Raw genomic sequence first — 72,089 nt, forward strand, 5'->3', positions numbered from 1 at the left:
ACACATAGACCAATTTAGGAAGAATTGTCATTTTTATTTATTAGCTTGGCCTTGCCATGAACAATCGATATTTTCCCAATTGCTTAGATCTGAGAAATGTTTTGTAATTGTCTTATAGTTCTTAGGTTTGTCTTGACAGATAGATATCCAAGTATTTTTATTTTGTCTTCAGTAATTTCAAATGGAATTTCTTTATCTCTTGCTAATGGGCTTTGTCAGTAAAATGTAAAAATGCTGATTATTTTTTGGGGGTTTTTTATATCTGCAACTTTGCTAAAGCTGTTAATTGTTTCCAGTAGATTTGTGGATGATTTTCTACGATTCTCTGAGTATATCATCATATAATGCAAAGAATGATAGTTTTATTTTCTCATTGCCTCTTCTAATTCTTTTAATTTCTTTTTCTTTTCTTATTGCTAAAGCTAATATTTCTCACACAATGTTGAATAATAGTAGTGATAATGGGCTTCCTTGTTCCACCCTGATCTTTTTGGAAATGTATCTAACTTAGGGGGCAGCTAGGTGGCACAGTGTATAGAGCACCAGCCTTGAATTCAGGAGGACCGGAATTCAAATGTGGTCTCAGACACTTAACACTTCCTAGCTGTGTAACCCTGGGCAAGTCACTTAATCTCAGCCTCAGAAAAAAATAAATAAATAAATAAAGAAAGAAAGAAAGAAAGAAAGAAAGAAAGAAAGAAAGAAATGTGTCTAACTTCTCTTCATTGCAAATAATGCTTCCTGTCTGTTAGATATTGTTTATTATTTTAAGGAAAGCTCCCTTTATCCATATGCTCTCTCGTGTTTTAAATAGGAATGAATGCTGTATTTTGTTGAAAGTTTTTTCTGCATCTATTGAGATTATCACATTATTTTTGTTGATTTTATTATTCATATAATTGATTGTAGAAATAGTTTTCCTGTTGTTGAATTAGCTCTGCATTCCTGCTATAAATCCTAATTGTTCATAGTGTGATATGTTGATAAGTTGCCAATATTTTATTTATTTAAAACGTTTACAGCAAATGACTTTATTTTCAATACTTTGATATAACAAAGAATGATGATAGAAATATTTTTATACATATGGATTCTTTCCCTCTTTGCATTATATGTCAAATAGTATTCAATAATTGTACCCCTATATTAAAGTGCATCCTTATTTTAGTGATATTGGGGATATAACATTCCACCATATCCTCATAATATTTATTTTTCTTCTTGTCTTTTTTTCCTTTTGCATTGAATAAGAATAGTGATCAGCATAAATAATCTATAATTAGAGTTGTATCTTTCAACTCCTTATTTTCCCCTTTTTTCCCCTTTTCCAAATCTATGTCTCAATCACTTTTTTTTTTGTTTGTTTTTTTTTACCTTTTCTTTCTTTTTTGGTTTCCTCTTTATAATAAACAAAGAATTCTCTTATCTTTATCAATCCTAAAGATTTCAAAGGCAAAGCCAGAAATCTTTTTGGAAAGAATGCTGCCATATTTTTATACTTATCTGGTATCAAGGTGAATATAATCACAAGAGATTGAAAAGAAGAAATTAAGAATGTGCTAGCATTCAAGGAAAAAGATAGAATTGAAACACACTTTAATGTAATTTGTCTATGTAAAAGAAAGGGTTTTTGTTGTTGTGTTTTTAGGATATACTGAGAATCCTCCAAAGTTTCTTTGTTTTACTTTTGACTTTTCCCTCCTTACTGTATTCTATTCCTTTCATTCCCCTCTCTCTGTTCCCTTTTAGACCATTTCTATGTCAAATTCTGCATGTTTGTCTATATGTGTGTGTGTGTGTATGTGTGTGTGATAATTTCCACTTATCCTTTTAGTTTTTGATAAGAGTAAGGTAATGAGATATCTTCTTGACTGACTCCTTCCCTCATGTTTTCATTTTTTTTTAATAGATACAATTTATACAAAGTAATAAGTTCTTTCCTAGTGTGTTCCTATGTTCCTTTTCTCCTACTTTTGATTTCCTTTCTGAAAAACAACAAAACAAGACCAACCAAATCTAGCTGTTGGGTTCCCTCTGAACACTGAAAAAATTAGTATTTTAAAGATGTAGTCATCTCTCTCTCTATTTGAATGTGAATACTTCATCATAATTTAGCCCTTCTAATTACTCAAATGTATTTATCTTTTTGGGATTTTTTGTTCTGTGTTAGTATCTTTAAGTTTTCATTTTGTTTTTACATACACATTTCTGAAAGGCTTCAATTCTGTTACAAATTCATTTATTTTTAACAAAATTTCACAGTAAATTACTCTTTATTATAATTCTCCATCTTTTGCATTTTGGAATTCAGTTTTCCAAAAGTTTCTCTTCTGTATAGTAAGTGCTACCTAATTATATGTCATCCTGACTGTGATTTTTTGCTACTTATATTTTTATTTTCTTACTGCTTGAAATATTTTGTCTTTAACTTGGAAGTTATATATTATTGTTATGCTATTCCCAAGTCTTTTCAGTTTGAGAATTCTTTCAGGAAGTAATTAATGGTTTTATTTTGTTTTGACTTGCTTTTTGTTTTTGTTTTTTCTCTATCTTTCTTCTGCTTCTAATAGATAGAAGCAATTTTATTTTGTGATTTTTTTTTTGAAATATGATGTTCAGATTATAGTCATGGTTTTCTGGGACCATAATGAATTATCATTTGTCCAATCCCATACTATTTATTAAGTCAGCTATTTTTTTTAACAGTAAGTATTTTAATACATGCTTGTATTTTTCTAATCATTTGATTTTTTTTTTTGTCTCATAAATCCTTTGGCTAATATTTTCTCTATTCTATTTATTAGAGTGTATTTGGTTAGACTTTCCACCATTCATTCTGTTTATTCAACTTTCAACAAGTGTATTCTGTAACTCTCATTTTATTTCCAAATTGATTTGTGGACATGCTATATATATAATTGAAACTGCTGAAATTGTGGAGTTATTTTTTTCTGGCTTTACTTTTTGGATCTCTTTTAACTTGAAAATATTATTAATAGTGCTTATTTTTTTTTTTTTAAACTTATATTGTTAGCTTCATCTAGTACTCTTTGGTAAGCCTTATATTGTCCTGTTGCCTCTGTAGTATGAATGGCCCTGATAAATCTAGTATCAGTTCCTGCTTTTTGCCTTAATCCCTCATTTTTGTCAATTCTATCTAATTAATTATTTATCTATCTATTTATTTATCTATCTATCTATTCATTTATTTACTTAACTATTTATTCATTTATTTATCTATTTATTTATCTATTTATCTATTTATTTATCTATCTATCTATCTATCTATTTATTTACTTACTTACTTACTTATTTATTTATTTATTTATTTATTTATTTATTTATTTATTTGTGTTCCTTTGATAGTTCAAGCATTGCATTTCTCACTTTTTCTTTGTGTTGCTCTCAATTGGGAGTTCTACCCCTTGTAGCCCTGTCAAGTCTGTAGGAATATGGTAGACCATTCTGGTCCTACACATTGATGCCTCAGGACTAAACTGGCTCTTTCAATTGTTGTGGCTCTTACTGCTCTAAGGATATGCACTAGGATACCTCTACAAAATGATTTATTGAGACTGATTCTCTTCTGTTCTGACAAAGCAAAACTGGGATCAAAACAGATGATATCTATTCCCTGATGTAAACCCCTCCAGGATTTCAATACTTCTGTGTTTGTGTAAGGTGCTGTTTGAGACCTCTATTGATCTCCATCATCTTCTGGGTACCTTTTTGTGTTTATCTGAGCAGAATAAAGAGGTTTATAACTTATTATTTTTTCTGTTTTCTTTATCACTATTCTTTTGGGAACCATTTTAAAAAACTGTTGTACTTTAAGAAATTTGAACTTCTCTCTTCCCTCTACAGAATTATCATAATCCTTTCACTTTAAAGTAGAGGAAAATGAGTTTATTGATTTGTCTAAGGTTATATAAGTAATAGAGATAAGATTCAAATGCCAATTTTCTGGCTATACATCCATTCATTTTCCCACTATATTACATTTAATCTTACATTTGGATCCCTTTCTTTCTATTGAGTTTTTAAAGAACAAAAGATAATTTCTATATTGTAATAGGAGAATGGTTTCTGAAAATGTTTCTTAAAAGAATGATGCTGGCAGCTAGGTGGTGCAGTGGCTAGAGCACTAGTCCTGAAGTCAGGAGGACCTGTGTTCAAATCTGGTCTCAGACAAGCTGTGTGACCCTGGGCAAGTCACTTAACTCCAATGCCTCAGCAAAATTAAAAAAAAAAAAAAAAGAAAAGAATGTTGTTGAGTGGAAGACTATATTTTAAAACTATTAGTCAAGCTGCTAAAAGTCATTGGACATGTTCGGCTATTCTTACAGTGGTAATAGCAATAGCAAAATGCCGTTATGTTAACATAAGAAGACTCTAATTATGTCACCTTGTTGGCACAACTGCTAGGAATTCAGCAGTGAAAACTAGAATTGAAATGATTATTTTTCTTTTTTTCTTCTTGTTTGCAAATAATCTGCATGCACCCACTTTAATGTTAACTATAGACATTTTATAGTTAAAAGAACATTTCTTAAAAAAACTAGTATGAACTTATACTTATGATAACTATGAACCATCAGACAAAAATTAAAATAAAATTCTAAATAATTATATTGTCTAACCTATTTTCAATTTCATAAAAGAAAAGAACCTACTAATAGCAAAAACAACTCTACATCTACTTCTGATCTATTTTATGTTTGTGTACTTATAAAATTTTGCAGTTTGTATATTTTTTCAAGTTATATTCCATATGCCTGGTGTGTATTCTAATTTTTCTTCATTTTAAAGCCTTTGACTTTTTTTTCAAAAATAATTGTTTTATTGAAAATTTAGTATTGCACATTAATATGATATTCTACACATCTAAAATTATTTAAGTTAAATTAAGTAACTTAAATGAGTAATATATATCACAACTTTCTGTTTTCCATGTCTATTAAAGCTTACTATCTTCCTTCCCTCCCTTATAACTTTCTTATAGTAAATATCTATAGTCAAAACAAATCAATACATTGGTCCAGTTGAAGAATAAATGTATGGTTCTGTATCTCTAGTCTATCATCTCTATCCTAAAGAAGAAAAGGAACAAGCATTTATAAATCGCCTATTCTATTCCAGGCACTGTATTAAATGATCTCTAGATGACAGGAGATAGTTGCTATCATGCTCCTTATTTTGGAGCATGAAGCTAAATGACTTACAGTCACAAAGCTGGTACATGAGACAAAATTTGACTTCAGTTTTTCCTGATTTCAGGTCCAGTACTCTATCCATTAAGCCACTTAGGGAGGGAACACTCTTTCATATTTAATAAGCTGAAATATTTAGTTATTGTTTTTGTCAAAGGTCTTTAAGTTATACAATTCTTCATGTATGGTGATTATCTCCTTATAAGTCATGATATGTTTTAGCAGTAGAAATCAATATACAGATTAGGGGATGGGGTAAAATGGAGATTACTCAATCTTTCTTCTTGCTCTACTCATTATTGAAAGAATAAATAGTTTGGTTTAGATCTTGGGTCAAGAGAAAATTTCAGTAACTCATAATTTCTAATGGAGAAATTATCAAAAAGTGGGATTTTACAAGACATTAAATATGTAGATAGAAATAGAGTGGACTGGGAAATTGTTTCTGGTGGGGATGACTTGTTTCTTCAAAGTAAAGCTATTGACAAATCACCAAAATTCTAACATAATTTGGGTTCATCTCATATGGGCAATTCAGGACAATGTTATAATGAATGGCAGAGGAAAAAGGTAAGTTAATTTTTTTTTTTTGTATCTTTGGCATTTTCCATGGTTCCTTGGCTCTTGCCCACATATTTTCATGCACTGCAAAGGGTGGCTAATAATGATAGATTACTAGGGAGATTTAGTCATTGTCATAGAGAGCAGCAAATATTTTCCCCTTTCTCTCTCTCCCTCTAAGGAATATTGCAGCTTATAACTAAAGGTGTCAGCAAGCCTTTCCCTTATCACTAGAGTACTACCAGTGTGTTATAGGTTTTGTAGCATTTTCCCCATAACTCCTTAATCTCTTCTTCAGTTATATGCTGAGGATTTTTTTCTTTAAACTTTATCAGACATTGGTCCTTTTCCTCCTTTGCTTGAGATTCAGTATTCTACATTTATCTGCATTGATTTCTGGCATTTGCCATCTTTTAGCTCAGAGACTTAAATGATCTAACTTCTACATCTGTCTGCATAGTTCTTTATTATTTACTATTCTTTTGACTTTATCGTTACTACTCATGGTATCCTGCTATATATTTTTCCCCCTAAGTCAGACTTGTAACACAAATCTTCCTGACTCACCTAACAACTTTCTCAGTTCCAGTCCTTTGTATCAGTGGACTCTGAGAAGGAAATGTCTAATTTAGTGCTATACATAATTTTAAAGCACAAAACCTTTTCACTTTCACTTTTATTTTGAAAATGAGCTTTTAATGCATCACTTAGTGACATAACTTCTCAATGCCCCTGCCCCTCAGCTATCCTTTAAGATTATAAATTACATGTAAAATTATCAATAGAGAGAGGTTGAATTTTTCACCCTGATGGAATCCTAGATTCAGAAAAGCAAATGGACAAGCAATTTAGTCACCATTAGTCTCCTTGGAAAACTTTCAAAGGAGAAAATATTTATCTTTGGTTAACTGCTAGGAAACAAAGACAAATAAAACAAAACTTCATAAAATGATTTTGTTAAATACTTTATTTGCATCTTTCATTAGCTTTAATGTCTTTTTATCTTACCTTAATTATATTCCTTTTGAAATACAAATTCGAGTGTTTATATTTCCACAAATCAGCACTTATTAGAATTTTATTCAAAACAACTTTCTAAACCAGTCATATTAAATGCCTAGAGAAATAATCTGTTCCCACTGTGAGATACCTATAATTGTTGTTTGATTGTTGTAAAGCTAGATCACCTTCATGTGCTCATGCTGAATATTTCCTGGGCTTAAGGTAACCTTTGCTCTTCATTCCACCCTCATTTTCTGTGTTCTTTGGTCACTAACTTCTGCTGATCTAAGTTTAAATATTATTCTTCAATATAGCTGATAAATATGGTCATTTACCTACATTTGTAAAGAGACAACAACTTTACCCTTTCTCTAATCCTCTAATGGGCCTTTCATCAGTCTGTCATGGTCTCTGTTCTTTTGGCTTCTCCTATTTAAATATTTCTGTCCATCCATTTATCAGCAGATTTTCTGTGAACTTTAGACTTAAGTATGAGCATGTAGGGGTAGTGATTTTGCCTTGATTCTGTGCTCATTTTGAAAATTTATTCTAGATATAGTTGACATTATGCTTTGCTAGATTACACCACTCTTTGAAGCTGTAGGACTATTCTCATACTTGTTAAAACTGATCAATATGTGGTGATTTCTAATCCAAGACTTTCATTATTTATTAGATATCATAGCTCCACACATTTATTCCACTCTGATCGCATCTACTTCCTGAAGTTTTGTTCTCCCATCTCTCAGTTTCTGTAGTTGACTAAAAACACAAATTATAAAGCAAATAAACAAAAATCCTCCACCTAAATGGGGAACAAAAGGGATACTGGATGAACTTAGAATAACCTTGATGTTGTGTTGTGTTGTGTCTTTTCTCCAAAACCTTGTTTCTTTAGTCTTTGTCAACATTCTTGTCATATCATTTCAAGATTCAATTTTTTTTTTGTTGTTCTTTTTTTTTTTTACTTAGACTCTGAATTAAATTTTGTACTATTGTGGTTTATAGATTTAAAAATATGTATGCAAAACAAACACATAATGATAACTCATAAAAGAAATTTGATTTAAAACAATTCTTTGACACATATTTTTACCATTTATTAAGGATGAAAGCAAAATTGCATACTAGCAAGATGGAGCTGCTTGTTTAATTTTATATAAAGTTAAACCATGGCGGAATAGTTGATATCTTTAAATGTTGCCAATTTTTTTACAACTCCCTCATTCACTTACCTGACCCTCTATGGAGTTGTGACACACAGTTTAAGAAGCTTTGGCACAGACACAGTATTTCTGAGACACTGCATTTCTGGAGGCTGTTATATTGAGTGTGTGACAGGAAGCTTCTCTCTGGCTTCAGCCACTGGTTCACTCTCATCATGGATTGTCTCTTTCTTAAAAGAAGAGTAGACACTGTCATGGTCTATTAATTTAAATATTATCATGGCTTTAAAATTTTTTGTGACAGTTCTTTTTAAAAGGCAGAAACTCTTGCTCTGGACCTATAAAAACCCTTCTTTTAGTTCCCCCCCTTTTCCTGTTCAAAGGAAAAGTCAAAGTTTTGGCTAAATATCTCAGCTTCAAGATAGGCACCAAGCTCTTTAAAACATAGAGTTAATATCCATATGCTTAATGATCATTTATCATCAAGCTAGGGCAGGGAGTGGAGCTTCCCAGTTTGAGAAACCTAAATTTCTTTTATTCTTCCACACAGATGAATGGTCTATAAACAAAGCTTAGACTAGTGGTCATTGGCGTTTTCTTTTACCTCCTTAACTATAATTTTTTTTTTTCTGTCCCTTTCTTTTTCAGACACAGATAGACCAAAATCTAAAGGTGTTTTGAAGCACATTCTTAAAACATAAGCAATTATTTCTTGAGAAAGCACTTTTTCTTTTAGGAACTCCTTTATCACAGTTCCTTTTTCACAATCTTCTCTCTCAAAACTGTCATGCTGACAAGAAAGGTTCCTAAGTCTCTCACATTATCTCCAAGTTTATTGGTAAATACGGGTAAAAACATGATTACTTTGAAGTTATAAAACTGTCTCTGATTTCAATCTTCTTAAAGCTTCCATTTTGTAACAGCAGAGTTATTCTGTAAACCTCACATTTGGGTCATTTTAATATTAGTTGAGCTTTATCATTGTGTACTATTCAAGAAATTGTCATAGCAAAGAAAAAAATTACAGAATATTTGCCCATGTTCCCCCATATATTTAATTTCTAGTATATAAACACAAATCTGATTCTGCCTCTTCAAATATGTGATCACAGTTCATTTAAAAAGAAATATGGAGGGATATTTATCAGTCAGTCAACAAGTATTTATTTAATGCCAAGTGTGAACATACATATACACACTCACACATACACATACACACAGCATTAAACATATATATTACTGAATATATATATATATATGTGTGTGTGTGTGTGTGTGTGTGTATGTGTGTGTGTGTGTGTGTGTATGGCTTATTTTACATATACAGAGATACATCACTGAATTAGGAGGATTTCTATGATGTTAAAATTTGTGAGATTTCTATGTTGTTAAATATACCAAAATGGTACTGTGGTAAATCCTCCACAGTGAGGAAGATGTTGTTTTCATCAAAAACTGTTCTACCTAAAGGAAGCAAGATCTTTTGACACCTTATTAATTACATTTTTAAAAAATCTAAGTGAGGTTAAATTTTGCTTGTCAAAAGTAATTCAGACTATTTACTGAAAGTTCAAATATTGAAACTGAAACTTAAACACTTAGGCTATGTGAGAAGACAAAATTTACTTGAAAAGACCCTGATGTTGAGCAAGATATAAAGCAAAAGGAAAAGGATATGACAGAGGGTGAAATGGATATATATATAGTGTTATGGAAATAGCAAGCACAAAGTTGGATAGATTTTGAGAGTTAGTGGAAGACAACTTAAAATGTAATAGTTCATATGATTGAATGAACAACAACAACAATCCCTTGGATTACAATTTGTTGTTACCCTCAGCCTTACAATAATGTGATATTTGCCAATTTTTTTCTTTAAGGTAGATCTCTTTTAGAATTGTATCTCTAGAAAAAAATTCTCCATTAGCATTTTAGACCTGCTTCTTACTTTTTTAAATAAAGCCTTTTATTTTAAAAACATATGAATAGTTTTCAGCATTCACCCTTGCAAAACTTTGTGTTCCAACTTTTTTTCTCCTCCCTTCCCCCCACTCCTTCCCCTACATGGTAAGTAACTCAATATATATTAAACATGTGCAATTCTTCTATATATATTTCCACATTTATCATGCTGCACAAGAAAAATCAGATCAAAAAGGAAAAAAATGAGAAAGAAAACAAAATGCAAGCAAACAACACCAAAGTGAAAATACCATGTTTATTCTCCATCACAAGACCATTGGAACTGGCCTGAATCAACTCACTATTGTAAAAAGCCACATCCATCATAATTGATCACTGCATATTCTTGTTGTTACATACAATGATCTGGTTCTACTGACTTCATTTAGTATCAGTTCATATAAATCTCTCCAGGCCTGTCTGAAATCATCCTGCTGATCTTTCTTATAGAAACAATAATATTGTTTCTTATAGAACAATAATATTCCATAACATTCATATACTATAACTTATTCAGCTATTCCCAAACTGATAAGCATCAACTACAAAAGGGCTGCTACAAACATTTTTGCACATACAGGTCCTTTTCCCTCCTTTAAGATTTCTTTGGGATATAAGCCCGGTAGAAACACTGCTGGATTATGATAGCTCTTTGGGCATAGTTCCAAATTGCTCTCCAGAGTGGTGGGATCTGTTCACAACTCCACCAACAATGTATTAGTGTCCTAATTTTCCCCATATCCTCTCCTGTTATGGGCCAGAACTCTGAACTTGAAACAAAGGATGCTTACAAGGTACTAACTAAGTGGAATTGATGAGACAATGATTATCTAGTTTAGCATGGTTCAGTATGATTGATTTAATCTTACAACCAATAATAGTTTCCTAGTGATATAATGATTGGTTTATACTCAGTGTGGAGCATATAAGCAGGGATTGAGAGCCAGAGAAGAGAAACGCACTAGAAGCTCTCGGAGCCAAGAAGACAGACATTCATTTCACCTTCAATCAGGCTCCTGGTGGCTGGCCTGGCCTCCTGTACTTACCCCATTGAGACCAAGGCCAGTCTGAAAGGCTCTTCAGAAAGCTGCCAAGCCCCAGGAAGGAGATAATAAAGGATCTGGACTTTAACACCTGGCTATTCTTGGGGTGATTTCTGAACTGAAACGAAGGTTGCTTCCAGAGATCTCGAGAAAACTGAACAGAGAACATTACACTCGCCAACATTCATACCTATCTTTTCCTGTCATTTTAGCCAATCTGAAAAGTATATAGTTGTGAGGACTGAGTTAGCACCCTGGATACCTTAGAATCAGCCAGAGTCAGGATAAGCAAAAGTCCTTAGTCTTTATTCTTGGTCTTTAGGGGTAGAAGTGAAGGGAATGGATCTCATCGACCTCTCCTCTCCTTGGTCTACCACCTAAAGTGACTCTGGTTTGTCTTACTCCACCCCCCAGTCCCTCCTACAATTCTTTGTATACACCAAATGATTAAACCAGCACAGAATAGTGGGAAGGGCCATTTTCCAAGCTTATGCTTATAGAATATTGTCCAATTGGTAATTAGCCTTAAGTGCTCAGCTGCCCTACCTCAGTGCATCAACTCAGAGTTTCAGCCCTTTACATATACTTCAGAATTTAGACCTGGTTCTTTCTAGAATGGGGAAATCATTTAAACTTTATGAAGAACAGCATTGAAAGGTTATGAACTTCATCTCAAAGAGTACTTTGTGCAGTGCCTAACAGATATTTAGCAAATGTTGATTGATTGATTACATGCCCAAAGTTTTAACTACTATGGTAGTTATAGAAGGCCATTTTGGGCATATGCACATATTTACATGATCATATCATCTTAAAATTACTATGATTTTGGGATGTCTTTTCCTATTTTAAAAAATATTTGCAAGGTATGTCAAGTAGTGTACTCTCCTAACCATTGGGGGATTTGAAGTTGTTTTATAATTATCAGCTCTAAGAGCTGGGGGCAATATTGTAGGCCATACAAAAGTTCCTTTACTATATACCCAACAAATTGTCACCCAGATTACTTAAGATTCCCTAATGAGTTGACAATCATAAGTTTCTATGGCAATGGAGTATAGGTTTTTGTTTTTTGTTTTTTTTTTAGTTTTACTTATTAGTAAACCAGGGCAAATATCTTTCTGCAATTTACATCTGTTGTTCTCAGTTCTACTCTCTGTTATCAAATGAAAAAAGTGTAAGAATTTTTCCAGGGGATGGAGCCAAGACGGCAGAAGGTAGACAGGTCTGAGTTCTTTCTCAGATCAATACCAATCAAACCTTTGCTGGTTTTGGAGTGACAGAACCCACAAATATTTGGAGTGTAACATATTTCCAGAAGAAGATCTTTTGTGAGAACTTTAGAAAAGTTTCAATTGGGCAAGTGGGGAGGAGGCAGCCGAGCAGAGGTACAGGTAGGACTCAGGGCAAAGTAGTGGTGTCCCCAGGAAGGAAATCCACCCTGAGACTCTTAGCCAAAATACAGCAGCACTGACTATTCTATCCTGATTCAGAAGCCAGTGGATCAGTAGATTCCCTGTGAGACTTCCAATGCAACTACAAAAGGTAAATAATGAGCCTCTGAACCCCAGCATAATGTGGGACGTGAGGAATGGAGTGAGGAAGAAAGTCAGCAGCATAGATCCCAGAGCAATGTGTAACCACTGTGGTCTATAGAGGAAGCTTGGGACAATTTCCCCTTTGGCCTGAGAGCAGATCTCAACTTCAAACATTACCAAAAAAGCAAAAAGAACTCTGACCATAGATAGTTTTTATGGAGACAGAGAAGAACAGACCTCAAACTTGGAAGACACTAAAGGCAAAATGTCTCCAGATAAAGCTTCAAATGGTGATATGAGTTGGTCTTTATATCTCAGAGAACCTTGCAGGAAAGTTTGGAAAAGGAAACCCAGAAATTACCTGAAGAAAATTCCTTAAAATAGATTTAGCAAAAAGGAAAAAAGTTTATAACTCCTTACACAAATAGATCTGATGAAATGGAGAAAGAAAACAACTAGAATTTTTCCAAAGCATAATCCTTCAAAACCTTTATGATAAATATCATTTCCTCCCTAAGTATTTTCTTTTGTAATATAAACATTATACATTTGATTATAGTTAAATGAAAAATAAAATATTTTGTCCAGATTTCATCTGTTTTCTCTGTCCCTTACTAGCAGAATATCTTGCTCCTTGAAGATCAGACCACTTGTGGGGGCCAAAAGAGTGACTGCTTTCTTTAAAGAAGAAATACAAGATAGTTAAGCCAAAAAATATAGAAATGTTTCTGTGAAAATAAAGAAGTAACTGACAAAGTCATAGTCATTTTAGGAAATTTGTCACACAGGCTATGTTTCAACAACTTAATCTTCTAAGATCATCTTCTATAATAATCATCTCAAAGAGAATCCTCAATTTACTAGTGTGGATTGGCAATTATTTTGTACCTAATAACCTCGGACAATTAAATCGACTGGGATAATTAATAAATCAAGGGAATTGTTTGGGGTCTGAGATGAATCTGGGTCTTCCTGAATCTAATTCTGTATCTGTCATATTGAGTTGTCTCTACTCTTCTCCCAGTCATCTTTTAGATTTTGCTTCATTTTTTTTTTTTACAACTTCCTTACCTAACAGTTAAACTTAAGAGAAAATAATGTTAAATTACACCTTTTAAAGTAATAATGTATTCAATATTTAAAGTAAAAAACGATAAAATAAGAAACCTTTTTTCTCTGAGGTAATTGGGGTTAAATGACTTTCCCAGGGTCACACAACTAGGAACTGTTGTGTCTGAGACCATATTTGAACTCAGATCTTCCTGACTTCTGGGCTGGTGCTTTATCCACTGCACTACCTAGCTGCCCTGAAACATTTTTAAAATAAAAAAATAGTATATGCTATAATGCCAGGAATATGAAAAGAAAAAGAAAAACAGCTAACTATGGCATAGAAAATATTGAAGAAAATATAATTGTTAGACCCACTAATTCTTGATGTTTGATACAATGAAAGGAAAAAATAATAAAAATAATATGAAATTTTCAAGTGCAGTTTCCTTAATGTAGAGCAATAAATTGAGCACAAGAAAATATAGACTAGTCATGAGCATTTTTATTTTGCCATCTATACCACACAACAGAAGATCTTGCTCTCTCTTGTCTTTTAAGATGTCTTAGCAATAAAGTTTGACAAAGAAAAAAAATTTGTGAGATTTAGAGATGAAAAGGGGGTTTAAAATAATTTATCCTTAAACTCTCATTTTTATCAAATAAATTGAAGTACAGGCAGGTTAATTTTTTTCCCTGAAATTGCAAAGGTAAGCATAATCATGATTAAAATCAATTTGTTTTGATTTATATTTGGTTAGTGATTATGATTATACTCTTCTGGAGAGGGTAAGAACAGAGTCTGGATCTACCTGCATTTTTAAAATTTCTGTTGAGTCATATAAGAAAGGAAAGATACTCAGAATAGTTGTAACTTTGAAATGGACTTCATATAGTTTGTGACATGGCTCTAAATTCTCAACTTTGAATAGAGGCTGACATTTGCATCTAAAAACATAAAAAATGATTGTAAACTATCAGTTGTATTTTCAAAATAATACCCTTCCTTCCTCCTTCAGATCTGTTCAGGCTTCCATAAAAGTGTTAGTGAATAGACTATGTTCTTGGCTTTCTTTGCTATTTTTTAATTGTTTAAAAATTGTTGTTGGCAGTTTTTTTTCTTTCTAAAATAATAAACAAAGAAAATATTAGACCCTGCCCCCTTTTTAAACAATAAAAGAGAATAAATACTTTTATTTTGGAAAAATAAGATCATAGTCATCATTCTGTTTATTTGTTAATTTTTTTTTCATAAATAATGCCTGTATAAGAGTGAAGTTGACAGATTTGCTAAATCAAAACATTCTATGACACTCAAAGTAAGTGACATGATGTCCCAGGTAACTAGATGAACATAATCAGTCTCAAAGGTAGTATTTCATTTAATTAATCAATCAATTGAAAACGCTTAATGAAGATTGGAAAGTTATTGGAACTTGGGTAACCTTACATAGAAATGGTATTTCAACACACTAAGGAAATTTTGTTACACTCTAGGGATCAACTGTAAATTTGCAAGCTGATTAATATGAGTCATAATAGAGATGGGAACATCTGCAGTCTTCTGACCTCAACATTGAACCATGACCTATCTTTCCAGATTTAAAAACAATTTGTTAATGAATAAATATTCTCTTTTCTTACTCTGAAGCTCTTTTCACTCTCAATTATCTTCTCTCCATGACTTTATGACTCTATTTTTTCCTAATTATTTTTCCTATCTGAACCATCCCTGCTTGGCTTTTTTTTCTGAATCTTCATCCAACCATTCATTTAACTTTAGGTGTCCCACAGGGCTTAGTTTTGAGCGGTCTTCTCTAGGATTCTTTAAATGTAACATCATATCATCTGCAAAGAGTGATAGTTTTGTTTTCTCATTACCTATTCTAATTCCTTCAATTTAATTTTCTTCTTTTATTTCAATAATTAGAATTTCTAGTATATTACTGAATAATAGTAATGTTAATAAGTATTCTTGCTGTATTCCTGATTTTATTAGAAAGGCCTCTAGCTCATCTTCAATACAAATGATTCTTCCTGATGGTTTTAGATAGATGCTACTTATCATTTAAAGGAAAGTTCCATGATTTCCAATATTTTTTAAAGTAGAAATGTGCACTGTATCTTTTTTTGCAATCCATTGTTATCTTTATTAATAATAAGGATAATGATAAAGATAGCAATAACAAAATTAATAATAAAAATTGGATGAACAAATAAAATCAGGCAATGTGCCACAAAATGTCTTGAGAAAGTATATGAAAAAAACCAAATAGCATGTTTAGAACTAGTATCTAATTCTATATTTTCCTTTTTTTAAATTAATTTTTTTTATTTACAAGATATATGCATGGGTAATTTTTCAACATTGATCTTGCAAACCCTTCTGTTTTAAATTTTCCTCTCCTTCTCTCCACCTCCTCCCCTGGATGGCAGGATGTCCAGTACATGTTAATATGCTAAAATATGTTAAATGCAATATATGTATACATATTTATACAGTTATCTTGCTACACAAGAAAAATCAGATCAAGAAGAAAAAAAAACTGAGAAAGAAAACAAAATGCAAGTCTACAATGACAGAAAGAATGAGAATACTATGTTGTGGTCCACAGTCAGTTCCCACAGTTTTGGAATTTGTTTGAATCTTCCAATGGATGAAGCCACGTCCATCATAATTGATCATTGCATAGTCTTGTTGCCATGTACAATGATCTCCTTGTTCTGCTCATTTCACTTAGCATCAGTTCATGTAAGTCTCTTCAGGCCTTCCTGAAATCATTTTACTGATCGTTTCTTACAGAACAATAATATTCCATAATATTCATATACCATAATTTATTCAGCCATTTTCCAATTGATTGAAATCCATTAAGTCTCCAGTTTCTTGCCACTACAAAAAGGACTGCCACAAACATTTTATGTGCATTGTATCTTGTCAAAAACATTTTCTGCATTGATTGAGCTAATCATATCATTTCTATTTTTTATTGATATGCTCAGTTATGCTGATATTTTTTCCTAATATGCATTCCTGATATAAATTCCATCTTTTCATGTTGCATGGTCTTCTTTGTGATATATTGCTTTAATCTCCTTAATAGCATTTAATTAAAATTTTTTACATCCATATTCATTAGGATTATTAGTCTAAAATTTTCTTTCTGTTTTTGCTCTATCTGATTTAGGTATCAGCACCACACTCTGTTATTAAAGGAATTTGATAGGACTCCTTCTAATACTGTTTTTCCAAATATTTTACAAGAATTAATTATATTTTAAATAATTGGAATAATTCACTTGTTTATCCATCTGGTCCTTGTGATTTTTTCTTTCAAACTCATTGATGGCTTCTTCAATTTATTTTTCCAAAATTGGGCTAAGAATTCTATTTTGCCTTCTGTTAATTTGGGAATTTTATATTTTTATAAATATTCAATCATTTCTCTTGGATGTTCATATTTCTTTACATTTAATTGGGGAAAAGATATCCTAATAATTTCTTTAACATCATATTCATTGTTGAAGAATTCACTATTTTCATCTTGGAGACATGTAATTTGGTTGTCTATTTTGAATCAAATTAACCAATAGTTTATCTACTTTGTTGTTTTATCATAAAACCAGTTCCTAATTTCATTTAATTTTTTTGCTTAAATGTTCATTAAATATTTTTATGGTTTTCTTAATTACAATTTTATTAAACTCTTCTTGGACTTTTAGGATTTCCAATTTACTTTTTAATTGGGAATTTTAAATTTGATCTTTTTGTAGTATTTTTGTTTTTCTTTTTGTTTGTTTTATGTTAAATTCACTAATCTTCTCATTCTCTATTTTATTGATGTAAGCATTTGAAATATACAGTTTCCCCTAAGTATTGTTGTGACTGTATCTTATAAATATTGTTATTTTGTGCAATGTTATCATTCTCAGTAATAAACTTATTGATTGCCATGATTTGTTCTTTTACACAATCATTCTTTCTTATATTATTTAGTTTAAAATTAATTTTAATATGTTTTTGGCCCCTTTTATTGAATATAATTTTTATTGCAAATATGATCTGAGAAAACAATTAATTTAATATTCCTTTCAGCATTTGATTGTGAGATTTTTTAAAAGAACAAAATATGATTAATTTAGTGAAGGCACCAGGTAAAACTGAGCAAAAGATGTACGTCTTTCTATTCTCATTCAATTTTCTCCAGAGGTCTTAAATATCTAAGTTTTCTAAAATTCTATCTGTCCTTTTAACTTCTTTTCAGTGTATATTTTGTTAGATTTATCTAGTTTTGATAATGAAAATTTGAAATTCCCCCTGAATATAGTTTTAATGTGCTTTTCCTCCTGTAATTCATTTAAACTTTTATTTAAGAATTTAGATGCTATGCCATTTGGTGCATCAGTGTTTGATATTGTTATTATTTCATTGTTGATGGTATAATTTAGTTTCAATGCTTATGTCCTTTAATTAGATCTACTTTGGCTTTTGCTTTGTATGATATCATGATTGCTCTTCATTAGAGAAATTAGTCTATAATATTCTTTCTCCTTTTTTAGGTGTTAGTACCATATTTGTTTCATGAAAAGAGCTGTATAGTATCTTTCTTGGTCTATTTTTCCAAATAATCTATATATTAGTAGTTCTTTAAATATTTGGTCAAATTCACTTTCAATCCATTTGACCCTAGAAATTTTTTCTTAGAGAGATCATTGATAAATTTTTCAATTTCTTTTTCTAGATGAGATCAATTAGTCATTCTATTTCCATATCTATTAGTCTGGATAATATATTTTCATAAACTTCAATTCTGCTCAGATTGTCAGATTTATTCACATATAATTGGGCAAAAATATTTACTCAATGTATTTCATATTGATATTTCATTATGATTGCTTTAATTTCTTCTTCATTAGTGGTGATTTTATTTTTTTCATTTTTGATATAGGATATTTGTTTTTTTTTTCTTTTTAAAAAAATTAAATCAATCAATGGCTTATCTATCTTATTGTTGCTGTTGTTATTTCATGAAACCATCTTCTAGATGTTTTTATTAGCTCAGTTTTTTTTAAATTTCAATTATTTTCCTCACCTTTGATTTTGAGGATTTTTAATTTGGTGTAATTGGAGATTTTTAATTTGTTCTTTTTCTAATTTTTTTGTTTGTTTTGTTGCATCCCCAATTTATTGATCTTTTCTTTTTCTATTTTGTAAATATAGGAATGTGGAAAAATACATTTTCTCTCTAGTACTTCTTTGACTGTATGCCATAAATTCTGGTATGTCATTTCATTGTTGTCATGCACTTTAATGAAATTATTAATGGTTTCTATAATTTTTCTTTGACCCACATTTTTAAAGAATTAATTTTTAATTTTCAATTATTTTTTATTTTCTTTTCACTGCCTTTTGTTGCATGTAATTTTATTGAATTATAATCCAAATAAAAATACATTTTATATTTGTCTTCCTGAATTTAATTTTGAAAATTTTGTGCCTTAATATATGGTTAGTTTTTCTGTAGATTCTCAGTGTTATTGAGAAAAAGGTATATTCCTTTCTGTTCCCATGAAGTTTTCTATATAATCTAACTTTTCTAATATTGTTTTTACCTCCTTATGTTCTTCCTTGTTTATTTTTAGTTGGATTCTTGGTTGTAGTCCTAGCTTTTTTTGTCATCCAGAACATCATGTTCCATGATCTTTGGTCCTTTACAATAAGAGCTACTAAGTTCTTTATAATTTTGATTGTGGCTCCCCAATATTTGAGGTTTTTTTCTTTCTGGCCTCTTGTAGTACTTTTTTCTTTCTCCTAATCTGAAATTTAGGTATAATATTTTTGGAGTTTTTATTTTAAGATCTCTTTCCTGAAGAGATTGGTAGATTATTTCAATGTCTATTTTGTCCTCCAGTTTCAGAATATCAGAACAGTTTTCCTTGATAGTTTCTTCAAAGATGCTATCCAGGTTCTTCTTTTAATTATGGATTTTAGGTAGTCCAATGATTCTGACACTGTCTTTCCTGAATCTATTTATCTAGGTCAGTTGTTTTTTCCATTGGTAGTTTACTTTTCTTCTATTTTTTCCCATTCTTTGGAATTTATTTCATTGATTCTTGATGCCCCATAGGGTCCTTAGCTTCTACTTGTCCAATTCTACCTGCTAAGTTTTTCTTTACTTTGCCATCTTGGCTCCAGTTTGCTGTAAAATTTTTGATATTATCTCATTGACTATAATACCTTTTGTAAAACATAGTTTCCCTGATTATGTATTTTAATCAGTTCAATTTTTGCCTTTTCTTTGTTTGAGATCATGATTGCTACCCCCTACACTTTTTTTCTTTGACTGAAGCATAATAGATTCTCCTTTAACCCTTTATTTTAACTCTGTGTGTCATTCTGATTCAACTGTGTGTCTTGTAAATAAAATTGTTGGATTCTGGATTCTAATCCATTTTGTTATCTCTTTTCATTTTATGGGATAATTCATCACATTCATAAGTTATGATTACTAACTCTTTCCTCCCACCTTCTGAAGTATCCCTCTCCCTCCCTTCCTCCCTCCTTCCCTCCCTCCCTCCCTCCCACTCTCTCTGTCTCTGCGTCTCTCTCTTCTCCATTTCCCCTCTCTCTCTGTATCATCAGTTGGACAGAGCTGTCCTCTAATCTTTGGGTGTCCAGGGCCAAACAAAGCAGGCTAGAGACAAAAGTCAGGGAATAATTAAAAATGAAGGAAATAGCTTATAACCAATGACACATGTGTCATATCCCTGCTCCTAGTGGGAAGGACCCATGACACCATTGGGTTGATTTCAGTACTTATACTTTTGTCCATGCAGTGAGCTGTAGCCCTGATAAAGTGGGGTAATAGTGACATTATGACAAGTTTGATTTATTGCAGGGCTTCATGACAAGAAACAATTTTGGGGAATTGCTATGGGTGATATAATCCAAAGGGTGAGAGTGCAAATGATTGTTGCTATTCTAAGCTCAAGGCATAGCATGCTTACTGGGTCTTAGCTATTTAGAACAAGGTATATCCTAATATTTTGACAGTAAGCTTTCCCTAATAAAATGCCTGTTTTTCTTCTGACCATTGTTTCCCTTAATATATTCTCTCTTTTTGTCAAACCCCTATTATATCTCTTATTTCCTATTTGTTTCATTTACCTATTAGTTAATGAGTTCCCATACTCAACTGAGTATGTATATGTTTTCTTTTTTTCTTAGAACAAATTCTAGTGAGTGTAAGGGTTAAGTATATTCCACCTCCATTTTCTTCACTATAAAAGCTCTGTCTTGAATGCCTCTTTTATGTGAGAAAATTTTTTCCATTCAATTTTTCTTTTTCTCCTCCTAGAGCATTCTTCTTTGCCAACTCTTCCTTTTCTTTCTTTCTTTCTTTTTCTTTTTTTTGAGGACAGTCCCACATATTTAACTCACATTCATCAAGTTTGCCTATGTTTAATCCTTCTAACTGCCCCATTAATGACAATTCGTAAGAGTTACATGTATTATCTTCCCATCAAGTAATGTAGACTGTTTAACTTTATGTTTAACTCCTTATGCTTTTGAATCTTTTCTTTGAATGTCTAATCTTTTATTCAGCTTTGACATTTTCACCTGGAATGCTTGAAAAGTCTTCTATTTCATTAAATATACACTTTTTCAACTGAAAGATCATACTCAGTTTTGTTTTGTATATTATTCTTGGTTGGAATCTAGTTTTTTTTTTTTTTTTTTTTTTTTGCCTTCCAGAAGCCCTCATATTCCAAGGCTTCTGTTCCTATAACATATAAGCTACCAAATCTTGTGTGATTCTGATTGTGACTACGATATTTAATTTGTTTTACATCCCCCAATACTTTGCCTCTGTATTGGTTTCTGTCTTTCTCTCTGTCTTTTTCTCTCTATGTTTCTGTTTCTATGATTTTCTCTCTCACATAATTCTTCCTGGAATTCTTATTGTGCTTGGATCCAATAGACATATTTCTCTGAGACTTTGCTTATAGATGTTTTTGCATTGTTATTTTCTTTTGAGTTTATGTCTTGATTTTTGCTGCTGCCACAGTTGCTTATTATAATCAAGTTCTTTGTTATTGTTGTTTGTTCATTCTTTCTGCCTACTTTTTGACTTTCATTTTAGGATAAAATTGTGCTCTGCTCCTGGAGAAGCATTGTTATAAGACTCAAGTAAGACTCAAGCTTATTTTGCTGCTGTTTTCAGGGTTAGATTGGAAGACTTCTAGTTTTCAGTTCATGAAAAGTGTTGTGATCTGGTGGATGATGCAGTCATTGCCATCATGATCTATGCTCTGGTTTTTAATCAATGAATAGCTCTTGCTTCTTGTCTTCTCAAGCACTGGCATTTCCCTTGGTTCTCAAAGTATGAGCAGAGCCCCTTCTCCCTTGTGACTGAACATAACCATTCCTCTTCCTCTAGAATTGTGATACAGACCTTTATATAGGCAATAAAAGTGCCTAGAAGCATGCGACACACCAAATACAAGCAAAAAGGGTCCCCTATAATCTCTTTCTGCCTAGTTGTTCAATCCTCTTTCCATTTCTGAGCTGAAAACTCCCAAAGTTGCTGCTGCTTTGATTGTGTTTTTCCCATACAGGTTCTTACCCAGTATCCATTTGTAATCTTTTATCTTAGGCTAGAAGGAAAAGGCTTGACTTTTTGTTGGTTCTGCTATCCCTGACTTACTTGAGGAGTTATTTTAAGGTTGTTTAAAGAAGGATTTTTTGGGAGAGTTCAGCTGGATTGCTGCATTTACTCTGTCACCTTCACTCCACCCCATAGATGACTATCATTAAGTTGGCTTCATTAGGATGTGTTTGTTGAAGGGTGGGTAAGTCAAAGAGGGGGCTGTAACATCATAGAGAAAAGAGGAAGCCAATGAAACTTTTTAAGAAGGATACCAACATGTTTTTTATAGATGCTTATTAAATATTTCCAGCCTTTAATTTTGAATTTGAAAGGACCTTGGAAATTATCTCTTTTGGATATTAAAAAAACTCAATCCAGGAGGAGTGAAATGATTGGCCAAATTTTATTTATTTATTTATTGGTTGGTTGATATATTGATTTATTTTTAACAAAACTTTTTATTTAAAAAACATATGCATGAGTAATTTTTTTTAACATTGACCATTGCAAAATCTTCTGTTCCAAATTTTCCCCACCTTCCCTCCACCCCTGCCCCTAGATGCCAAGTAGTACAATACATGTTAAATATGTTACAATGTATATTAAATCCATTAAATGTGTGCATAGTTATATAGTTGTCTTGCTGCACAAGAAGAAATAGATTAAGAAGGAAAAAAAAACTGAGCAACAAAACAAAATGCAAGCAAACAACAACAGAAAGAGTGAAAATGCTATGTTGCTTTCCAAACTCAATCCCTACAGTCCTTTCTCTGGGTGTAGATGGCTCTCTTCAGCACTGAACAATTGGAACTGGTTTGAATCATCTCAGTGTTGGAAAGCCACGTCCATCAGAATTGATCATTGTATAGTATTGTTGTTACGTATAATAATCTCCTGATTCTGCTCATTTCACTAAGCAGAGTTCATGTAAGTCTCTTCAGGTCTCTCTGAAATAATCCTGCTGATCATTTCTTATAGAACAATAATATTCCATAACATTCATACACTATAACTTATTCAGCCACTCTCCAATTAATGGACATCCACTCACTTTCCAGTTTCTTGCTAATACAAAAAGGACTGCCACAAACATTTTGGCACATGTGGGTCCCTTTCCCTCCTTTAATATCTCTTTAGAATACAAGACCAGTAGTAGCCCTGCTGGATCAAAGAGTATGCACAGTTTGATAACTTTTTGAGCATAATTCCAAATTGCTCTCCAGAATGGTTGGATCCATTAATAACTTCACCAACTATGTATTATTGTCTCAATTTTGCCACATCCCCTCCAACATTCATCATTATTTTTTCCTGTCATCTTAGCCATGATTGGCCAAAATTGACATGAATAGTAGAAGTGGCATAGTTTGAACAGTCTATTGTTTCTGAATATAATATCTTCACCACTGTGCCATACATGATGGGGTGACATTTCTGTGTGCATCAAGAAGTAGCACAAAAACATATAATATTATGACCTGGCAAATGTTTAAATTGGGAGAGTTATGTGCTTAGCCATATATATGTAGTCATATATTTTCTTAACTCATTATACAGATTATACTCTTAAAATTTTTGGTAGTATGACAACATACCACTGAGGAGAGAGAACATTGGAGATGCGTAGGTTTAACTGCAATAAGTATGTTTTGTCTTGCTCAAGAATATGAGATCCCTTTCAAAGAGATTCCATTCCTAAAAGAATAAGCCATATCTGAGTATGTACCTTTTTGTTATGGAAGTTGTCTAACTTCCATAACTGGCTGACTTGCTTCCTGAACATGCCCTATTAAAGCCTGAGGTGGCTGAGTACTAACAGCACCTTTTGTGGAATGAATTTACTCTCTCTCAAAAGGTAAGCAGCTTCTGCACTTGAAAGTTCAGAAAGAACAGGAGAAATAAGATATTAACATGGAACTAATACAAAGTATAAATTCAAAGTTCCTGTGACCTAGTCTTTCAATTCTCTATGACCAGCTATTCATTCTTTGTGTTAATAAATATTTATCAAATAGTTATCATGTGTCAGGCACTATGCTAAGCACTGGAAATACAAATACAAGTAAAAAGTTTTATCTTCAAGGATCTTAAATACTATTGAAAAAGATAACAAAGAAATGAAAGCTGGAGAGGGGAGAGAGAAAATTTGCCCTGCATGGGGGCATTATGGAGATGTCCAAAGGAGTTCAATCTAGTGTTGAATTAGTTTCCTCCTTAGATGGAGGTTCTGGGAAATAATTTTCTACCCTCTAATCACAAAGAAAAGCCCAGGGGCAAAAGGTATTTTGGGGGATTATTAGGGTCTTTCACAGAGGTGAAAAGGTGATTGATATGAGTACACTAAATGATGATTTACTTCATTGAGAGCTATTTTCCATATTTTGTTCCTGACAGCCTTTTCAGTCATAAGGATATTCTATGCTCATTGACCACTCCCCTGATTGAAAGATTTACTGGTTGATAGCTTTCCCTCCACCCACTTGTACATATAGGTCCATGGAGGACAACAAACCTAAATGATCCTTCCTCCCTGAAATCAATATGAAGGAATTGTAAAGTACAGGCATTTCCCCAGAGTCCTAAATGGCCTTCAACAGACATGTCCTAATGAAGCAAAGTTAAAAATCTGTAATAAATTAATGAGAATGTGCCTCTTAGTGGCAATCATCCATCCATTCCCTCTTAGAGCACCTTTTAATTATTGTTACTAATGACAGAGTATGGGGATCAGTGATTTCAGGAAAGGGGAAAAACATTTTTTTTCCTGCTTTCAAATAGGAAAAGTACAGTCTCTGCATTCTACATGCATGGAAGAGCCAGTATTTATTACTTGCAATTCTATTTATTTCCTTTAAAATGCTGGATCGTGGCATCGCTTCAGTGGTCTAAAAAGAGCACTTCCTTAGATTGCTCTTTCTCCTTCAGAAAGAGATTGCCATTTCAGGCTGTTATTTCTCATCTTTTATAGTCAGTAATAACAGAAGTAATATTATGTCCAATTCTCCTCTTCCATTTACATTGGGTGCATCAATGTTCCCTAAGGAATTGTAGAAGGGAGCAAGAAATCCTCCAGTTCTTTTATCTAAATTGGTATATGCCCATTTTAAAGAGAGAATCATTCAACAGTTAGTTGGTGATTCCATATTTGTGTAAACTCCTTGTGAGTAGGGATTGTTTCATTTTATTTAGGTGCTTAGTGCCTAGTATAGTATCTGGCACATATAAGGCACTTGATATTATTTGTTTATTGATAATTGCAGGCTAATGCCAATATCTAAATATCTCTAAGTATGAATCTCCAAAAAATGCTTAAGAATTTATTATTATTAATTGGTTGTTGTCAGATAATTCTGGAATTCTTATGTTGTGAGATTTTCCCCATAATAGAACGCTTCACTCTCCTCTTCCTCTTCCAGCTCCCAATAACAGCAGAAGTCTTAGATATAATTATCCCTGGAACCATATGAGCTTAGAGTTTCTAATACTATAAATCACAAATGCCTATACAGTGTGGACCCCAGATGTTAATCAAGAAATTGACATTAATTAGCTTTTAAAAAGAGATATTTACAGACAAAGTTAGAGCAAAGATAGAAGGTACAAAAACAGTTCTCCTCAAAAAAACCCCAAACAAAACAAAATTTTAAAAAACCTGGGGGAAACTGAAAACAAAAGCTTCAATAACTGACATCTACAGAGTGGTTCAGAGAAAAGAGTGGGCTCAAACCAAACTAGGAATGAACTTTCTCTTCAGGAATAAATAAGGTCCTTTGAGTTAAACTTGAAACACAAAACGACTGAGACATGCACGTAGAAAATATTTGAACTTAAAGGATGCTTCTAAATCTCTAATTATCTCTGGGAGTCCTTGTATGCCTAAAAAATCCCACTAGATTCACTTTTCCATGTGTCATCTTTGAGGGAATATCATCAGATTTGGTTACTTACTCCTGAGTAAGTAAGATGACTTTTCCCATCTTTTGAAGTCCATAACATTATATTATCTTCCATTCACTCTCAAGAATTCATTCATCTATGATCTAGAGATAACAAACTTAATAAAAACAAGCACCATAAGTTCAAGGAAACATGATGACTGGGTAGACGGATGTTATATAAAGTTATGCCCTTTCCTCCATCCAGAATCCCCTAGAAGTTCTTCCACACTTAAAAGTTATCAGGAAAGAGTATTTAAAAAAAGCTGAGGAAAGAGTGCACCAATCTTTTATTCAAATTCAATTCTACTTCTATTATTAGTCTTTTTAGCTCTGAGTACAGATACATAACTCCTTTCATCATGTAGTGTTAGAACCTTAGTTACTCATGGCCAGAAAAAAGACTCTCCAAAGGTTTGTATATTAGATTGAAACCAGGTTGGAAATATTATGTAAACTCTAAATAATGGACCCTCATTAGACAGTCCAATATTATATATGCTCCACTCAACCGAATGGAAGGTTTTATTTAAGATTATATTCTTGTAAATGTTGAACTTCTTTCATAAGTCATTTCTCATCATCATAATATGTCCTTTGAAAACACCTATCTATAGATAATCTCAAAATATGTCCCCAAGCTCCCATCCTTACCGAAAATGAAAATTTGTATTTATTCTTCCTTTACATTTGAAGAATCTAAAAAATTATGACTACAGTGAGAGATTATACTGCTAAACCCAGGAATATTAAAACTAAAATCAACCATTATGTCAGCCTGCTACTTTTCACAGTCCACATTCATCCCTTTCTTTTGCTCGAATTCACCTATTTAATTGAAACTGTCTTTATCAAACTCTTAATTACATACTGGGATATTGTTTAGTAGGGGAAAACAAGCATGATGGTAGGTTGGGACAAAACAATTCTTTCCTACCACTTTTCTGCTAACCTAACACCTGTTTTTCTTTCCTTCTTACTTGATGCAAAATAGAAAAAAAGATAAGCCATAGATCCAATTAGATGACATCGTAGAATAAAGTAGAAAATTAAAAAAAATAATAAAATAAGATAATATAAGAAATTAAGATGTTTTCTGGCTGTTTATTTTTCATGATGACTAGTTGTTTCTCCTAGTCCAAAACTGCTAATGTAGGCTCCAGAACTTATAAGAAATTTATGTTGTGGGTTTTCTTTTTTATGTGTTTGCATTAGGAAGAGACTGGTAACTTCTTTTTTTTAAAAGGAATTAAGTGTATGCAATGTTTTTCTTAGCAAAAATTCTTGGCTAAATCAAATATTGACTCAATTCCAACATGAAAATCCAACCCCCCCCCCAAAATAGGATCCTTTTCAATTTCCAGCAAGCAGAGAAGTCTTAACTGAATAATCCATTAGTTTAAAGATTTACATAATGAAAACATATTAGTTTTTAGAAAAATGAATGCTTCATTTCCAATACTTTTGTGAAAATTTAAATGAGATCACCTCAGTGTCTTCTCATTAATGTTAATCCTTAGCATCCACTAATGATTGAAACTCTAAAAACATTCCAAATGCAACCAAAAGCCTTTCAAACTAATGTACCATATTTTCCCCTGTATCTCTGTCATGTTATAGGTTTTCTAGTTAAAGAAGTCAAATACCTCTAACAAATTTATTCATAATTTAAAAAGTGAAGATATAATCACTTTAGCAATAAAAGAAAGAAAGAAAGAAAGAAGGAGAATAAAAAGAAAACTATAATGGATTAGATAGAGGAAGTAGCAGAAAGGACAGTATTTTATTTGAGCATTTACTGTGGACCAGGCACTAACTAAACACTAGGGATACAAACCCCACAGAACTACATGAAAACTCCATGAAGGGATTGGGAAAGAGGTAGGGTAGGACTTGTGGGCATGTTTATGTTATAAATAGAAGTCAAGTGTCATAAAGGCCTGGGTCAAGAAAAGATAAAGTGAAAACTCATTTACAAATCTGGTGAATCAGGAATGAAGTACAAGTTTTAATGGAAGGGAGATCAGAACAATAACAAAGAACAAATATCAAGGGAATCAAGGGGATTGGCTTCAAATCCATACTTCCTATGCTGCCTACTTGTGTGATTTTGGATAAATTATTCACACAACATGGCCTCATTGCTTCAATTTATTTCCTAATCTGGAAAACAAGAGAGATGAACTTGATGGTTTCTACAATCCCTTCTTGCTCAATTTCTATGATGATATGATTTGATGAAATAAATTAGTACTAGAGATGAGATAGTTAATAAAAAATAAATAACAATAAAATTTATTAAATACTCATTAGGTGTAGGCATATGGAAAATGAAAGAAGATGCCCTCAAAAAGTTTACAGTATAATAGAAGGAAATGGAAAATAGGGATAGAAATATTTGTAATACATATCCGATTTTTCTTTATATACATCTTTCTCATCTCTAGCATATAAACAATGCCTGGCACATAGAAGACACTTTATAGATATTTCTTGAATGAATATGACATTTAAAAAAAGGATATAAGAATTCCAAGGAGTTCAAAAAGTAGAGTTCTCCCATACCTACATAAGTGAGAGACCTAGCTTTATTATCCTTCAGCTTTACAACATCAAATCTCATGAAATATAAGAATATATAGTTTTTAAAAAAGGGCTGGAGAAAGATCTATTATGTTTCAAATGAAATTAAAAAAAAACAAATATTGCAATCATAATTCAGGAAGGGGAAAAGAAAAGTAGATCCAATTTAAAAAAAGGAGCTAAAAAATAAGGGAAACTACATTTTGCAAAAAGATACCATAGACAATAAAATAATAAACCTATATATCCCAAATAATATAGCACACACATTTTTACAAGAAAAATCAAATGGCTTGAAAGAAGAAATAACAAAAATAAGGATGTCATTTTTCACTTATCAGAAATAGAATATCTTACCATGAATTAAATAAGAAAGGTTTAGGAGATGAAAATAAAAATTTTAAAAGTTATACATAACTGATATGTGGAGAAAATTGAATAGAAATACAAAGGAATATACCTTTTTCTTAGCTGCAATAAGCACCTTCACAAACATGAACCACCAATTGAAGCATAAAAACCTCACAACCAAATACAAAAATTTGAAATATTAAATACATTGAAATATTAAATACACTTTCTGCTTATAATCCAATAAAAATTGCATTGAATAAAAAGGACATGGAAGCAAATATGAAAATTGTGAAACTAAATAATCTAATCCTAAAAAACAATAAGGCATAAATGAGCCCCCTAAGAAAATATCCCCAGGAACAAATGAATTTGCAAGTGAATTCCACCAAACATTCAAGAATAAATTAATCTTAATACTATTTATACTATTTGGAAAAATAGATAAAGAAAGAGTCCTAAAAAATTCTTTTATGACAAAATTATGGGGCTGAAATATAAACCATGAAGAGCAAAAACAGAGAAAGAAAATTATAAATCAATCTCTCCCTAATCATTGATGTGACATTTTATTTTATTTTTTTCCTCTTTTTTATTAATTTTTATAATTATAACATTTTTTTGACAGTACATATGCATAGGTAATTTTTTTTACAACATTATCCCTTGTACTCCCTTTTGTTCCAAAGTTTTCCCTCCTTCCCTCCACCCCATCCCCTAGATGGCAGGCATTCCCATACATATTAAATATCATATAGTATATCCTAGGTACAATATATATGTGCAGAACTGAATTATTTTGTTGTTGTTATTGTTGCAAAGGAAGAATTGTATTCGGAAGGTAAAAATAATCTGGGAAGAAAAAAAAATAATAATGCTCACAGTTTACACTCATTTCCCAGTGTTCCTTTTCTGGATGTAGCTGATTCTGTCCATCATTGATCAATTGGAATTGGATTAGCTCTTCCCTATGTTGAAGATATCCACTTCCATCAGAATACATCCTCATACAATGTCATTGTTGAAGTGTATAATGATCTCCTAGTTCTGCTCGTTTCACTCAGCATCAGTTGATGTAAATCTCTCCAAGCCTCTCTGTATTCCTCCTGTTGGTCATTTCTTACAGAACAATAATATTCCATAACATTTATATACCATAATTTACCCAACCATTCTCCAATTGAAGGGCATCCATTCATTTTCCAGTTTCTAGCCACTACAAAAAGGGCTGCCACAAACATACAGATCTCTTTCCCTTCTTTAGTATTTCCTTGGAATATAAGCCCAGTAGTAGCACTGCTGGGTCAGAGGGTATGCACAGTTTGATAACTTTTTGGGCATAGTTCCAAATTGCTCTCCAGAATGGTTGGATTCTTTCACAACTCCACCAACAGTGTATTAGTGTCCCAGTTTTCCCACAGCCCCTCCAACATTCAACGTTATTTGTTCCTGTCATCTTAGCCAATCTGACAGGTGTTTAATGATATCTCAGAGTTGTCTCAATTTGCGTTTCTCTGATCAATAGTGATTTGGAACACTTTCATATGAGTGGAAATAGTTTTAATTTCATCATCTGAAAATTGTCTGTTCATATCCTTTGACCATTTATCAATTGGAGAATGGCTTGATTTCTTATAAATTAAAGTCAATTCTCTGTATATTTTGGAGATGTGGCCTTTATCAGAATCTTTAACTGTAAAAATGTTTTCCCAATTTATTACTTCCCTTCTAATCTTGTTTGCATCAGTTTTGTTTGTGCAGAAACTTTTTAATTTGGTGTAATCAAAATTTTCTATTTTGTGATCAATAATGTTCTCTAGTTCTCCTTTGGACACAAATTCCTTCCTCCTCCACAAGTCTGAGAGGTAAATTATCCTATGTTCCTCTAATTTATTTATCATTTCGTTCTTTATGCCTAAATCTTGGACCCATTTTGATCTTATCTTAGTATGTGGTGTTAAATGTGGGTCCATGCCTAGTTTCTGCCATTGATGTGACATTTTAAAATAAATTATTAGAAAGGATATAATAAATAGATTATGATGAGGCATGACATATTAGGAATGCCGTGCTGGTTTAATATGAGGAAAATTTTCACACAGTTGATCATGCCAATAACAACAATCATAAGAATATATCCATAGATGCAGGAAAAAAACACTTTTGACAAAATACAGCCCATTCACATTAAATGCATTAGAAAGTACAAGAACCAATGGAGCCTTTCTTAAAATTGATCAGTAGAGATGAAACTGTCAGAGAGATGCTAGGAAATTTTCTGAGTCCTTCCCATTTCACCCCCAAACATTGCTAAATTAGGAGGCTAATCAGATTCTGACATGACAGAACCCACAAAAATTGGAACTGAAACAATCTTGGAAGCATTGAAGTTAAATCTGTATCACTTGGGTAAAAAGGGAATATGGCCCACCTCAGGTGTAGCACAGGGAATCTAGTGGCAGGCTCTTAGTTAAAGCACAGACCATTAGTGGAGGACCCTATGTCCTAGCTCAGTGGACCAGCAACTAAGTAAGGCATCTGTGAGATCTCCAACCAATGTGTAGAAGGCAAATTCCTTTTTAATTTTTTAAAAATTTAATTTCATTTTAATATGTCTTGCTTTATGTATCATGTTGGGAAAGAAAAATGAGCATAAAAGGGGGAAATCATGGTAGAGAAAAAAAATGAACATAGCATGTGTTGATTAATTTCAATCTCCATAGTTCTCTTTTTGGATATAAATGACATTTTTATCCAAAGCCTATTGGGATTGCCTTGGATCACTAATCCACTGAGAAAAACCAAATCTTTCATAATTGATTATCACAAATTCTTGCTGTTATTGTGTACAATGTATTGCTAGTTTCTGCTTTTTTCACTTAGCATCACTTCATGTAAATCTTTAAAAGTCTTTCTAAATCAGTTTGTTTATCATTTTTATAGAACAATAATATGCCACTATCTTCATATACCACAACTTGTGCAGTCATTCCCCAATTGATGGGCATCAACTTGTTTTCTAATTCTTTGCTACCACAAAAACAACTACTGCAGATATTTTTGTACATGTGTGTCCTTTTTCCTTTTTTATGATTTCTGTGGGATACAGACCCTGTAGAGATACTGCTAGATAAAAGAGTATGCATAGTTTCATAGCTCTTTGGGCATAGTTCCAAATTTCTCTCCAGAATGGTTGAATCATTTCACAATTCTACCAACAATGCATGAGTGTCCCAGTTTTTCTACATCCCCTCCAACATTTACCATTATCTTTTCCTGTCTTCTTAGTCAATTTAAGACGTGTGGCCTGGTACCTCAGAATTATTTTAATTTGCATTTTTCTAATCAATAGTGATAAATATGATTTTTCATATGAATATTGATGATTTTAATTTCATCATCTGAAAATTGTTTGTTCATATCATTTGACCATTTATCAATTAAGGAATGACTTGTATTCTTATATATTTGACACAGTTCTTTATACATTTTAGAAATGATACCTTTATCAGAAACATTGGTTGTATAATTTCCTCCTAGTTTTGTAATTCACTTTTAATCTTGTTTCTGTTGGTTATATTTGTGCAAAAACATTTTAATTTAATGTAATCAAAGTTGTTTATTTTGTCTTTTATAATGCTCTCTAGTTCTTCTTTGATCATAAATTCCTCCCTTCTCCAAATATCTAATAGGTAAATTATCCCTTTCTCTCCTAATTTGCTCATGGTATCACCCTTTATATCAAGTCCTGTACCCATTTGGACCTTGTTTTGGTATGGCTGTGAGATGTAAGTCTATGCCAAGTTTTTGATATATTATTTTCCACATTTCCTAGCAATTTTTGTTAAGTGGTGAGTTCTTATTCAAGAAGTTGATGTTTGGGGGTTTATCAAATACTAGATTGCTATAGGTCTTGGTTATTGTGTCATGAGTATCTAAACTATTCTCCTGATCCACCATTCTATTTCTTAACCAATACACAATGGTTTTGATCACTGCTGCTTTATAATAGAGTTTTAGGTCTGGTACTGCTAAGCCAATATTTTTTCCCACTAATTCCCTCAATGTTTTTGATCTTTTGGTCTTCCAGATTATTTTTTCTAGTTCTACAAAATAATGTTTTGGCAGTTTGATTGGTATGATGCTGTACAAGTAGACCAATTTAAGCAGAATTGTAATTTTCATTATCTCAGCCTATCCATGATCAATTGATACTTTTCCAGTTGTTTAGATATAACTTTAGTTGTGTTTTGTAATTGTGTTCATACAGTTCCTGGGTTTGTCTTGGCAATTTTTTTTTTTTGCCTACAATTATTTTAAGTGAAATTTCTCTTTCTATCACTTGCTTATGGACTTTGTTAGTAATACATAGAAATGCTAATGATTTGTGTGAGTTTATTTTATATCCTGCAACTTTGCTAAAGCTGTGAATTGTTTCCAATAGGTTTTTGGATGATTATCTAGGATTCTTTAAGTATATCATCATATCATCTGCTAAAATATTTCCTCATTGCTTATTTTTCATTTCTTATTGGTGAGGCCAACATTTCTAGTACAATGTTGAGTAATAGTGGTGATAGTGGGCATCTTTGTTTCATCCCAGTTTTATTGGGAATGCATCTAGCTTCTCTCCATTATAAGTAATGCTTGCTTTTGGTTTTAGATAGATTTTGTTTATTATTTTAAGTAGATTTCCAATTATTCCTATATTCTCTAATTTTTTTTTTAACAGGAAGGAGTATTGTATTTTTCAAAGCTTTTTTTTTTTTTTTTTGCATCTATTGAAATTATCATATGATTTTTATTGGTTATTGATAAGGTCAATTATGGTAATAGTTTTCCTGATATTGAACCAGCCCTGCATTTCTGCTATAAATTGTGGTATATTATCCTGCAGATAAGTTGCTATAACTTCTTTGCAATATTTTATTTAAAATTTTTGTTCCCAGGGAGATTGGTCTATAATTTCCTTTCTCTGTATTGGCTCTTCCTGGTTTAGGTATCAGTGCCATATTAGTGTCATAGAAGTCATTTGGCAGGACTCCTTTTTGACTTATTTTTCCAAAGAGTTTATATAGTATTGAAACTAATTGTTCTTGAAATGTTAGGTAGAATTCATTTGTAAATCCTTATGGCCCTGGAAATTTTTTAAGAGTTTAATAATGACTTATTTAGTTTCTTTTTCTAAAATGGAACTATTTTAAGTAGCTTGTTTCCTCTTCTGTTAATCTGGGCAATATATATTTTGTAAATATTCATTAATTTCAGTTAGATTGTCAGATTTGCCACCATATAGTTGGGCAAAATAGCTCTTAATTATTGCTTTAATTTATTTTTCACTGGTGGTAAAGTTACCCTTTTCATTTATGAAGCTGGTGATTTGGTGTTTTTCTTTCCTTTTTCTAATTAAATTAACCAAAGATTTTTTGTTGTTTTTTTCATAAAGCCAAATCTTTGTTTTATTATTTAGTTTGATAATTTTTTAGTTTCAATTTTATTAATCTCTCCTTTGAGTTTCAGAATTTCTAACTTTGCTATTTAATTTTTTTTAAGCTTTTTAAATTGCATGCTCAATTCATTGATCTTCTCTTTCTCCATTTTTTTTTTTCAGGTAGCTATTTGGAGATATAAAATTTCCCCTAAGAACTTCCCCATAAGTTTTGGTATGTTGTCTCATTATTATTCTCTTGGATGAAATTATGGATTATTTCTGTGATTTTTTTGTTTGACCCACTCATTCTTTAGGATTAGATTTATTTACTTTCCAATTGCTTTTTAATCTATCTTTCCTTAGAGTTGTATCAAATACAACTTTTATTGCATCATTTCCTGAAAAGGAATTATTTACTATTTCTGTCTTCTGCATTTGATTGTGATGTTTTTAAGTGCCCTAATTCATAGTTAATTTTTGTGTAGGTGCCATGTACATCTGAGGAAAAGGTATATTCCTTTTTGCCTTTATTCAATTTTTTTCCAGAGGTCTATGATATCTAGGTTTTCTAAGATCCTATTAACCTCTCTAGTTTCTTTTTTGTTTAATTTGTGGTTAGATTTGTGTGATTTGAAGAGGGGAAGATTGAAGTCTTCCACTAATATATTTTTGGTGTCTATTTCTTCCTGTAACTGGCTTAATATCTTCTCTAGGAATTTGTATACTCTACCACTCATTGCATATACATTTAGTATCAATACTACTACATTTTTTATGATATCCTTATTAAGAAGCACTTATCAGTTTTAATTAAATCTATGTTTACTTTTGTTTTCTCTGAGATTAAAATTGCTATCCTTGCTTTTTTGTTTTTTACTTCAGCTGAAGCATAATAAATTCTGTTCTTTTAATTTTCCTCTGTATGTATCTCTCTGTCTCAAATTTATTTCTTGTAAATCACATATTGTAGGATTCTGTTTTTTAATCCACTCTGCTATTCAATTTCATTTTATGGGAAACTTCAACCCATTCATACTAACAGTTATGATTACCAGCTTTGTATTTCCTTCCATTTTATTTTCTCCCTTATATATACTTTTTATTCTCTTTTGATCCTGTCCTTAGTAGTGTTTTGTTGTTTTTTTTTGACCCACCCCCTCCTCTATCTCTTCTATCACTCCTCTTCACTTTCTTACCTTTTTTCCCTGGTGTTTTTGCTCTCCTTTCTTTCTTTTTTCTAGTCCTACATCTTTATAGGGTTAGATAAATTTCTATACCCAACTGAATGAGTAAGTTATTCCCTCTTTGAGTGAAAACCAATGAGATCCAACTTCAGACAATGCTTATTCCCCTCCCTTTTCCCCCTTGATGGTAATAGGTCTTTTTTGTCTCTTCATATGATCTAATTTGTCTCATTATGTCTCCCCTTTCCTCTTCTCCAAATAAATTCCCTTTTCAACTCTTAATGTCTTTTTCTTTGATATTATCATATCTGAGTCCATATAAAAACCACATGATCCATCCATGTGATTTCCCCCTCTGTATGCCCCACTAACAGATATAATTTTCAAGAGTTACAGATATCATTTTCTCAAATAGGAATGTCAACTGTTTAATGTTCAAATAACACATATATCTTCTCTGTTTATCTTTCTATATTTTTCTTGAGTCCCATGTTTGAAGACTGAATTTTCTGTTTAGTTGTTTTGTTTTTTTTCAATATAAATAATTGAAAGTCTCTTACTTCATTGAAGCTCCATCTCCTCCTCTGAGATAAGATGTTAAATCTTGGTTGCAACTTCAGGTCCTTTATTGTAGAAACTGCCAGATCCTAGGTAATCCTGATTATTGCTTCTTGTTATTTAAATTGTTTTTGTCTGGCATTTTGCAGTATTTTTTTCCTTGAGATTGTAGTTTTGGCATTTTGCAACAATGTTCCTTAGGTTTTTCATTTTGTGGGATCTCTTTCTGAAGGGAATCAATAAATGATTTTAATGACTATTTCATACTCTGTTTCTAGACTATTGGGATAGTTTTCCTTGATGTTCTCTTGAAGAATGGTATGCAGGCTCTTCTTTTGGTCACGTCCTTCAGGTAGACCAATAACTTTTAAATTGTCTCGTTTGAATCTATTTTCCAGATCAGATGTTTTTCCAATGAGGTATTTTAAATTTTCTTCCATTTTCTCATTCTTTTTAGCTTTACTGATTCTTGATGTCTCATAGAATCATTAGCTTCCATTTGCCCTGTTCTAGCTTTTAATGTGTGATTTTCTTCAGTTACCCTTTGTTTCTCTTTTTTCATTTGGTTAATTCTAATTTTTGAATGTATTGTTTTCATTGGATTTTTTTTTTTTAATTTGGCCAAGTGTATTTTTTAAACCATTGCCTTGCTTTACCAAGCTGTTTACTCTCTCTGGCTTATGGCTTATCTCTCAATTCTTTTCTCATTTTTTCTACCTCAAAAATTTTTATTTACCTTTAAAATTCTTTTATAAGCACTTCCAAAAAGTCTCTTTGAGCTTGTGTCCAATTCACATCACTCTTTTAGATTTCCTCTGTGCACATTTTGTGCTCATCTGAATTGGTGTTTTGATCTTCCTTATAACCATAGAAGTTTTCTATGGTCAATATTCTTTTCTGTTTCTTGATCATTTTTGTTCCTTTTATTTTGGCATTTCCTCTTTTTATACTTTTGGTCAAGCTCTGCTCCTGAGGTAAAGGGAACACTGTCCCAAGATTCTAATGCAGCTCTGAGTCTTGGCTTTGAGCCTAGGGGCTGCTTGTGTTTGCAGAGGATAGCTTTATCTGTTTTTTTTTCCAGGAAATAGTCTGGTTTTCCAGTATTTGCCTTCTGACCTGGAGCTGGGTACTATCCTACCAATTTGCTTCTCTACTGAGCCAGAACTGAGGGTCTCAATTGCTGACCTGCTATGATTAAGACTCTTTTACTGACTTCCCCAGATTCTGTCTGAGTTGGATTGAACACCACTTTCATCACATGAGACTTACCTTTCTTTAAATTTTTCAAATCTGTCTTGAAGTGGAGAGTGCTATCATTCTATCAGACTGTGTTCAGAGGCTTTATTTCATGTAGTTTTTAAAGGAAAATGGGAGATCTTGAGTGACTTCCTGGTCTCATTCCACCATTTTAACTCCATCCTGTAAAAGGCAAATTGTGAGCTGCTGAACCCCGGAACAACAGGTGGGATTAGGCCATGCCAAGCCAGCACAAAGGAAAAGTAGAGAGCACCTTCTGCCTTAGCAAGGAATGCCAGTATGAAGCCCCTGTCCCCTTTCAAAAGAAGTTTGGGCTGGTCTCCCTTGTGCTCTAGCAGTGGAGCTCAACTTAAAAAAATTTAGCAAAAAAGCAAAAAAGAGCACTAATTATAGAAAGCTGCTATGAGGACAAAGAAGATCAGAACTCAAACTCAACAAGAGGACAATAATGGCAAAATGCCCATGTGTGAATTCTCATAGGGGATTATGGATAGGTCTCAAGCTCAAAGGGTTCTATTGAAAGAGTTTGAAAAGGATTTTAAAAATCAAGGTAAGAGAGGCAAGAGAAAAATTGAAGGGAAAGTAAGAGCTATCCAGGAGAATTATATTTTTCAAAAAGTCAACAGTTTGGTGCTAATTGGTGCAGTGGATAGAGCACCAACCCTGAAGTGAGGAGTACTTGGGTTCAAATCTGGTCTCAGACACTTAACACTTCCTGGGCAAGTCATTTAACCTCAATTGCCTCAGCAAAAAAAAAAAAAAGTCAACATACTGGGAAAAAAGTTAACAGCTTAGGAAAGAAAACACAAAAATTGAATGAAGAAAACAATTCCTTAAAAATAGATTTGGCAATATGGAAAAAATATATTGAAGAAAACAAGTACTTCAAAATAGATTTAACAAAAAGTAGGGGAGGGGAATTCAATGAACAAAATAATTATTTTAAAAGTAAAATTGGCCAAATGGAAAAGAAGGTAAAAAAGCTAACAAAAAAAATAATTAAGAATAGCATTGGATAAATGGTAGCATATTACTAAGTGAGAAATCAAGAATCAGCCAAACAAACTTATGAGATGAAGCCAAAGAAATTACTAGGAAAAATTTTTATATCTTTAGATACCTATATAAATAAAATAGAGAAAGAGGAGAACAATGAATTAGTCATGCAACTAAAAAAGCTAGAAAAAATTGCTCCTCCCCCAATAAGGGGGAGCCAAGGTATCAGAATAAAGGCAATTATATAATGACTCTAAATAAATTTTAGACATCAGAATCTACAAAAACACAGTGAAACAGTTTTTCAGCTGAAGACAAGTTAGAAGTAAACTCAATAGTAAAGGCCTTTTGCACTAGTGTGGGAGTGCAGTGCAGTTTGTCTGTATCAAAACAGTCCCAATAACAGGATACCAGGCCATGAATTCTCTAAATCACTGGGAGCACTAATGATTTCCAGACCTCTCAGGTCATAGACATCAAAACCTATTTAGAAGGTTGTCAGAAAAGACAAAAACTGTGAAGCTTGGGTCATATAATGATCCAGTATCTGATTCTCAGCTTCTCAGCTTTTCACATTAGAGATTTAAGGAATCTCTCTCTCTCTCTCTCTCTCTCTCTCTCTCTCTCTCTCTCTCTCTCTCTCTCTCTCTCTCTCTGTCTCTCTCTCTGTCTCTCTCTCTGTCTCTCTGTCTCTCTCTCTGTCTCTCTTTCTCTCTCTCTTTCTCTCTCTCTCTCTCTCTCTCTCTCTCTCTCTCTCTCTCTCTCTCTCTCTCCTCTCATCAAAGTCTCAGTTTATTTATTCACATTGTATTTCTGCATATGTGTATATACATATATAATTTTCCCCAATTATATGTCAAGAAAATTTTTAGCATTTATTTTTATAAGATTTCAAAATTAAAATTTTTCTCCCTCCTCTTACTGCTTCCAAAGATGGTAGTAGTTAATATAGTATGTACATGTTCTATCATGTATAATATGTTTCCATATTAATTATAGTCATGAAAGAAGCACCAAAACAAAAGGGAGAAATCCACAAGAAAAAATTAAGTAGGAAAAAATTATGTTTTGATCTGTATCCATAGTTCAATGATTCTTTATATGCTTATGGATAACATGTTCCTTCATGAGTCCTTTGTTTCTTATATTGGATCATTGTGTTGATGAAAAGAGTTGAGTCAGTTATTGTTGATCATCACAGCATATTGCTGAAACTGTGCAAAATGTATTCCTAGATTTACTCATTCCATTTTGCACCAGTTCATCCAAATCCTTTCAGATATTTTCTGAAATGCATCTGTTAGTCATTTTTACAACAATATAGTCCTCCATTGTGTTTTTTTTTATTTTTTTTATTTTTTATTCATTTATTTATTTATTTATTTATTTTTTTGTGGCTGAGGCAATTGGTTAAGTGACTTGCCCAGGGACACACAACTAGGAAGTGTAAAGTTAAGTCATGTCCTCCTGACTTCAAGGCTGGTGCTCTATCCACTGCTCCAACCTAGCTGCTGCCTCTATTGCATTCTTATACCTCAATTTGTCTAATCATTCCCCAATTGATAATCAACCCCTTGACTTCCAATATTTTGCCACCACTGGTGCTTTAAATATTTTTGCACATGTAGGTAGGTCCTTTTGTCTTTTTCATGATCTCTTTGAAATACAGACCTAGCAATGGTAGTGTTAGATCAAAGGGTATGCAGACTAATTGCCATTTGAACATAGCTCCAAATTGCTCTTCAGAATTGTTGGATCAGTTAGTTCACAACTCCACTAATAATAAATTAGTTTGCCAGTTTTCCCAAGTCCTCTCCAACATTCATCTCTTTCCTTTCTTGATTTGAGGTAGTATCTCAAAGTCATTTTAATTTGCATCTCTCAAAATAAAAAAAATATTTAGAGCACTTTTTCATATGATTATATATGACTTTGATTACTTCTGAATACTACTTGTTCAGATCCTTTGACCATTTATCAATTAGAGAATGACTTGTAAATTTGATTCAGTTCTCTCTCTATATTTGAGAAATGAAGCTTTTATCAGAGACATGTTTTAAAGATTTTTTCCCATTTCTTTCTGTTTTCCTTCTAATCTTCATTATATTGGTTTTGCTTGCATACAAGCTTTTTAATTGAATATAATCAAAATATCTCTTTTGCATTTTTAATGCTACCTGTCTCTTGTTTGGGAATGATTTTTCCTATTTCCATAAGTCTGACAGATAGACTATACCTTCTTCCTCTAATTTACTTATGTTATCTCATGTTCTATTTACCTCCTGAATTACTTTCTTGTTTATTTTTGTTTGGATTTATCAAGTTCTGAGAGGCAGCAGTTAAAGTCCCTCACTAATATAGTTTTGCTGTCTATTTCTTTTTTATATTTGAGTTAACTTCTTCTTAGAACTTGGATGCTATAACACTTGGCTGATATACATTTATATGTATATCTATATCTATCTATAAATATAAAATCATTATTTTGCTTCATTGTCTCTAGTGTCATTTTAATTCTTTTTATGTTGAAATTAAAACAAATTCAAAATAATACAAAACACAGAAAAAGAAAGAAAGATGAATTGTCATGTGCCCAACTGAATATCAGGGAAAATTCAAAGTATATTATAACAAATTTCCATTTCAAGAAAGCATATATAATAATAGAAGATATTATATTGCAGTTTCTAATAACTCCTATACAATTTAAATTGTTGCTTCAACATATTTGAATTGTTTTTTGTTTTGTTTTGTTTTTCTTATAAGAATTACTCTTTTATCTGGGGGTTTTGAAATATAGCAATCATGTTCCTATGTGTTTTCCTTGCAGGATTTCTTTGAGGTGGTGATCAGTTGATTTTTTTTTCTATTTCTACTTCCCCTTCTTCTATCATTTCAGAAGAATTGTTCTTTGATTATTTCTTTTTGTGTCAAAGTTTTTTCTTTGGTTACAGCTTTTAAGTAGTACAATTATTCTTATGTTTTCTCTTTTTGATCTGTTCTTTAAATCTGTTATTTTTCTTATAAAGTATTTCTGGCAGATTTCAGAAAAGTCTGGAAAAACTCATGTGAACTGATGCTGAGTGAAGTGAGCAGAATTAGGAAAACAGTATACAAAGTAATAGCAAGATTGTATGATGATCAAATATAATAGACTTAGTTCTTCTCCAAAATCCAAGACAATTTTAATAGATATTGGACGGAAAATGTCATCTGCATCTAGAGAAAGAGCCATATAGACTGAATGTGGATTGAAACATTCTATTTTTGTTATTTTTTTCTGCTTCTTCCTCTTTTGTTTTGATTTTTCTTTCCCAATCTGACTCATATGGAAAGATATTAAAAATTATTTGCGCAGAGATAACCAATATCAGTTTGACTGTTATCTTGGGGATGAGGAAAGGGAAAGGAAGAGAAGGAGAGAAAAATTGGAGCTCAAAATCTTACAAAAATGAATGTTGAAAACCATATGGTCTATGTTCATCATGAAATGCAAATTTGTTTTGAGGGGAAAATCTGGATAACTTGGAATTTTCTGACATACTCTGCCATCTTCCCAGAATCCTTCCCTTCTAATGAATCTTTTAGCAAAATAATTTTCTTCCTTATCTCTTTTAATTAGATTTATTTTTACTTTTGCTTTTTCTGAGATCAAGACCTACCCTCCATTTTTCAGTTGAGGCATAATAGATTTTGCTCCAGCTCGTTATCTTTACATTGTGTGTGCCTCTTTGCTTCAAATGTGTTTCTTGTTTTTTGTTTGTTTGTTTTGTTTTGTTTTGTTTTTAGTACAAAACAATAAGTTTTTATTTGTTCACAGTTATGACTCGAGCAACTGTCTTGACATTTTTAGAATATTTTAATAAGGACCTTTTGATTCCAATTCTCATTCACTAAGATTGTACTATTTTCCCTTGTAGTTCTAAATTATAGAATTTACTGTGGATTGTTTTTGACATGCTTACAAATATGAGGTAGATACTGGATTAAATATTTTTAACAAAAGATGACATTTTTTAGATTTGAACCAAAAGCAATTATAAGAGAAGTATTGCCACTTTGCCAAAGAAGACTCTTAAATTGCAAGTTCACTCTATTACTCTGAAGTTTTGTAGTTTAGGTTTACAAGACTAGATTATGTCCTTAGCACAAAAATTTGTTCCTCCATAATCTTCATGCTTCATAGAAAAACAATCTTTTGAAAGTGATTTCCAGTGTAAAACTCTAGGACTCTTGGGTAAACCCATACTTTAATCAAAGTATGTTTCTTGTAAACAATGTTGTTTTATTGTAGGATTCTGGTTTTTTATTTCTTTTGCTATCGCTTTCATTTTATGGAAGAATTCATCCCATTCATATTCACAATTATGACTGTGATCTGTCTATTTCCCTCTATTCTGTACTCCATCCTGTTTGTCCTCTCCTTTTTTCCTTTTCTTTCACAGCATCACTTAGCTTCTGCCTACCATTTCTGTTGGTCTGCCCTCTATTGTCAGTCCCCATTCCACTATACTTCCCTGTAGGATAGAATAGATTTCTAATTCAACTAATTTTGCATGTCATTTCCTTTTTGAGACAATATTGATGAGAGCAAAATTCAAACAGTGCTCACTGCTCACCTTGCCCTTAATGGTAATAGGTCTTTCTCATCTCTTCATATGAAACAATTTACACCATTCCACTTCTTCCTTCTTTCTGCATCCAGTGTACTCCTCTTTCTTATCCTTTGATTTTTTAAAATATCATTTCCTCACATTCACTTTATACTCATAACCACTGTTTAAGGGTATTCTTTCTAGCTGTACTATTAGTGATACATTAAAAAAATTACAAGTATCATCTTTCCATGTTTTGGTGTAAACAATCAACCTCTATTGAGGTAATCCTTATATTTTCTTTTCTCTTTTTGACTATTTATGCTTCTCTTGGATCTTGATATAATAAGTCTTTTTTTGGGGGGGGGATTCAATTTTAGTTTACTCCTTTTGAAAGCTTGAAATCCTTCCAATTTATTGAATGACCATCTTCCCCTTGATGCATTATGCTTAATATTGCTGTTTGTTGAATATAATCCTATATATCATTTGCCTTTCAGAATATTATGTTCTATTATCACTGAGCTATTAATATTGCAACTGCTGAGTTCTGTATAATACTGATTATGACTCCCTGATATTTTTATTGATTCTTTCTGGCCACTTCTGATCACAAAATACTTCAGTATTTTTTTTTAACTTAGTAATTTTGGCACTTAGCTGTAATGTTTTTCAGAGATTTTACTTCGGAATGTGTTTTTTGAAGTGATTCATAGATTCTTTTAATTCCTATTTTGACCTCTGGTTCCTATCATTAGGAATTTTTTTTTCTTGGTATTTCTTGAAAGATGCTGTCCATGTCCTTCTTTTGATTTTGGCTTTCAGGTGGTTCAGTGATTCTGATACTGTCTTTCTTGGTTCTCCTTTCTAGGAAAGTTGTTTTTCTCATGAGATTTTTTACATCCCTACACCATTTTTCAATCATTTAGATTTCTTTAACTGATTCTTAATGTCTTATGCCATTAGTTTCCACTTGCTCAATTCTAACTTTTAAGGTGTTGTTTTCCTCAATTAAGGTTTGTACTGTCTTTTCTATTTGGTCAACTGTACTCTTTAACGAGCTCTTTTTTGTCATTGTATTTTTATATTTTTTCCATTTGGCCTATTCTACTTTTTAAGCAGTTTTCCAAGCTATTGACTCTTTTCTTTTTCATAATCTTCCTGCATCACTTTCATTCTATCTCTTTTCTATATTTTTTAGCTCTTTTTTGATATCTTCCATGAGGTTTTTCTAAGATTGAGACCACTTCCTAGTTTTCTTTGTCATTTTATCCATAGGGATTTTAACAGTTCTCTTCTGAGTTTGAGTTTTGGTATTCCTGTTACCATAATAACTTTCTGCGATTAGATCCCTTTTCCCTTCCATTTTGCTCATTTTCTGACCTTTTATCTTTCTTTTAAATTTGAACCCTGCTACCAGGGATCGATGAAATACTGTTGTAGGCTTCTTTGTGCCAATAGCTACAGCTACCTGCTGATGTTCTGATTTTGTCCTAAGGCCCACAGGGGATTATCATATCTGATGCTGTGTTGAAGGGGTGGTGTGGGGGATATTGGCATCGTTGGAGACTCTAGGGGTCTGATAATTTACCTTTTGCTGAACTGAGCTCCTAATGCTATTGACCAGCATCTGCTCAGAACTGGTAGCGTGTTTCTGTATTTCCCTGAGGCTACATTGAAGCATGTGGTGGTCTGCCTGTTTACTTCAGGCCATTTGAAGCACTTTTAGGCCTGGCTTCAGGAGGAGACCTGCTTGTCTGAGGTCACACTAAAGCATACAGAATCAGAGACCTCTTGGGATAGATTGGTCTAGAACATAGGTGACAGTACAATTCAGTGATATAAGTATTCAAGGCAAGTAGAGCTGTTGGTTCCATCACTACATTGGCCAACACTGATAGATTCTTTTTGAGTCCCTATGTTAGATATTTATAGATTTCCTAATTTTTCCCTCTGTGAATGTCAGATTTTTTCTTATTATTTCTTATTATTTTTAGCATGCCTGCCTCTAGTTGCAATGTACATTCTACAATGTACAATATTGTACATATACAATAAAAGATGTACAATAATACATCCCCACATATAATGGGGAAAAACTATAATCATTTCCAATAAGTTCAGGAGTGAAACAAGTTTGCCCACTATCAACATGGCTTTTCAATATTGTATTAGAAATGTTAGCTTTGGCAATAAGTGAAGAAAAAGGTATTAAAGGAATTGGAGTGTGTAATGAGAAAATCATATTATTATTCTTTGCAGATATGATGGTATGCTTAGAGAATTATAAAAAATCAATTGAAAAAACTACTAGAAACAATTTACAACTTTAGCAAAGTTGCAGGATATGAATTAAATCCCACATAAACCATTAGCATTTTTATATGTTACTAACAAAGTCCAGAAGCAAGAAATACAAAGAGAGATCTTATTTAAAATAATTGTAGATAATATAAAATATTTGGGAGTCTACATGCCAAAGCAATGTCAGGACCTATATGAACACAATTACAAAACACTTGCCATATAAAATAAAGTCATATCTAATCAACTGGAAAAATATCAAGTGCTCATGGGTAAGCTGAGCTAATATAATAAAAATGACAATACTACCTAAAATTAATCTACATATTAAGTGCCATATCAATCAAACTGCCAAGAAATTATTTTGGAAGATAGAAAAATAATAATAAAGTTCATTTGGAAAAACAAAAAGTCAAAAATTTCAAAGGAAATAATTTAAAAAATGCAATTGAAGGTGGCCTAGTTATAACAGACCTAAAACTATATTATAAAGCAATGCTCATCAAAATTTTTTGGTACTGGCTAAGAAGTAGAGCAGGTGATCAGTGGAATAGGTTAGGTTTACAGAACAAAATAGTAAATGACTATAGAAATCTAGTGTTTGAGAAACCCAAAGATCCCAGCTTTTGGAATAAAAACTCATTATTTGACAAAATCTGCTTGGAAAATTGGAAATTAGTATGACAGAAACTAGGCATTGAGTAACCCATACCTAAGACCATATACCAAGATAAGGTCAAAATGGATTCATGATATAGACATTAAGAGTGATACTACCGTGTTTCCCCGATAATAAGACCTATCCTGAAAATAAGACACCCACATACTCTTTAATATTCCGCTAAAATAAGCCCTCCCCCGAAAATAAGCCCTATCGAACTTACTATGAAAACGGTCATCATGGTGATCCCCTGCGCTATATGCTGCGTAGCGGTACCTTCAGTAAGCAGCGCCGCCCTCCCCTCCCGGGTGAAACGCACGTCGCGCTCCGAGCTGCATCCAATCAGAGCTGCAGCAGTGAGCGCGTCATCCTCTTCTTCCCTGGTGATTTGCTTGCTGGCGCTACTGAGAGCAGCGCCGCGGAGTAGAGCTGAGACAGGACCATCTAAAAACTCGGTAAGTTCAGTAAGCGATGGAGAATAAAATAAGCACTCAGGGGGCATGATGGAGGCTAAAAGGGGCATGATGGAGGCTAAAATGGGCATGATGGAGGATAAAAGGGGCATGATGGAGGATAAAATAAGCCCTCCCCTGAAAATAAGCCCTCTGGTGTTTTTTAGTCCCAAAAAAATAATAAGACAGTGTCTTATTATCGGGGAAACACGGTATAAGCAAATTAAAAAGACAAATAACACTTTACCTTTCAGCTGTGTAGAAGGAAGGGATTTATGGCCAAAGATGAACTGGAGCAAATTATTGAACACAAAATAGATAATTTTTATTATATTAAGTTCAAAAATTTTTTGTACAAACAAAACCAATGCAGACAAGATTATAAGGGAAACAATAAATGGGGGGAGGGAAATTACATTCTAGGGTTTAATTAAGGCCCCATTTCTAAAATATATAAAGAATTGACTCCAATTTATATGAATTTAATCCATTGCTGAGTGAAATGAGCAGGACTAGGAGATCATTATATACTTCAACAACAATACTATATGATGATCAATTCTCATGGATGTGGCCCTCTTCAACAATGAGATGAACCAAATCAGTTCCAATAGAGCAATAATGAACTGAACCAGCTACACCCAGTGAAAGAACTCTGGGAGATGACTATGAACCACTACATAGAATTCCCAATCCTTCTATTTTTGTCTACCTGCATTTTTGATTTCCTTCACAGGCTAATTGTACTCTATTTCAAAGTCTGATTCTTTTTGTACAGCAAAATAACTGTATGGACAAGTATACATATATTGTATTTAACTTATACTTTAACATATTTAACATGTATTGGTCAACATGCCATCAGGGGAAAGGGGTGGGGGGGAAAGAGGACAAAAGTTAGAACAAAAGGTTTTGCAATTGTCAATCTTGAAAATTTACCCATGCATATATCTTGTAAATAAAAAGCTATAATAAAAAATAAATTAAAAAAAGAATTTAATCCAATCTCCAATTGATAAATGGTCAAAGGATATGAAAAGAAAATTTTCTGATGAAGAAATTGAAACCATTACTAGTTATATGAAAAGGTGCTCTAAATAACTATTGATCAGAGAAATGTAAATTAAGAGAATTCTAAGGTATCACTACACACCCCTCAGATTGGCTAAGATGACAGAAAAAGAAAATGACAAATGTTGGAGGGGATGCAGGAAGACTGGGACTCTAATACTTTGTTGGTGAGTAATCCAACCATCTGAAGAGTAATTTGGAACTATGCCCAAATGGCTATCAAAATGTGCATACCCTTTGCTCTAGTAGTGTTTTTACTGAACTTTTATCCCAAAGAGATCATAAAGGAGGGAAAGGGGTCTCCATGTACTAAAATATTTATGTCAGCCCTTTTTTCTTGTGGCAATTATCTGGAGAATGGCTGAATAATTTATGCTACATTGTTTGATCATCAGTTTTGATAGATTTATCTCTTCCCAGGAACACAATGATCCAAGACAAATCTAAAAGACTTGTGATGGAAAATGTAATCCACATCCAGAAAAGGATATATGGAGATTGAATGCAGATCAAAAAGTACTATTTTCATAATTTAAAAATTGTTGTTTTTTTCTGGTGGTTTTTCCTTTTTACTCCCATTCTTCTTTCACAACATGACTAATATGCAAATATATTTAATGTTATTTTACATGTATAATTTATTTTGCATTGCTTTCTATGTGGAGGGGGATGAGAGAGAAATGAGGGAGAAAATTTTGGAATTCAAAATCTTAAAATTTTTTTTTCTTCTTTTTTAATAATAGTTTTTTTTTAATTTTCAAAATACATGCAAAGATAGTTTTCAACATTCAGAACCTTGTGTTCCAACTTTTTCTCCCTACTTTTCCTCACCCCTCCCCTAGACTGTAATAAATCCAATATATGTTAAACTTGTGCAATTCTTCTATACTATTTCCAAATTTATCATACTGCATAAGAAAAATCAGATCAAAAAGGAAAAAAAATGTGAAAGAAAAAACCAAGCAAACAACAATAAAATAGCTGAAAATACTATGTTGTGATCCACATTCAGTCCCCACAGTCCTTTTTCTGGATGTAGAAGGCTTTCTCCATCTTAAGTTTATTGGAATTGACTTGGATCACCTCATTTTTGAAAAGAGCCATGTCCATCAGAATTGATCATTGCATAATCTTATTGTTGCTCTGAAAAGTTTTCTTTTTCTTCTATTCACTTCATTTAACATCAGTTTATTTAAGTCTCTCTAGAGTTTTCTGAAATAATCCTGCTTATCATTTCTTATAGAACAATAATATCCCATAGTATTCATATACCATATCTTATTCAGCCATTCCCCAAATGATGAGCATCAACTCAGTTTCCAATTTCTTGCCACTATAAAAAGGGCTGCTACAAATATTTTTTCACATGTGAGTCCTTTTCCCTTTTTTATGATCTCTTTGGGTTACAAGCCCAGTAGAGACATTCCTAGATCAAAGGTTATGCACAGTTTGATAGTCCTTTGGCATAGTAGAACTTATTTACAAAATCTCACAAAAAATGAATGTTGAAAACTATATTTACATATGATTGAGAAAAATGCTATTAAGATAAGAAAAAGAAAAGTATGTGATCTACTTTTTAATTGCATGCTCTTTAATAAAAGATTATGTATCTATTTTTTGACTTGTAATGGAATGCAGTATAAGATTTTGGGTTGAAAGTAGTTTCCACAAAATTGCTTTTGAAATCTTCCTACTAGTTTTTTTTTTCCTAATCAAATAGGGAGTTCTTTCCATGTAATCTACATTTTCCAGTGTATTAAATACTGGTTTATTGATTCCAGTTGTTTCTATTTCTCCCTTCCTTAGTGTGTTTCATTATTCTGCTTTTTTTTTTTGACCAATGCCAAATGATTTTGCTGACTGCTACTTTGCAATATAGTTTAGTGTCTGGAAGTGCTATTTACCTTTAACCTATTTAAAAAATTTATTTTTTATTATTATTATTATTATTATTATTATTTTACTGTTTGATGTTTGCATCCTTTATTTCTCCAAATAAATTTTATTTTATCAAATTGTTAAGTGTCTCTTGGATATTTTGATGTAGCAATAAAATTATAAATTAAGAAAAAAATAACATTTATATTTATCCAAAAGTGAGGTTCTGTTTTCTGCCCAAAAGCTTTAATAAAGCTTTTGAAAATACATTTATATTGTATCATATTTATGTTTTTATTTATGTTTATGTTACAGAAAAGTGTGAGGCAATGGAATTCTTATTGGGTCCAGATTTGATGTCTGTCATTTTTAATGAAAGTTTTGCTACCATTATATGTATGATACCACTTAATACAGGAAATATCTTCAGAATGATTTTAAAAGAATAAAACAACATTTTATATACATAATTCATAATCTGTGTTTTAAGACTGCTTTGAATTCTTTACAATTCAAGTTAAATGATTATTAAATAAAATTATTCTGAATGAACTCAGAAATAAACAATTTGGTAATATGTGTTATTAGAATCATGAAACTTGATTTTAGTTTATTCTAAATATGTGTAAAGCTTCCACAATCTGCTTTGTTTTCCTTTGAATCTGATGCTGAACTAAATACTTTCTTTTTAATTTTCTCTGAGTAATCTTTTTTTTAACATATAATAACATTTAATTTTATTTTCAATTTCATTATTTGTTTAAATTATTTTGCTTAAATACTGATAATGTCGCCTGTAGAGTTTTGGAAATGCCCTAGGTGAATCTTTAAATAAAACACAGGAAGAGTTCTGCACTAGTCTAATTGGTTTCTTTCCTGTTCAATCAACCTTTTCATTTATCAGAATTCTTTTAAAACATAGTTTGGAGCATGCAGTTCTCTTGCACAAGAAAAATACATTCTATAATATATGTATTTTGGACCTTCCATGTATTTCTTCCATCTTCTCTTTGTAATTTTATTTCTCATTTGTCTCTTTTCTTTTTTTGCCCATGCTAATTAAAATAAGCTATCAGACATTGCCCAACTCTGTCCTGTATGTTTTTACATTCCTGCATTCTTGTAGACTGTCCCTTATTTGTAGAATATATTCCCTTTATTTCAAAACCAGCTGAAATGTTTCTCATCTTGTGTCAGCTCAGGTACCACTTTCCACTTGTATTTTTTCCTGATTTTCTCAATTGGAATTGACTTCTTTCTTCCCAAATATTTTTAGAGTAATGAGGACTAGATTTCTTTGTTGCCTCTATCATATTCTACTTTGTACTTTTTTTTCATTCATGTTTATGTTGGGCCTCTTACCTCCTCCCAATCACATTGTAATTTCCTTCTTGGTAGAGTTTTGGACCACTGTTTATGGCTGTGTTTCCAAAGTGGAATACATAGACTTACTCATAGACAACCAAGTAAACTTTTGTTGACTTGACTTGAAGTAGGTTTTTGAAATAACCCTTTTGCTAGAGCTTTGTCATGATTGTGGAGCATAATTATGAAACAATAATTTGTTCCAAAATAAATTATGGTATGGAAGTGATTTTAGAGGCTTTTAAAAAAGTAAACTTGCTTTATAAAGTTTGCTCCACCTTGGCTGAGATAAAAAAAAAAAATCATCCAAAAGTCAAAAAAGAAAAAAAAGTCAAGTCCAATCATGTAAGAATGAAATCTGTTAAATTAGGTAAAGAAATCTTTGTGATGGCATTATTATCTATCCTTTTTGCATCTTCCCAACAAGACAAGCTCACTAAATGCAATTTCACACATATAATTTTTTTAAAATTAGAATGAATCTATAAGTAAGAAAGAAAATCAAATGTGATGATAGCTGCAATGGGATACCATGGAATGTGTATGTTACGCACTTAGATGTATATAACTTCCAATGTGGAAAGCTAAGAGGAAACCAAAGTATATTTTATTGCCAGGATCTAAAACAAATTTTATTGGAAACTTTTATGTTTGTAGGTTTGAGTTTTTATAGTGAGGAGTTCTGAAAACTGCCATAAAATTTTGCCTTGGGGGTTATGATTACATTTGTATCTTTCCCAAACTTATATAAATAAAAAAGACAGTTTTTACTGTAGAAGCTTAAGAGGTTAGAGCAGTATTTGGTCTGTGATGAACCTTTTATAGGTCTGGTGTTATAAGAATTTATTTTTAAAATAAAATAAAAAATACAACTTTAGAGGTCTTGATAAACAAATTTCACTTTCTGTGAATGGAAACTTAAAGCTAAAGTATCAATGCAAATGGACTTCTTCCTTTTTAAGAAGGTTTTAATGAATTTATTGTACTATTCAAAGTAACTTTACCTTTAGTTTATTCTACAAGCATATATAGTTAAATGTAATAATTGGAAACTAGTTTCTAAGGCTTAGAGGGGAAAATTAAGTTTAGTTTGTTTAACTCCTTTCTCTTTACAACTCACATCTCAAATCTTTATTTTGATAAAATAGGCTTTGTACCTAAGGGAGTCTGAGTGATTAAACTTTTAATTTCTTTATTTTTCATTTTGATTTTTCAAGGTTGATATCACAATGCATTATGGAGTGTATTTCAAGTGGAATGGAATTAATAGAATCACAGAAAATGGGATCAAGAAGATATTAAATTAATTATAAAATGTAGTAACACAAAGTGATCATTTTTTAAAGATATAAATAAGAATTTTACATGAAGGAAAGTTGCTTTGTAATTATTTCCATTTCATGATTGGATTTAATGGACATAGTCCTAAATGATATCTACAGAAGGCTGAGAGTACATTTAATAAAGAGTACATCAAATAAAAGATTACAAATTAATTGGGAACTAAAAAGTTAAATTGCTAAAAACATAGATGATCAAAGTATGAAAGAAATAAGGAATATTTTCATAAAAAGTAAAGGATATAATGGGACAACATCCCTGAATTTTTGGAATTCAATATCAATTCTTCAGCTATATTTTTTATGTGACTGTACTGCATTCAGGTAGAAAATATCTATTTCTATTCAAAGGATGAAACATGGGAAATTACTAGCTGCATAAGTTTCAAGGATTGAAAATATGTAGATAATATTGCCCTCTCACTGTCTCATCTATCCTCTGAAACCATTATAATAATGTCCAGGAATGGTCAATAATCTATTTTGCCTTTTCTTTGATTTCACATATTTCCTATAGTTTTTTTTCAATGTCTAAAAATAATTTTCAGACAACCAGCAAAGAATGGGCATGTTTAATTTTAACCCATTGTAATTTTCAAATGGTCTGATACTTGGATAAAATTTTCATCTTTTATGCCAATATGTTAATTCTCTTTCTAGTAGATAGAGTGATTGACTTGTAGTTACAAAGACCAGAGTTCAAATCCATTCTCAAATACAAGTTTTGTGAGTTTGGACGCTCACTCAATGCTCTCTGGCTTTTATACCTTACTCTCAGAATTTCTTTATCGTGCCACAATAGCCTTTTTATTCTGAAGCATTGCTCTTCACCTGCAGTTTTCTCATATCTGAAGATCACTGTGTACATGTTATCTTCCTCCAATTAACAGTTACTTCTAGATAGTCCAGATATTTACAAAAATTGCTAAGCTAGTCATTTTTATCCTCTATTTCTCTCCAGGTTCCAATTCTGATTCTCTCAACTTCTTTTATCACTATACTCTCATCTGGATACCTTCTCCCCTGCCTTTCTCTCATTCTCTTTTTTTAAACTTTCCTTTTGTGTATGTACATGTCTCTTTAAAGTATAAACTCTTTTAGAGAAAATGTTGTCTTTCTTTTCCTTGAAATTTTATTTCCAACATTCAACATCATACCTATCACATGGGAAGTACTTAATAAATGTTTGTGGACTTGATTTTCTTTGACTCAAATTGCTCATCTATTTGCCTTTAAACATTTTCATCAACACAAAAAAGAACAGATTGATGAATTTGTCATGCAACTAAAATAGCTAGAAAAATAAAACATCATAAAGCTCAACTGCAATAAAATTTTTGAAAATTAAAGAAGGAATTAATAAATTGAAAGTAAAAACCCATTACATTAATAAATGGAATTAGGAAATTTTTAAAAAATCAAAAAATTTTTGGTAATTTGACTTTAAAATTAGAGAAGAAAACCAAATTGCTATTATCAAAAATGAAAATAGAGGACTCACAACAAATGAATAAGAAATAAAAAAATTACTAAAAACAATATTGTTTAACATATGACATAAAATCAATAATTTCCTTGAAATGGATGCAGACATACAAAGAAATAAAACACTCAGATGAACAGAAGAAGAAATAAGGAACATTATTAATGTGTTCTCAGGAAAAGACATTGACAAAAAAACAGATTAAGAGAACTGAAATGGAAATTAAAGCATATCTGAAATTCCACTGTGAATACATTGGCAATTATGACAAAAAACAAAAACAGACTTTAAATTTTCCCTAAAACCTGTTTTGCTTAATATTGAGATAACACATTAAATGATCTTGTTGTTTCTCTCCTTGGTGTGAATGTTATGGTTTGCTTTTTAAGTACAGGCCCAAGATTGAAGTCCAATCTACTCATGCTCATTTTGAGAAATATTTGGATTCCCTTCATTATGCTTTCTTATGATTACTCATTATTTATTTTCACTCAGATTCTCTTCACACAATGAAATTCTAAACAACTTGAAATTATTTAAGGGTGAACACATTTGGTTTTAGGTGAATCAGGCCCTTTGTTTCAGCTTTTTTTCTGCTCATTTTCTTTCTATTGGTCATATCACTACTCACCTCCACCAATAAGGGAGAGGGTAGAAATAAAATCAATCAATTTGTTTTTTTGTTGGCAGTCCTAGTTAAAGAATTGGTTGGAAAGCTTGAAACTAATGTTTAAAATAAGAATTTTAATTTATATGTGCATTTAATTTGCCCACATTAATCCTGAAAACTCAGGAATTAATTGATTTTCATTTTTATTCACATTTGGATTTGAAAATCTCATTAAATCAATGGGGGAAGCTATGTCTTAATTTGAAAAACTACATAAAAACTTGGCAGTAACATATATATAATATATATATATATATATATATATATATATATATATATGCTTAAATAAGATCTCTCTCTTCTCAAGGATACCTATACATACACACACACACACACACACACAAATTCCAAGCATTCTAGGGTTGTTATTTTTCTTGAGAAATTTAATATCAGAATAAAATGTTTCTAAAGTACTACATATAGCTAATTTAGTTGTATCTCCATAGAAACTAATTTGAATATATCTCCACAGAAAGTTTTTCACAGCATTTGTAAATACATCTCTTTAAGCTTGCTAAGCACACACAAGTGAATTAATTTAGCTTATATAAAATTCAGAAATTTTTTGACAGTGAGTCTTAAACAGTCATGAAATATCTATGTTAATCATTAATGAGAGAATTGATTTTTAGTTACAAATGAATTAGGACTTATGTGGGAGAAAGGTGGGGTGTTTTAACTTTTTAGGGTACCTCATTAAATTGCACATTACTTTTATTTTGTATTCCATTGTATCAGAATGTAACAACAGCAAATCAAAAATCAGTACATAAGCCCAAGAACAATACTAAAAAAATTTAGTCTAGATCCAAAGTATGCCTTATTAATCAATATCCAAAAGAGAAAGAAGTTATTTTTGATGAAATGAAATTGAAAAACTTCTGTACAAACAAAATCAATGAGGATAGGATAAAATGGAAAATGATCAATTGGAAAAAATCATTAAAATGTGATTGTCTGATATACAAGTTATATAGTAAAATAGAATAAATATTTAAGAGCAAAATCTTTTTTCTCTGATTGCTAAATAATCAAAGGATATGAAAATAGGAACTCTAGGGAAAACATTTGAATTGTTAACAAACATGCTAAAATTCCCCAAAATATTAGTAGAGAAATGCAAAATTAAACCCAAATAAGGCTTTTCATTTTACCAGAAAACCAATAATTATGAAAATTGTTGAAAATAAGTTATAATGGGTTGGGGGTGGTTGTTCAATATATGAAAATAAGCAACCTAATACACTATCAATTGATTTTTAGTTTAAATTGATTTTCTAATACTGGAAATCAATGCAATTATAGTATTTTTTAAAAGCTGACTAAAACATATTTAGGACGTCAGATCCCACTGCTAGACATATAGTCCAAGGAGATAATCAATGGAAAAAAAAAATTCATATATAACAAAATACTGTCTTTTCTTACTTTCTTTCTTTCTTTCTTTCTTTCTTTCTTTCTTTCTTTCTTTCTTTCTTTCTTTCTTTCTTTCTTTCATTCTTTCTAGTAGTGAAGAACTAGTTAGAACTTGGACATCAGTTGGAGACTGTCTAAACAAATTCTGGCCATAAATGTAATGGAACTAATATTACATGGCAATAAGGAAACAAAATTATGTGAAAAATTCAGAGAAGTTTATAAAACTTAAACCAATTGATACAAAATTAAATAAAATCTAAAAGAAAATATTCAAGAACATACAAAGCAAATATATAAGAATTTAAATAGAATATTAAAATGAACTGAACATTTTATAATTTTAATGTCAAAACTTGGTCCTAGAGAAAAAAACTGAGAGAATGCATCTCCTTTCAAAAGAGAGATGGAGAACAGTAAGTATGGAATGTTGTATGATATCAGATATGGTCAGTGTATAGATTGGTTTTACTAAATATTTTTCATAGTGAGTGCTAGTTGACTGACAACCTTTCCCTACTAGCTTATCTTCTACAACCATCACTCAGGAAAGAATTCACAGCGGAGAGGGAACTAATTTTTCTTTTTAAAAAATTATTATTGATTTTTTTCTCCATTTAATAGTATTTTATTTTTTCCAATTACATGTGAAGATAATTTTTTTTTTCTTCCCAAAACAATTGAGGTTAAGTGACTTGCCCAGGGCCACACAGGTAGGACGTGTTAAGTGTCTGAGGTCAGATTTGAACTCAGGTCCTCCTGACTTCAGGGTTGGTGCTCTATCTACTGTGCAACCTAGCTGCCCCTGTGCCACTTAGCTGCCCTTCATATCCTTTAACCATTTATTAATTCTCTTGTAAATTTGACTGTTCTCTCTATATTTGACAAATAAGGCTTTTATCAGAATCACTAAGTATAAAAATTGTTTCCCATCTTTCTGTTATTATTTTTCTAATCTTGGTTGTGTTGGCTTTGTGCAAAAATGTTTTAATTTGATGTAACCAAAATTACCCATTTTATATACCATAATATTCTCTAACTTGTTTTATTATAGAGTCTTCTCTCTGTCATTGATTTGACAGGTTAAATATTTCTTGCTCTTCTAATTTGCTTATGGTATCACCCTTTATGTCTAAATCATGCAACCACTTCAACCTTATCTTGTTACCCATTATCTCTCATATCAACCTTATACAGTGTAAGACATTGGTCAATGCATAATTTTCTGTAATACTATTATTTCTAGTTGTTCAAGCAGTTTTTGACAAATCTTCAGGTTTATAAAACAGTAGATTATTGCATTAATTGATTATTATCTCTTGAATACTTGATTAATTTCTTTGTCCCACTGATGCATTTCTTAGCCAGTACTATTTTGGATGATTGCTACTTTATAATACAATTTTAGATCTGAATCAGCTAGCGTTGCATTTTTTCATTAATTTCTTTGATATTCTTTACCTTTGCTCTTCCAGATGAATTTTATTATTTTTCTAGTGCCATAAAATAAATATATGTATATATATTTACTTTCATTGGTGTGGCACTAAATACATTGATTAATTTAGGTAGAATTTTCATTTTTTATTTTATTAGTTTGACTTATCTTTGAGAAATTATTTATTTTCCAATGATTTATTTTTCCATTCATTTATATTTATCTTATTTGTGTGATAAGTGTTTTGTAATTGTCTTGACAGGGAGACTTTGAAATATTTTATATTGTCTTCAGTTTAAATAGAATTTCTCTTTCTATCTTTGGCTGTTGGGCTTTGTTAGTAATATATAGGAATGCTGATAATTTATGGGATTTATTTTGTATCCTACAACTTTGCTAGAGTTGTTAATTATTCCAGGAAATTTTTTAGTTGACATTCCAGAATTCTCTAAATATATAATTATATCTTTTGCAAAGATTAATAATTTTGTTTCCTCATTGTCTATTTTAATTCTCTCAATTTCTTTTTTTCTTTTCTTATTGCCATAGCCCACATTTCTAGCACAATATTGAAAACTCATGATAATGGACATCCTTGCTTTATCCTTTTCCCCCTTTTAAGAGGTTTATAGGCTCAGTAGAAATACTGCAGGATCAAAGAGTATGAACAGTTTGATAACTCTTTAGGCATAGTTCCAACCAGGATGGTTGGAATTTCACCAACAATATATTAGTATCCCGGTTTTCCCACATCCCCTACAACAGAATTTCCAATGTGATGCCATGACATGCAAGTGAATTGGATTTAAGTAAGGGAAGTCTGTGCAAGGTCACTTGACTCACTTTTCCTTCCAGGATCATCTAATCCAGTTGCAAAATATAGATCAGATAACTAGAGAAGGCTCTGAATGCAATGGAAGACCTTGGGCTTTTTAAAGTTAAAGTCTTTAATAGGTCTCAGTTTGACTACAGTTGCAGCATTCAGTTAAGACTAGGTAGTAATTGAATAAAAGAATCTAAAAAATCTAAATAAATAAATTTGGGAGGAGAAGACCCACATGTTTTCTGGAAATTGTTGCTATTTATATTCAATTTGTGTCAATCAGGATTCAAACAATGACCAAATTACATTTGGCTTGGGACTATTGGTGACTAATCAATGAGAATTAGAGTGATTTCTTGGTTTAAGACATGGACTTTAAGAATGGTTTTGATGACTGCTACTTTATAATATAGTTTTAGATCTGTTACACTAGGTTACTTTATTTGCATTTTTAAAAATTCTCTTGAAATTCATGATCTTTTGTCCATCCAGATAAATTTTATTTTTTTCCTACCTCTGTAAAATAATTTCTTGATAGTTTGTTTGGCATGGCACTGAAAAACTAGATTAATTTAGGTAGAATTGGAATTTTATTATATTAACTTAGCCTATACTTGACATTCTTCCAATTGATTATATCTAATGTTATTTGTGTGGAAAGTGTTTTGTAAGTGTGTTCATATAGTTCCTGACTTTGTCTTGGCAAGTAAAGTTCCAAATATTTTTTATTATCTACAGTTATTTTAAATTGAATTTCTCTTTGTATCTTTTGCTGCTGAATTTTGCTAGTAATATAAAGAAATGCTAGTGATTTATCTTGATTTATTTTGTATCTTGTAATTTTGCTAAAGTTGCAAATTATTTCTAGTAGTTTTTTAGTTGATTCTCTAGGATTCTCTAAATATACTATCATATCATCTGCAAAGATTAATAATTTGGTTTCCTCATTATCTACTCTAATTCCTTTAATTTTCCTCTTATTGCAAAAATTAACATTTCTAATAGAACACTGAATAATAATAGTGACAGTGGGCAACCTTGTTTCACCCCTGATCTTTTTGGGAATGGTTCTGGTTTATCCCTATTACATCTGATGCTTGCTGATGGTTGTAAGTAGATGCTATTGACCATTTTAAGAAAAACTCCATTTATTCCTATACTCTCTAATGTTGATAATAGGAATGGGTGTTGAATTTTGTAAAAAAATTTTTCCATATCTATTGACATAATCATATGATTTTTGTTAGTTTGATCATTGATATAGTCAATAATGCTAATAGTTTTCCTAAATTTGAACCAGCCCTGCATTCCTGGTATAAATCCTACTTGATGGTAGTGTATTATCCTGAGGATAACTTGCTGTAATATTTTTGCAATATTTTATTTAAGATTTTTTTCATCAATATTCATTAGGGAACTTGGTCTATAATTTTCTTTCTATGTTTTGACCCTAACTTAGTTTAGTATTAGCACCGTATCAGTGTCATAAAAGGAATTTGGTTGGATTCTTTCTTTCCTTAATTTTCCATATAGTTAGCATAGTATTGGGATTAATTGTTCTTTAAATGTTTGATAGAATTCACATGCAAATCCATCTGATCCTGGAGATTTTTTCTTAGGGAGTTAATAATTTGTTCAATTTCTTTTTCTAAAATGGAACTATTTATGTAATTTGTTTCCTCTTCTGTTAATCCAGACAATGCATATTTTTGTAAGTATTTCTCCATTTCACTTAGATTATCCTAATTATTGCTTTAACTTTCTTTTCATTGATAGAAAGTTCTCCCTTTTCATCTTTGATACTCAATCATTTGATTTTCTTCTTTACTTTTTCTAATCAAATTGACTAAAATTTTATCTATTTTGTTGGTTTTTCATAAAACCAACTCTTAATTTTGTTTATTAATTCAATTGTTTTCTTACTTTCAGTTTTATTAGTCTCCCCTTTTATTTTCAGAATTTTAAATAGTTATTAAATGGAGTTTTTATTTGTTCCTTTTCTAGCTTTTTTTAATTACATGCCAATTCATTGATCTTCTCTTGCTCTGCTTTATCTATGTAAACATCTAGTCACATAAAACATTTCCTAAGAACTGCCTTGGCTGCATCCCATAAATTTTGGTATGTTGTCTTATTATTGCTATTCTCTTGGATGAAATTATCAGTTGTGTCAATGATTTGTTGTTTTTGACCACTCATTCATTTGGATTACATTATTTAGTTTCCAAATAATTGTTTGTCTACTTTCTCCTGGTCTTTTATTGCATGTAATATTTATTGTATCATGATCTGGAAAAAAACACATTTACTATTTCTGCCTTTCCACATTTGATTTTGAGATTTTTCTGCTCTGATGCATGATAAATTTTTGTACAGATTCCATATAATGCCAAGAAAAAACATATATTCCTTTTTGCATTGATTTAATTTTCTCCAAAGTTCTAACATAAGTAACTTTTCTAGAATTCTATTTACCTCCTTAACTTCTTTCTTATATATTTTGTGTTTCAATTTATCTGGTTCTGAAAGAGCAAGGTTGAGATCTCCTACTAATATAGTTTTGCAGTCTAATTCTTCTTGCAGCTCTCTTAACTTCTCCTTTGGTAATCTGGATGCTATACCACTTGGTGCATATATGTTTAATATTGATATTATTTCATCATTTTTGGTACTCTTTAGCAAGATGTAGTTTCCCTCCTTATCTCTTTTACTTAGATCTATTTTTGCTTTTGAGATCTGAGATCAGGATGCCTACCCCTGCTGTTTTTACTTCAGCTGAAGCATAATAGATTCTGCTCCAGCCTTTTACCTTTACTTTCTATTTATCACTAGGCTTTAAATGTGTTTCTTGTAAGCAACATAATGTAGGATTCTGGCTTTTAATCCTGTCTGCTATTTGCTACTGTTTTATGGGAGTTACTCCCATTCATATTCACAATGAAAATGACTAATTCTGCATTTCCTGCCATCTTGTTTTCCCAAAGTTATATTTTTTCTCTTTCCTTTGTCCTTTTCCCTCCTGCCCAGTATTTTGCTTTGGACTACCACCCCCCTTAAACAGTCCTCACCTTTTACAGCCCTCCTTCTTTTCTTTTATGTTCCCCTTCTACTTCTGTTCTCCTTTCCAGTAGCCTCTCCCTTTCCTTTTACCTTTTTTCTCCTACTTTCCCACAGAGATAAGATTCTCTGTAAATCTAAATATGTCTGATATTCTGTCTTTGAGCTACATATAATAATAATTAGATTCACACAATTCTCATCCTCCCTTCTTTCCCTCAATTTAGTAGGTCTTTTTTTTTGCCTCTTCATAGAATGTAATTTCCCCCATTTAACTACATTTGTCTTTTCTTCCAGTACAATTAACTTTCCCCTTCTAGGTTTTTAAATATCATCACAATATCATCACTTAGAGGGAAATACACCAATAACATAGATACAATCCTCAAGAGTTAAACTTATCATCTCCACACATAGGGATATGTACTTTTAACTTTTTAAAGAAGTATTTTTTTTTTCATTTCCTTTATATGCCTCTCTTGAGATCTATACTTGAAGACCAAATTTTCTATTCAGTTCTGGTCTTTTCATGTCAGGTCATTCACCTGTTTCATTGAATATCCATCTTTTTCCCTGAAAGATACTGCTTACTTTTGGTGGATAGTTGATTCTTGGCTGCAATCCAAGTTCCTTTGCCTTTTGGAATATCTGATTGTAGGCCCTTTGATTCTTTAATGCAGAAACTGTTTGGTCCTGGGTAATCCCAATTGTAGTTCCTCAATATATGCATTGTTTCTTTTTGGCTACTTGCAATATTTTTTTCTTGATGTGATAATTCTGAAATTTAGCTGCAATATTCTTTGGCATTCTCATTTTGGGGTCTCTTTCAGAAGGTGATTGGCGAATTCTTCAAATGGCTATTTTACTCTCTGAATCTAGGACATCAGAACACTTTTCCTTGATGATTTCCTGAAAGATGATATCTAGGCTCTTTTTTTGAAAATGATTTTCAGGAAGTCCAATAATTCTTAGATTGTCTTCCCTAGATGTATTTGCCAGATCAGTTGTTTTTCCAATGAGATATTTTACTTTTTTTCCCTATTTTTTACTTCATTTGTTTTTGTTTGACTGATTCTTAAAGTCCACTTCTATTTGTTCAATTCTAACTTTTAGTGAATTTTTTATTCAGTTAACTTTTTAAATCTTTTGCATTTGGCCAATTAAAATTTTAAATTAGTTGTTTTGTTCAAAGGATTTTTCCCATTTCACAGATTCTCTTTTTCAAGGAATTGGTTTCTTTTAAAAATCTATTATGTAAGGAATTATATCCTTTTTCCATTTCATCTATTCTGTTTTTAAGGAGTTTCCTTCAGATAATTTCTGTGTTTCCTCTTCCAAACCTTCCTGCAATATTCTCATTTCCTTTCCCCATTTTTCTTCTAATTCTCTTTTATGATCCTTTTTGAATTTTTTAGAGAATTTTATGAGATGGGTATCAACTTGTATCACCCTTTGGGGCTTCATTTGGAGATGATTTTTCTTTAGTGTCCTTAGAGTTTGAGGCCTGTTCTTTTTTTTCTCCATAAAACCTATTTATGGCCTGAATTCTTTTTGCTTTTTTGCTCATTTGCTCTAGAGAGTGGAACCAAGATTTAAGAGGAAAAAAAAAAACTGAACTATCCATAGAGTTGCCTGAACTATCCATAGAAATTCCCCTTGGAAACAATGTTAAATCAAACCTCTCAATGAATTCTGGAATTACAGAATCTATAAAAAAGGAGGGAAACTATTTTCCAGCTTAAGATGAGCTTTTCCACCTTAGAAAGACTTAAGGAAAGTTTTGGCTTACTGGGGTAAAAAGAAAGCACAATCCAATGCATACTATATCCAGGAAAATATAGAAGAGGCTCTTAATTACAGCAGAAATTAGTAATCAAAACAATCTCAGTCCTGACTCACCAGGCTAATGGCACATCAAGCTAGCTGCAAGGACTTCAGGCACAGTGCTCTCAGGAAATTTCCAATCTTGGAAGCCAGACAACAATATCTACCAACTAGATCAGGCCACCCCAGTGAAGTCAGCAAGCTACTACAGCTTTAGGCCCCAACACAAAAATCCAGTGATCACTTACCACACAAGAAGCTTGGGACAGTGCTGCTTGGGCCCCAGGAGCAGAGCTCAACTTTAAAAGCCACAAAAAAGGCAAAAATATGAACAAGGGAGGATTCTAGGAAGATGGCAGAGTAGGGCAAAAAATTTCAAATTCTACAGATTTCCCCCACAAGGAGAGCAAATGGCACCTCAGAGCAAATATAACATAAATAAAATGAAAAATAAATAAAACTTGGGGACAAATGGGATCCTCTTTGGACAACATAAGAAAAAAGAAGGGGAGGGGTATTGTTAATCCATGTGAACCTCCAAACTAGTTCTGCAAAAACACAAAGTAAGGAGTCCTGGGGATTCCTCATCCTGAATCAAATTAATTTTCACCTCATGGACAATATAGAGAATTTGAGGTTTGAGTCCAAAAAGTCTGAGGAAAACTCTGCTGATTAGGAACACCAGGCCAAAGTGTGCTTCAGAGATATTGACCTGGGAAAAAAGGTCAGCTGAAGAATGCACAAACAATGAGACAGGCAAATGATGAATTTTAAGTACCAATTAGGCAAATTGACATTTGATTCCAGAGGTAATATGAAGCCACTAAAATTAGAGAAACAGAGAAATATAGAGAGAGAAAGAGAAAAAGAAAAAGAGAGAGAGACAAAGAGAGAAAGAGAGAGAGAAAAAAAAAGAGAAGTGGTGAGGAGGTGGGAGGGAAAGAGGGAGAGAGGAAGGGGGAGAGGAAGAGGGAGAGGGAAAAACAGACAGAGATAGAGAGGTAGAAACAGACAGATAGATAGAGAGGTAGAAACAGACAGAGACAGGGAGACAGAGAATGACAGCCTGTAATTAGGGGAAAAAAACTTTCAGATAACTGAATTGAGGATTATTAGAGTGGGGAGAGGTTTGAATCAGGGAATTCACTTAGAAGGCTATCGAAATAGTCCAGATCATAAAAACCTAAACTAGAGTAAGGGAACAATGAATGAATAGAAAGGGAAGCCTATGATGTGAAAGTACAAAAAGAAGAGGAAATGGATTATGTGTGTTGGATCAGAGTGAGAAATTAAGTGACAGAAAATTTGAGCCTAAGTTACTGGAAGGATGGTGATGTACACTTCAACAACAAAGAATTTCAAAGGAGAGGACAATTTTAGGGGAAATATTATAATTAATTATTTTTGGAACATTAAATTTGACATTCATATAATACATCAACTTTAAGATGTCCAAAAATCATTGGTAGTGTGAAACTGGATATCGGGGGACAAATATAAAGATCTGGAAACAGTCTACCCAGCAACAACAAACAAACTCATGAAAGCTGATATCATCAAGTGAGAAAATATAGAAGGAAAAGAGAAAAAAAACCAGAACAGAAATTTGGGGAGTATCCATGGTCAGTAGGTATGAGATGTATGAAGATGTAACAAAACATATTGAAAAGGAGCTTTCATTCAAATGGGAGGGAAATCAAGAGAAAACAGTGTCATTAAATCTAAAGAAAAGAATATATAGCAGGATTAATCAACATTATCAAAGATCTTAGATGTCAAGGATCATAGATAAAGAAAGAGGAAGAGTAAGGAAAAGGCATTAGCTTTGTCAATAAAGAAATAGTTGATAATTTTGGAGATGGCAGTTTCAGTTGAATAATGTGGCTATAAGCTTTATTACAGAAAGTTTAGAAGACAGTGGAAAGAGAGCCAGCTAGTAAAGAAAGCTTTCTTAAGGGATTTACCTGATATAAGCTAATTAGTAGTAGGGATGATTGAATCAAAGAAATTTTTTTTAATGTATTAAATTTTGTTTTGTTTTGTTTTGTTTATTTTTTTTAAAGAATAACAGGGAAGCAAGGGGGAAAGAAGCAATAAATAGAAAACAGATTACAGATAAGAAGAGAAGAGAGAATAGATGGTAACACAGGCAACATATAGAAGATGAAGATGTATAGCCAAGGTGTCATAGAGGAAATGGATACATTAAGAAACTGGGAAGTTAAGTTATTTGAGAGAGTAACAATAATGTATGCTTTGATCCCTTAGCAGAAGGGGGATGAGTTAGCATGAGAGAAATACTTTAAACAAGGCACTAAACTCATTGAAAAGGGAAGGATAATGTCTTGAGGGATCAATAGATAATGACTTTTCCTACCAAAGGAGAGGGAGAACTCACAAAGTTTATCCCTAATCAAGCTTTATAATTTACAACCTGTACAAACTGTGAAAATCATAGCAGTTGTGCTGAGCATTTCTGGGAAGTTACCATCATCCCAGCACCAATTATTAAAAACCACTTGCACACATTAAAGCTATAAAGATTAAAAATATAGCACACTTGTCATTAAATATGGATGAATTCATGCAATATGTATTATATATGGAAACAATGTCCTGCCACATGAGCTTTATCACAAACCCAACTGAAGCTCCTCAAACCCAGAGTCCCAAATCAAAACACATTTTGGCAAAGCCAACGAATAACTTTGTCATGCAAAATAAACACAGATGTTCAGAACACAGACTGTAGCTTTTAGGCAACTGGCTAAGATGAGACAGTGCATTAGGAAAATGTGCTGCTCTGTAAAAGCCAATTGCCTCCTCACAGACTGTACATTAGCTTCTCCTGAGGCTGCAGGAGTCATTTAAAGGACAGATTCTGCTGGTGTTTTAAAAATTATATTTCTTCAATACCTAGTGTTGAAATCCATTCAAATTTCATTCTCTTTTGGAGTGCTGATCAGGCACAAGTGACAACAGTACTTTCTTATGTGGTTGGCTTTAGGTGCTTCATGTTTTAAAAAGAAGTGACATTTCTGACACACCTTGAGTCTCATCTTGTTTTTCTCATCCGATTTATTATTTCCCTTTTCTTAAACAAATAATTTGACAAATTTCTCCCAAGGGGTTTGAGGTCTTACTGCCAAGTGCCAGGTGAAATTGGGGCAAACCAGGGTAGCTCTCCCTTTCAGGACCCTGGACAACATCTTGCCTCTGTTTTAAAGTGCTTGTGCTTAGAGGGTAATGCAGACTGTACTATATACAGCATTTACTCTCACATGTTTCTTTCTTTCTTTTTTTTTTTTCTTTTAACAAAATCTGATACTTTTCTAAGTCTTTTAAAAACTGGATTTGCTTTTTGGACCTGGAGTAACTCTTGTGCATTTAAGCATTCATATTTTCAAAAAAGATACAGTTTGAATATTAGACAATTTCCTTTCTTTTGGAGACTTTTATATATCTCTTAATAATCATTTACAATGTGTGATCTCCTAGAAATATGATTTCTACTAGATCAAAATAATTCAGATTTTTAAAATTAGAGTACAACCCAATATTCTTCATGGCCAAGCAGAGCCACAATTGTGATTAAAGCTAGAAAACAAAAGCAGTTATTTAACCAAGCTCCTAAAAGAAAATTCTCTCTCTCTCTGTCTCTCTCTCTCTCATCTCAATTTCGGCTTCTGATGTCCTTGCCCCTTTCTGTTGGGATTCATTGTATGAAAAGCAACATAGCCAGAATGAAGTGGTTTTCCTTGCTTGAATTGCCAAGGACACTGGGGTCTCATGATCAGTCATTTCTACCTCATACTACCTCCTCTCCTCCTCATCTCCTTAAAATATAAAGAATTTGTCATGAGTCTCAGTGCAGAAAATCCAATGTGTTTTGCACTCATGGGACATTCCCTAGGATGGCAGGTTTACTACCCTGTTATCTCAGTTAAAGAGGCTTTATTCCTCAATTCATGGTTTTTATTTATTTCAATATATAACACCTCTTTTGCTGTTCTCAAGGAAATAATTTCTTGGCTATTTGCTGTTTATTCTACAGGAGGAGCTAAGGAACATTTTACTTTAATTGTGTATCTGTTAGAAAGTGTGTTCTTTTAACTCATAAATAGTAAAATGGTTTTTAATTAGATTTTAGAGTTCATGAGAGCTTAACATAGTTCAAACAAGTTGGAACATGTTGTACTGAAATAAATTTAGTCTTGGCCCCCACAATACAAAGTTATCTACAAAGATTAACACAATATCTTGAATATATTGGGTGCTTAATTGAAAAATTGTCAAATTATTTGCTAAAATTATTGAAAAGATGAGTCATGTCAATGAAAAAGCACTACAGAACAAAAAAATAAATCAAAATCTCCTAAAGAAGGTGAAGGTTAAATTAAATTAAATTATATAAGCTATCCTAAAATTCTAAGAAGTTCCACAAAGTTTCAAAAAGCAATCAAAGAATTAAATAAAATTATTAAATAGAATTATCTTGGAAGAAATCACCATCTACCAAGAAAAAAATAATTTAGAACAAATGACAAAGATGTTCTCCAAAACAGTGGACATATTATAAAATAAAATGATATAATTAGAACAAAAACATATAGGGGCAAAAGCAAAAAAAAAAAAAGTGAGTTCATTCATATAAGAATGTTGAACTTGAAGATAAGATGCAAATATTTCCTTTTAGAAAAACATTGTGAACAAAAACTTCTAATGCCATATTTTTTTGTGGAAAGTAATAGTGATAAAATTGCCAAAATATATTAAGCAGATGACAATAGCCATAGCCATTCAAGATGATACATAGAATACAACAGAAAAAAATCCTGTTTATCTTTTCTAGAATCATTATAATCCACCCATCACATAACATCAAATAATATGTTTTTAGGTCACCAAAGGAAAAAATCAAATTCCAAGAAGAATCAGTTGGAATAGCAAATTACTCCTTTTTGCAAAATCAAGGAAAAATTGAAATAAAGTATCTAGAAACTCAAATATGAAACAGAGAAGTTACCACTACTATTATCACCACCACCACCATCATTATCAAACATGTTCTGCAAAGTTTGCCTAAGTATCAAAAAATTATTTTTAGCAAAAGAGAAGAACTGAAAGCTTTCCTTATAAAGAATGCTCATGTATATAAACATATTGTATGTAATTTATATTTTAACATATTTAACATGTATTGGTCAACCTGCCATCTGGGGGGGGGGGAAGAGGGGAAAATTAGAACAAAAGGTTTGGCAATTGTCAATATTGTAAAATTATCCATACATATATGTGGTAAATAAAAACTATTAAAAATTTTTTTTAAAATGCACATGTAACATGTTCATCGTGAAAATTGACAGAACAGAAAAAAATGGAACAGCTTCAAATAGCAATGAATGACTAAGAAACATATTTTATATTTTCATACAATATTCAATTCAATTCAAAGGCTTTAAATGTGGAATGGGGGCACTGTTTGTTTCGTGATCAGTTTTTTAAAAACAAAAATAAAAAAAGGCCTAACTGGCTTTAAGAAGCCAAAGAGTATATTAGTGGACTAGTGATTTTAAAGGAGAAGACAGGAGAAGATAGAAGAAAAAAAATAATTAATTTTTTATTATTATAACTTTTTATTGACAGAACATATGCATGGATAATTTTTTACAACATTATCCCTTGCACTCACTTCTGTTCTGACTTTTCTCTTCTCTCCCTCCACCCCCTCTCCTAGATGGCTGGCAGTCTTATACATGTTAAATATGTTATCGTATATCCTAGATACAATATATGTGTGCAAAATAGTACAGTTCTCTTGTTGCACAAGAAGATTTGGATTCAGAAGGTTAAAAAAAAACTTGGGAAGACAAACAAAACTGCAAACAGTTCACATTCATTTCCTAGTGTTCCTTCTCTGGGTGTAGCTGATTCTGTCCATCACTGATCAATTGAAACTAAATTAGATCTTCTCTTTGTCAAAGATATCCACTTCCATCAGAATACATCCTCATACAATATTGTTGAAGTGTATAATGATCTCCTGGTTCTTCTTATTTCACTCATCATCAGTTTATGTAAGTCTTTCCAAGCCTCTCTGTATTCATCCTGCTGGTCATTTCTTACAGAACAATAATATTCCATAACATTCATTTACCATAATTTTACCCAAACATTCTTCCATTGATGGGCATCCATCCATTTTCCAGTTTCTAGCCACTACAAAGGGCTACCACAAACATTTTGGCACATATAGGTCCCTTTCCCTTCTTTAGTATCTCTTTGTGATATAAGCCCAGTAGTAACACTGGTGGATCAAAGGGTATGCACAGTTTGATAACTTTTTGGGCATAATTCAAGATTGCTCTCCAGAATGGTTGGATTTGTTCATAACTCCACCAACAATGCATCAGTGCCCCAGTTTTCCTGCATCCCCTAAAATGTTCACCATTATTTTTTTCCTGTCATCTTAGCCAATCTTACGGGTGTGTAATGGTATCTCAGAGTTGTCTTAATTTACTTTTCTCTAATCAATAGTGATTTGGAACACCCTCTCATATGAGTAGAAATAGTTTCAATTTCATCATCTGAAAATTGTTCATATCCTTTGATCATTTATCAATTGGAGAATAGCTTGATTTCTCATAAATTAGAATCAATTCTGTATATATTTTGGAAATGAGGCCTTTATCAGAAACTTTAACTGTAAAAATGTTTTCCCAGTTTGTTGCTTCCCTTCTAATCTTGTTTGCATTAGTTTTGTTTGTACAAAGGCTTTTTAATTTGATGTAATCAAAATTTTCTATTTTGTGATCAATAATGATTTCTAGTTCTCCTTTGGTCATAAATTCCTTTCTCCTCCACAAGTCTGAGAGATAAACTACCCTATGTTTCTCTAATTTATTTATGATCTCGTTCTTTATGCCTAAATCATGGACCCATTTTGATGTTATCTTGGTGTATGGTATTAAGTGTGGGTCCATGCCTAATTTCTGCCATACTAATTTCCAATTTTCCCAGCAGTTTTTGTCAAATAATGAATTCTTATCCCAAAAGTTGGGATCTTTGGGTTTGTCTAACATTAGATTGCTATAGTTATTGACTATTTTGTCCTATGAACCTAACCTATTCCACTGATGAACTAATCTATTTCTTAGCCAATATCAAATGATTTTGGTGACTGCTGCTTTATAATATAGTTTTAGATCAGATACAGCCAGGCCACCTTCATTTGATTTTTTTCATTAATTCCCTTGAAATTCTTGACCTTTTGTTCTTCCATATGAATTTTGTTATTTTTTTCTACGTCATTAAAATAGTTTCTTGAGAGTCTGATTGGTATGGCACTAAATAAATAGATTAGTTTAAATAAATTAGATTAGTTAGAGTATTGTCATCTTTATTATATTTGCTAAGGACTATCCAAGAGCACTTGATATTTTTCCAGTTATTTAAATTTGACTTTATATATAAAGTGTTTTGTAACTTTGCTCATCTAATTCCTGACTTTTCTTTGGTGGATAGATTCCCAAATATTTTATGCTAACAATAGTTACTTTGAATGGAACTTCTCTTTGTATCTCTTGCTGTTGGATTTTGTTGTGATGTAAAAAAAATGCTGAAGATTTATGTGGATTTATTTTGTATCCTGGAACTTTACTAAAGTTGTGACTTATTTCTAATAGCTTTTTAGTAGAATCTCTGGGGTTCTCTAAGTATGATGATGGTATTATCATATCATCTGCAAGGAGTGATAATTTGATTTCCTCATTACCTACTCTAATTCCTTTAATTTCTTTCTCAACTCTTATTGCCGAGGCTAGCATTTCTAATATAATATTTAATAATAATTGTGATATTGGGTAACCTTGTTTTATTCCTGATCTTACTGGGAATGATTTCAGTTTATCCCCATTGCATATGATCCTTACTGATGGTTTTAAATATATGCTCCTGACAATTTTAAGGAAAAGTCCATTTATTCTTATACTCCAAGTGTTTTTTTAATTAGAAATGGATGTTGGATTGTATCAAATGCTTTTTCTGCATCTATTGAGATATGTATGGCTTTTGTTAATTTGGTTATTGATATAGTCAGTTATGGTAATAGTTTTCCTAATGTTGAACCACCCCTGCATTCCTGGTGTAAATCCTACTTGGTCATTGTGTATTATCCTAGGGATGATTTTCTGTATTTTTTTTTTTGCTAACATTTTATTTAAGATTTTAACATCAGTATTCATAAGGGAGATAATTTTCTTTATCTGTTTTCAACCTACCTGGTTTGGGTATCAGTACCATGTCTGTGTCATAAAAGGAATTTGGTAGGACTTCTTCAATCCCTATTTTTTCAAATAGTTGATATAGCATTTGAGTTAATTGTTCTTTAAATATTTGGTAGACTTCACATGTAAATCCATCTGGTCCTGGGGATTTTTTCTTAGGGAGTTGATTAATAGCTTGTTCTATTTCTTTTTCTAAGATAGGACTGTTTAACCAATTTACTTAGTCTTACTTACTCTGAGCAAGCTATATTTTTGAAGGTATTCTTCCATTTTATTTAAGTTATTGAATTTATTGGCAAAAAGTTGGGCAAAGTAACTCCTAATTATTGTTCCAATTTCTTCTTCATTAGCTGCAAGTTCTCCCTTTTCATTTTTAAGACTAACAATTTGATTTTTCTCTTTCCTTTTTAAATTAGATTTACTAAAGGGTTATCTATTTTGTTGGTTTTTTCATAGAATCAACTCTTAGTTTTATTAATTAATTCAATAGTATTTTTAATTTTCAATTTTATTAATCTCACCTTTTATTTTTAGAATTTCAAGTTTAGTGTTTGACTGGGGCTTTTAAATTTGTTCCTTTTCTATCGTTTTTAGATGCAAGCCTAATTCATTGACTTCTTTCTCTATTTTATGTAAGTAGGCCTCTAGAGATATAAAATTTCCCCTTATTACTGCTTTGATTGCATCTCACAAATTTTGGTATGATGTCTCATTATTGTCATTTTTCTTGGGTGAAGTTATTAATTATGTCTATAATTTGCTGTTTCATACAATCATTCTTTAATATGAGATTACTTAGTTTCCAATTATTTTTTTTGTCTATTTTCCCCTGGCTTTTTATTGAATGTAATTTTCATTACATTGTGATCTGAAAAGGATGCATTTACTATTTCTGCCTTTCTGCATTTGATTTTGAGGTTTTTATGTCCTAGTATATGGTCAATTT

Source organism: Sminthopsis crassicaudata, chromosome 6 (genome assembly GCF_048593235.1).
Source record: "Sminthopsis crassicaudata isolate SCR6 chromosome 6, ASM4859323v1, whole genome shotgun sequence".
Lineage (NCBI taxonomy): Eukaryota > Metazoa > Chordata > Mammalia > Dasyuromorphia > Dasyuridae > Sminthopsis > Sminthopsis crassicaudata.